Raw genomic sequence first — 72089 nt, 5'->3', positions numbered from 1 at the left:
GGCCTCAAGAGAGCCAGACTTCTTAGCAGACAAGCAAAGTTAGCATTCTAGTAACAAGGCAGAAGCAATATGACTTTGTGTCATTTTGCCTCAGAAATCAGGCAGCTTTGTTGCTCTGTCCTACTGATCAAAGTTGCTATGTGAAAAGCAAGAGATAAATCTCTCCTTCTGATGGAAGGAGTGTCAAACAGGCTGCTATACTGTCTTTAAACTGCCACACCAACTCTCAGGTAAAGGAGCAGTGTCCCAGTCAAGGAGATGCTAACACAATTGCTGTGGTCTAGATAAAATTTGGGTGTGTTTCTCAAAGCTTCATGGATCCAATTTATGTTTGAATATATCACCCTTTGGTAGGATTTCTATTGCTGTGAAGAGACATCATGACCACAGCAATACTTATAAAGGAAAAGCATTTAATTCAGGTGGATTACATTTTCAGAAGTTTACTCATTATCGTCATGATGTGACATGGTAGTAGTGTATAGCAAACGTGGTGCTGGAGCTGAGAGTCCTACATTTTGATATGCAGGCAGGAGAAAGTGATCTGTCTCAATGGGCATGGCTTGAGCATGTATGAGACCTCAAAGCCCACCTCCACAGTGGCACATTTTCTCCAACAAGACCATACCTACTTCAACAAGGACACACCTCCCAAAAATGTTGCTCCCTTTGGGAGCCATTTTCTTCCAAACTACCACATTCTACTCCCTGGACTCCAAAGGCTTGAAGTCGTATCGTCATTCAAAAATGCCTTCAGTCCAATTTCAAAGTCCTCATAGTCTATCACAGCCCCAAACTTATTTAAAAGTCTAAAGTTCCAAGTGTCTTCTGAGATTCATGCAATCTCTTAACTGCAATCCCCTATAAAATCTAAATAAAAAAACAGATTCCATACTTCCAACATATAATGGCACAAGATATACATCACCATTTCAAAACATAGAGAAGGAAACATAGTAAACCAATAGGGCAAACTCCAAAATCTGCATCTCCATGTCTGATGTCAAAGCACTCTTCAGATCTCTAACTCCTTTCAGCTTTGTTGACTGCAACACAGTTCTCTCTCTTGGGCTGGTTCCACTCCCTGTTAGCAGCTTTCCTCAGCAGAGATCCTATGGTTCTGGCCAATGCCAATGTCTTAGAAGCTATCCAGACTTCACCTTTGTGTGAAAAAAAAATGGCCTCTCTAAATCTCCATTCAGGGACAGCCCTGACACATGCCTGTCCTCGGAAGCTTTCCTTAATTGTGGAGGTAAATGCTATACCTGAGGCTTCTATCCTTAACTCCAGAATCACATGGCTGAAGAGGTCAAGTTCTGCTGCTTACTGGGGCTGGGACATGGCCCCCTAGTTCAGTTACATCTCCACCAGCCTTCTGTTTCCAGTGGCTTCCTTCAATGCCTGAGCTTGGCTGCTTTGGAACTGGCTCTGTAGAACAGGCTGGCCTCAAACTCAGAGATCTGCCAGCTTCTGATCCTGAGTGCTGGGATAAAAGGCATGCCCCACCACACCCAGCTCTAAGATTTTCTTTAATTCCTTTTCACAAGTTGAAAACTTAACTGGATGGTATCTTGCCCTGAGTTCACTACTCCCTTTATTCCATTTCTTAATCTGTTTATCACCTTGAGCACAGGATTTAGCTCCATTCCACTTTTTGGTACTCTTTTTCTCCTCAAATATTTTTCCTGCTCATCTTGCTCCTTTTCTTTATAGATCTTCATTAGAGTTAACATAACAACCCACAAGACAGAGTCTATACCAGGCTGTTTTGAGATTTCCTCTGCCAATGGAATTAATCCTAAACTTTTTTGCCTCAGGCAAACTTTTTGGACAAGGGCAAAAAGCAGCTTTACTCTTCATCACATCATCACAAGAATGATTTCTAGGCAACACACTAAAATTTTTCTCCTCTGAAACCTCTTGAGCTAGCCCCCCACAGTTCAAATCACTCTCGGCTCCACTCTCTTCCATGTTCCTACTAGTATGCCCCATGAAGCAACACATCTTAGTTAGGGTTTCTATTGCTGTCAAGAGACATCATGACCACAGCAACTCTTATAAATGGAAAACAATTAACTGGGGTGGCTTACATTTTCAGAGGTTAAGTCTGTTATCAACATAGTGTGACATGGTGTTGTGCAAGCAGAAGTGTGCTGGAGCTGAGAGTCTTCTATCTTGATACGCAGAAACAGAAAGTGATATGTTTTACTGGGCATAGCTTGAGCATATATGAGACTTCAAAGCCCACCTCCACAGTGACATACTTCCTCCAACAAGGCCACACTTCCTAATAGTGCCACTCTCTTTAGGGGCCATTTTCTTCCAAACCACACATACACTCAGCTAGAATTTCACTTAAAAGTTATATTTTAGGAAAAATATAATAAGCATTCCTAGTATTTTCCTAGAAATCATTCAGGAATTGTTTAACTATAAACAACAAAAACCCTCTCAGATTGGATGAAGCTAAAAGTCCTTGAAATTAGGAAGTCCAAGAACACAAAACAATTTGGAGAAGAGCTGGATCCAGTTGCACAAAATAAATCACCAGAAACAACTCTTCCATTTCTCAGCTCTCCCTTTCTCTAGGCTGCCTCATTCCAAGACTCTGTCCCCATGACAACTAAAGACTTTCCAACAACATTCTACCAGTCAAATGCTGCAATGGAAAGAGATTGTCTCATTTTACTTAAAACCAGCAAAAATCACAGGCCCAACCTTACTCACTTCGACATGTTACAAAATCTGGGTTATGTGCACACTCTTTTTTAAGTACAGGTGGGAGCAATGCTGGATATTTGGCCTTCCTGAGCCTTCTGGGAGGAGAGCTGGTCTGCATCATTGTTCTTGAGGTAATACTAGAAGAAAGCATCTGGGTATGAATACTAGACATTCACTGTGCAAGCTTCTAACTTTATCATTCTGACCACTGTGTTAACTGCATTCAACCGTCTCTACCCAAGCACCTTCTAGAGTACACTCTACAGCAGTGATGTTGTGGTATGGATGTTTATTATGAGGAGAAAGAGTTTCATAGTCACATGTTTGGAACATTAGGTTAAAGATACTTTGCTCCTTTAAAAAATTTTCATTATAAAATATAAAAAAACACTGCGATGATAATACAAAAGAACACCCACATATTCACCACTGAACTTCAACAGTTGTTCGCATTTGCTGTTTGCTTTTGTGTGCATGTCGGTGGCAGGGATAAACTGAAGAGCGCTTGCAAGCATCGTGATCTCATCTCATTACGCTTTGCCTCTGCTTCTGAGCACACAGCTGCTAATACAATCTTACATAACTCCAGAAGCATGATCTCCTTAAGGAAATTAGCAAGAATTGTTCCTGATAACTTTTATACTCAGTCCACAGCCAAATTTTCTCTGTTGCTCTCAGTATAACTGGAAGATAGTTTTTCCCTTTGAACTCAAATTTAATTACAATTCATACACTTTGTCTTATTGTTTTGTTCAAAAACAATCTTTTCACCTCTTAAAAAGGATAATCTTTCTCTCCTTTATTGAGGGAGGTGTGTGTGTGTGTGTGTGTGTGTGTGTGTGTGTGTGTGTGTGTGTGTGTGTAGGTACTTACACAGTATGCCATGAGTCATCTGTGGAAGACAGAAGACAACTGTCAGGATTTGGCTCTCTCCTTTCACCATGTCAGTTGTAGGTGCAGAATTCAGTTCACCAGGCTTGGCAATGAACACTTTACCCACTATGCCATCTTACTAAGCCATCTGCACACTCACATGTTGGTGTAACACTGGCTTTCACCTTGGTGTGGGCATACAGGACAAGTGCTTTGAGTAAATAGTAGAAGCATTCTTGAAATCTATAAACCATACAAATATATCCTACTAAGAACTACATTTATTTCAAATTCAACTGCCCCTATGTACCAAAATGAATGGCAAAAGGAAAAGAGGCGATGAATCTGATCTCTTGAAATTAAATTATTACTTTCACACGTTTTATAAAAATATTCTACTACTATTATGTAGTTGGAATTTTCTTTGGGCCACCAGCTCCCAAATAAGAACATGGAGACATTAATAATGAATGCCCAGCCTTAGCTTAGGTTTATCGCACTAGCTCTTTTAACTTGATTTAACCTGTTTCTGTTCATCTACATTTTGTCTCAGGGCTTTTTACCTTTCATTCTGTATGCCATACTTTCCTGCTTTCTCCATGTCTGTCTGGCAGGGCCCTGGCATCTCCCTGGCATTTCCTTTTCTTTCTTCCTGAGGCCTAAATTCTTCCTCCTACTTACTCTCCCTGCCTGGAAGCACTGCCTAAACCTCCTCCCTTGCTATTGGCCATTCAGCTTTTTATTAGACTAATCAGGTGCTTTAGGCAGTATTTAAGAGGCAGAGAGGCACACAGATCAGTTCTTATCTCAAAAAGATGAGGTGAGGGAGAAAAAGTCATCCAAATTATAAATGTCAGGAAAATACTGAGGAATTTGTGTGGCTGGGAAATCAGCGTTCCCTTTCTGGGTTTCTAGTAAAATAGCAACACATCTTTACATAGTTATTCAAATGCAACATATCTTTGCATAGCTAAATATTCTGCAACATAAACAAATGCAACACATCTTTGCATTAAAATATTCCACAACACTATTGCTTTCTTTCTCTCTTTTTACTTCTTAAACAATTCAGTTCTAAAACCAGAAGATGAGAAAAGGCTGGATAGACACTATCCTAACTGGGGAGCCTGGGGAGGAGAACCGCAGTGGCTCCCAACAGACATAGTAGCCTGGTAGGATAGACAACAATATCATGTGGCAGAACCCTAATGAGGTGAAAGAGAATACTGCATCACTACACAGTGCTCAAAGCTCATCACTGTTTTTGCTAGCCAACCGGGAGGAAACATCAGACAAACTGAAATTGGGCGACATTAAAAATGCCAATATTGCTGAGAATGGTAGCTCACACCTTTAATCTCAGTACTTAGAGGCAGAGGCACACAGGTCAGTCCTTATCTCAAAAAGAAGAGGAGGAGGCAGAAAAAGTTATCTGAGTCATAAATGTCATGAAAATGCTGAGGAATTTGTATTGCAGGGAAATCAGGATTCCCTTTCTGGGTTTCTAGTTTTATTAATAAAATAATTTTTAAATGGACCCAAAAGGAAGCTCAAGGGCCATTTTATTGGGGTTTGGGAGAAAAATCAACAGGGCAGACAAATTCTAAATCTTAGCAGCTGGTAGACAATCATGCCCTTTTGCGTTAAGAGTTCAAGAAAGTCAACATGTTCAGCAAGGAAGGTCAGAAATACATGGCAGAAGCAAGAAAGAGATTCAGACAAAGAATAAGAAAGCCTGGAGTGCCAGGAAAGCTTGCTTTGGCTTCTGGCCAGGATCTGAAAAGAGATGGCAAGAAGAAAAAGAAAAAGCTACTGCTTTTTGAGTTAGAACTCAGAAAGGGGCAAGATAACAGTGCTGTATGGCAGAAGCTATCTGATCAGGTTTGTGGGGGAGGGACTTTGGGCAAGTGAAAGTAAATTTTCTTATTAAGTACATTAACTACTCCTTCCACTGCCTTGGCATGTCCTCAGGTGAATCAGATTTGCTGTAGGGCAGTCTTCTGGGCAGGTAATGGACAGGCAGTCCCAGCTGGATTCACTCTCAAGTCTTCTAAGCAGATCAGATCAGAGCAGATCAGAATGTAATGCCTAATCCCATGGCTGGAGGCAGAACACAGAATCCATCCTTCTGACCAGGAGGAAATAGCTTTCCCTTGATGGGCCTCAGCGAAGTCCTAATGTCTCCCTCTTTTCATATGGTACCTTAAATGTGTGGGGGAAGCAGTTGTTACCAGGGAAATGGAACAGTGTCTAAAGCTGCCCATGAGAGAGGGGGTTCATCTTCAGTGGCCTCCAAGAGTGTTAATCCCTGTCATGTCCTCACCTCAAGAGTTGAGACTGAAATTACTTAGGTGATGGGTTGAAATTGAGGTTTAGCTGGTTTTAGGGTTGATGGGATGCCTTGGAGAGAGACCATGGGAACTTAGTGGGATTTAGATTGCAGAAGGATCATCTGAATATGGATTGACAGTGAACAAAAGGAGATAAAATTAAGATGGTTGGGTGCATGGGGTCCGAAAACTATTAGCATTATTAAGAGTCTAACAGCTGCAATCTTTCCCAAGATGAAGATCCAGAGATCCTGCAAGGCTGTTCACCAGGAAGGCATCTGGACTGGAGTTTTGGTTACCCTAACATTCAGCTTCTGGGGCACTATGTGAACACAGAAAAAAAGATCAAAACAAAACAAAACAAAAACCAGACTAGGAACTAGAGCCCCCCAAACACTTCTGGCATTTCTGGCCTCCAGCCAAGACAAAATAAAGGACAAATCCAGCTTCTGACTAAGAAGAAGAGAACAGCTTGTACTCAAGGTCCCTGCCCTAACCTGACCCTGCCTGATTGGTTCATTGGTTTAGATTAAGGAAGATAAGGAAACATGGCAACTAAATATAATCTTAGTTCTGAGCTGGGTTTCAGGATTAGATGATAGGAAGAAATCCTTGCTAACTTGCTGACTTTATGATTATAGAAAATATCCTTGTTTTTAAGGAATGCACACTAAACCTGGCAACATACCCTGGAAAGTGCCCAGGCATGGAGGGAACGGAAGTTTGAGTTATATTAATATAACCACTTCTAATAGCAGGGTGTGTTACTCTATCCAATGCTGTCTAAAAGTCCAGCTTACCAAAAGACAGTCTTCCTATAAATTGAGTCTCATCTCAGCTTCCTGGTCTCTAAGTAGACTCTAGATGGCAGGCACTTTGGGTGCTGGTTAAGGTCAAGAAGCAACAGCCTATATATCTAAGGCCCTTTACTCGACCACTTAGTTCTGTGTGCGTTTGCTAAGCCAGGCTTGGTATAGAACCCCTGCTGAACCCCATCTTTCTCCACCTCCTATTAGGAGTTGTGTATTAATTGCTGAATGTTAGGTCATAAATTTTACCTGAAAGAAAAATCAGGAAAAAAATTAGAAATGTTTCACCTCCTAAAACCTGTAAGTGTTGCTCACTTCTGATGTATGTGGCTGAGTGACTGCTCCCTCTCTTGAAGGTCCTGTGCCTCAAAAAGGGTACAGTGGAACTTGTCCTTTCAAAAGGACTGAAGTAAGGAAGGTGTCTATTTGTATATGTAAATTTAGTTCCAGAGGCTGTTTTCAAGGCTTGTTGTTACACATTTAACCCATCCTAATTGGAATGTGTATCATTAAATAAAGCTTACATTGTTCTTTTTCCTTCTATTCCCAGCTGGTTATTGAGGTAGGAAAGAAAGTTGTTATGGTCTTAAAGCACAACACAAAAGACAATAATATCTACAGGGCACTCTCGGTAGCTAAAAGATCAAGTAAAGTTAACCTGAAGTATATTCTCAAAAGTAGAATTGAACAGGCCTGGTACTGGCATAGCTGTGATGATGATGTCAGGGACCAAAGGAGCCCTCTCTTGAGTGGTCAGAGAGTGTACTCTTCTTCCAGCAATGAAAGTGATAAAGGAAGCCTGTTACAGACTTGGGATTTGGCATCTTTATTGAAATCCATAAATTTGTACTTCTAAATTTTGACCTTCCCTGGTCTTATAGTAGAGACCTAGGTGTTCTTAGCATATCCCTTCTTCACGTAGATGACTGGAAGTGGCTTTCCCTAAAAAGCTCAGCTTGCTAGCTTGACCCTTGACTGATGTTTTGGAAGTGTGCTAACAACCTTTGCCAATGCTGAAAATTAATATTTTAATTTTGAACATAATGGAGTTGGATATAATTATGTTATACCAACTTGGACTATGTCAACTTACAATGAAAAACAATTCCAAATTTTCAGTGCCTGTGGTGGTTACTCCTTTGTCAACATGATTAGATTAAGAAATGCCTACAAAATAGTAAAGTGGACCTACAGAAATGTATCTGATAGTCGGTCCAGAAATCATGGAATCTTGACGGCTATGACTATAAGAATGGATGAACCCCTTGTGATTCCATAATAAGATGACACTGTTGGGAAATGGTTGAAGGCTGTATGTCAGTAGGGATGTGTACTATATCATTATTCCTCTCTGATTCCCATCTGCCAAACAGCAAGGAACAACCTCTGTCACATAGGCTTATTGTCCACATCCCTGGCAACCAAATAAACCTTCACCAAACCTTCTGAAATCAGGGCTAAAAGAGATCCCTCATTTTTCCCTCACATTGTTCTGTCAGGTATTTTATCACAACAGAGATAAAAACTAATTGCCTTGGTACCTCAGTATAACAAAAGTTCATTTTTCACCCTAAGTTGCATGGGATGGAAATGGAGAAGAATACAATCTCTGTTATCCATCATTACTTGGAAACCCAGGTTGGTGGGGCTCCTCCATCTGTAGTCATTCTTATCATTCTTGTGACAAGTGAAGGGGTAAATGCCAAGGTCTCCTAATCAACTCTTCTCTTTTAGTCTAGGGGAGCACACTGCAATTTCACCCACAACCTCATGATCAGCTTGTAAATAAAGCTGTGAATTTATGAGATTCTTGGCAAACACCACTGTTTCTGTCATGGTATCTGGGGAAAATATGAAGTGGGATGAACAGATAGTGGTCTGGGAATCATAGTAGATAAGACGCATTGAAAGAGACTGTGCGAGCCGGTACCTGCCAGCTGGACCAATACCACCCACTACATTCTGCTCCACCAAGACCAATTCTATCTCTCAACCCCACGTACCTCATCACCCTCCCCATGGCCAGCCCTCCAACTCTAGCAGACTCCATGGGCATATATAAAGGTATATATAAATATAGATATATATTCCAGTCTAAAGAACAGATAAGTGACTAGCCTCCCAGCTGAGCTGCCCCAATCTCCAGACCCTAAGTCATAGGGCACATCTCCTTTCTATCTCAGCACCAAGAGTGGTGCTGGGCCTTGCCCTCAATTGTGGTAGAACTCTACTGCTGTGGTGCAGTCCCACCCAACCCTTCCCTGGAATTCCAGTAGACTACATGAACCCGGTACAGTGCAATGAATCAGAAGAACAGCACCCCCCTCCACTGGGCTCCATATTTTGGTCTACAATTTTGGAAGAAGACTTAGGCTTCATAGGATGCCAGGCTGGATCTAGGTACCCAAAGCCCCACAAACATCAGTAGAGACACCCTACTGGACCTGAAGACTTGCCAGTCGTGATAACCACTTACCACATAGGCCAGAAGACAAGAGAGGAAACAGAAAACAAAGGAACAAAATACCCACCCAACAAATACAAGAATCAACACCTAGACCTATATAATCATACCAAATCCAGAGGCCCAAAAACAAGTGTAAGAACACATTCAATAACAGAAAGGGCAATATGAAACCACCACAAGCCAGAGATCCTACAACAATAAGACATGAACATTCAAACACAGCTGAAGCACAAGAAAACAACCTTAAATATAACATTATGAAGATAATAGAGGTCCTTAAAGAGGAAATGAAAAACTCCTCTAGAGAAATCAAGGAATGAGTCAGACAGTGGTGGTGCACGCCTTTAATCCCAGCACTCAGGAGGCAAGGGCATGTGGATCTCTGTGAGTTCAAGGCCAGTCTGGTCTACAAAGATACACAGAGAAACCCTGTCTTGGAAAAATAAATAAATAAAGGAAAAGACAAACAAAAATTTGGAAGAAATCAACAAATCCCTTAAAGAATGCCAAGAAAGGCAAGAAAAAAAACAAACAAAAACAAAACAGTCAAACAGGTAAAGGAAATGATTCAAGACTTGAACATTGAAATAGAAGCAATAAAGAAAACACAAACTGAGAGAATTCTAGAAACAGAAAATCCGGGTAAGCAAATAGGAACTTACAGATGCAAGCATCACCAACAGAATACAAGAGTTGGAAGACAGAATCTCAGGCATTGAAGATACTGTAGAGAAATAGATTCATCAGTCAAAGAAAATGTTAAATATAAACAAATAAAACATAATCAAATAATCAAATAATAAAAACAAAAAGAACAATACAAAGAATCAATGAAATGAAGAGTTGGTTCTTTGAGAAAATCAACAAGGTAGACAAATGTTTATCCAGACTAACTGAAAGATAGAGTGATTATCCAAATTAATAAAATCAGGAAGGAAAAGGTGAACATAACAAAAGACACTGAGGGAATCCAGAGCATCATTATGTCATACTTCAAACAACTGTACTTCACAAAATTGGAAAATCTAAAATAAATGAACAGATGTATTGATAGGTACCACATAGAAAAATTAAATCAAGACCAAATAAACAATTTAAACAGACCTATAACCAACCTCCAAGGAAATAGAACTAGTCATTACAAGTCTCCCAACCAAAAAAAAGCCCAGGGCTAGATGGTTTCAGCACAGAATTCTACCAGACTTTCAATGAAGAGCTAATACCAATACTCCTCAATTTACTCCACACAATAGAAACAGAAGGAACACTGTCAAATTCTTTTTATGAAGCCACAGTTACCCTGATACCCAAAGCATCTAAAGGTACAACAAGGAAAGAGAATTACAGACAAATTTCCCTCATGAACATGGATTCAAAAACACTCTATAAAATACTGGCAAACTGAATCCAAGAACTCATCCCAGAGATTCAAGGATGGCTCACCATATGGAAATCTATCAATATAACCCATCATATAAACAAACTGAAAGAAAAAACACATGATCATTTCATTGAATTCTGAAAAATCCTCTGACAAAATTCAACAGTCCTTCATAGTAAAAGAGTTAGAGAGAGCAGAAAAAACGGAGGACATCCCTAAACATAATAAAAGCTATATACAACAAGTCGACAGACAACATCAAATTAAATGGAGAGAAACTCAAAGAAATTCCACTAAGATCAGGAGAAAGACAAGGCTGTCTATTCTCTACATATTTCTTCAACATTGTAGTCAAAGGTCTAGCTAGAGCAATAAGACAACAAAAAAAGATCAAGGAGGTACAAATTGGAAAGCAAGAAGTCAAAGTATCATTATTCATAGATGATATAGTAGTATATATAATCAACCCCAAAAACTCTACCAGGGAACTCCTACAGCTGATAAACACCTTCAATGAAGTGGCTGCAAACAAGATTAACTCAGAAAAAAAAAAGAGTAGCCCCCTTATACAAATGATAAATGGGCTGAGAAAGAAATCAGGGTAACAACACCCTTCACAATAGCCACAAATAATATAAAATACCTTGGGGTAACTCTAACCAAACAAGTGAAAGAACTGTATGACAAGAACTTCAAGTCTTTGAGGAAAGAAATTGGTGAAGATGGAAAGATCTCCCATGCTCATGAATCTGTGGGATTAGCATAGTAAAAAATGACAATCTTACCAAAAGCAATCTACAGATTCAATGCAATCCCCATCAAAATTCTAACACAATTCTTTACAGATCTTAAAAGAACAATACGCAACTTCATATGGAAAAACAAACAAACAAAAACCCAGGATAGCTTAAGAAAGAACAATACTCACCTTCATATGGAAAAATGAACAAACAAAAAAAAAACCATGATAACTTAAATAATCCTGTACAAAAAAGACACTTCTGGGAGAATCACCATCCCTAATGTCAAGCTCTGCTAGAGAGAGAGAGATAGTAATATAAACCACATGGTACTGGCATAAAAACAGACTGGTAGATCAATGGAATTGAATCAAACACCCTGACATAAATCCACACTCCTATGGACACCTGATTTTTTAAAAAGAAGCCAAAATTATACAATGGAAAAAGAAGAAAGCATCTCCAACAAATGATGCTGGCATAACTTGGTGTTAGCATGTAGAAGAATGAAAATAGATGCATATCTATCACCCTACACAAAACTCAAGTCCAAATGGGTCAAAGACCTCAACATAAAACGAGATACACTGAACCTGATAGAAGACAGGTGGGGAATAGCCTTGAAGGCATTGACACAGGAGACAGCTTCCTGAATAGAACACCAATAGTGCAGACACCAAGATAACAATTAATAAATGGGACTTCATAAAACTGAAAAGCTTCTGTTATTCAAAGCACACTGTCAACAAGTCAACACAGCAGCTTACAGAATGGAAAAAAGATCTTCACCAACCCTACATCTGACAGAGGGCTGATCTCCAAAATATATAAAGAACTCAAGAAACTAGACACCAAAAAACAAATAATCCAATTAAAAATGGGGTACAGATCTAAACAGAGAATTCTCAGCAGAAAACTCTCAAATGGCTGAGATACACCTAATGAAATATCCAACATCCTTAGCTACCAGGGAAATGCAAACAAAAATGACTTTGAGAGTCCATCTTACACCTGTCAGAATGGCTAAGATTAAAAACACAAGTGACAGCTCATGCTGGTAAGGATGTGGAGCAATGGGAACACTACTCCATTGTTGGTGGGAGTGCAGACTTGTATAGCCACTTTGAAAATCAATATGGAAGTTTCTCAGAAAATTGGGAATCCATCTCCCTCAAGACCCAGCAATACCACTCTTGGGCATATACCCAAAGGATGTCCAATCACACCACAAGGACACTTGCTCAATTATGTTCATAGCAGTGCTAGTCATAATAGCAGAACCTAGAAACAATCTAGATGCTCCTCAACTGAAGAATGGATAAAGAAAAATGTGGTACATTTACATAATGCTGCTTTTTACTCCTCCTTTAGAAACAATGATATCAGGAATTTGATTGCAAAGTTATGGAACCTGAAAAAAAATTCATCCTGAGCTGAGTGAGGTAACCCAGACCCAGAAAGACAAACATAGTATGTACTCATTTACAAGTGGATATTAGCTGCTAAGTAAAGGATAACCATGCTACAGACTATAGCCCCTGAGAAGTTAAGTAACAAAGACTGCCCAAAGTGGGATGGGGATGCATGGATTTTTCTTGGAAGGGGAAATAGAAGAGATCTCCTGGGTAGATTGGGGGCCAGCAGGGACGGTAACATGAGAGATTGGGTTGAGGGTAAGCAGGGAGAGGGTAATGAAAGAGATATTTGATGGTGGAATTTTGGGGTCAAGTAGAAACCTGGTGCAAGGGAAACTCCCACAAATCTATAAGGATGACCCCAGCTAAAACTCTTAGTAATAGTGGAGAGGGTGAGTGATCTGGCTATCTCCTGTATTGATAACGACACCAATTGTCATCAGGGAGTCTTCATTCAATGACTGATTGAAAGAAATGCGGAGATCCACAGACAAGCACTGGGCTGAGCTCAGGGAATCCTGTTGAAGAGAGGTAGGGCCCACTCTTAAGAAAGCTATGTGAATGGGCTAAAATCAGCTTAAAAGCAGTGCAGTTAGTTACCTAGTATATGTGAAGCCCTGGGTTTGAGCCCTAGTAACATATAGATAAAATCAAAAGACAGAAAGAGAAAGAGAGAAAGAAAGATACTGTGATGATTTGAAAGGAGAATGGCCCCCATAGACTCATATATTTGAATACTTGATTCCCAGTTGTTGGAACTACTTGTGAAGGTTTGGAAGGTATGGCCTTGTTGAAGATGTGTCACGTGTCACGGGGGTGGGGGTAGGGGGCTGTGCTTTAAGGTTTCAAAAACCTTGTGAGATTCTCAATGTTCTCTCTCTCTCTCTCTCTCTCTCTCTCTCTCTCTCTCTCTCTCTCTCTCTCCTTGCCACCACCACATCTTTGCTCTGCTATCATGGACCCTAACCCTCCTCAACTGTAAGCGAAATTAAATGCTTTCCTTTAGAATGTGCCTTGGCCATCTTGTTTTTCACGGAATAGAAAACTAAGACAGATACCCTCTTTGGTTTTGTAGTTTACATCACAGTGGCCTAATAAGAGCACTAGTACCAATATTTTCTGTTTTGAGAATGCAGGAAATTCCGGCTGGTGAATATTCTTCAAACCTCCCTGTAGTGAAAACTAGTAGCACTTAGCCTCTACTAGCACATATACCAATGTGCTAATTTTAAATTCTCTAAGGGGAAGACTATGGTACTTGGAAAACATGCTTAAAAGCACCTGCTACTCAGTACGGAGGCCTTGAACTCCGAAAAGGTCAGGGGACCTTTGAAATGTTCCCTGAGAGCCAACAATACAGAGGAAACGCTAGTGTGTTCTGATTTCATAAGTGCCACTGGGTGTCACTAGTAGACTGAAGCTAGAAACACTGAAGGAGAGCAACAACAAAACCTGGAGATGGGGAAAAATAAATCATTTCCAAGAAGAAAAGTAGAAAGTACCCCAAGATGGTCACAGGTAGCATTTAGAAAGAGCAGTTGGCGTCGATTCAACTTAGCTGTATAGACTTTTACATAGATGTAAGGTCTCTTTGACTTAATGGACATGATGATGCATACAGGATTTTGTGTGTTCATGTGTGTGCACCTGGGAAGTAGAGAGAGGTGATTTATTCACTAGACATTACAGCTTTCCAAGCATTTAATAGTATCAAATGACATTATTACTTAATAAACTTAATAAACAACATTATTACTTTGAGAAAGACAAAAAATTCTCTTTCATTCTGTGTATGTGTTTACTGGAGTATTGAGTTGGATCAGATTGAAGGCCAATGGATCTAATATTTGATTCCTTTAAAAAGTGTCAGATTATAGGATGAAGCAATGGCTCAATGGTTAAGAGCACCCACTGCTCTTCTAGAGGACCTGGGTTCAATTCCCATCACCCACATGGCAGCTCACAACTGTCTAACTACAGTCCCCATGATTAAATGTCCTCCTCTGGCCTCCTCAGGTAGTGGACACATTTGTGGTACACAGACATACATGTAAGCACAATACTGATACACATAAAGTAAACCAAAATATTTAAATGTCAGATTATGCTAAGCAAAAGGAAATTTCATTTCTAATTGAAACCCCTATTTAATCATTTGGTGACAGAAGCTGGACACTGTTTATGTGCTCCATGTGCCAAAAACATAATTTGGGGCATGGGCTGGAGAGATAGTGTACCCATCAGGAGCACCTACTACTCTTGCAGAAGACTCAAGTTCAGTTCCAAGCACACACGTGCTGGCTTACAACCACTTGAAATAACAGTTTCAAGGGCTCTAATGCCTGCTTCCGGCCTCTGAGGGCTCCTATATGCATGTGGTGCACACACACACACACACACACACACACACACACACACACACACACACAATAAATATTTAAAAATCAAGACATCCAATAGATAATGCAAATATTAATTCTTTTTTATTATGACTTTATAATTGATCTATCGAAACTAGATAATTACCCTGTGTTTGGTCAGTGAACCAAATGATCAGAAAGAACATTGTTCTGTAAAATATTACTAGTCATCCTAAAACTATAGAGTGAACATAAGAATATCAGGGAAAGTAACACTGAGCTATTCTCCTGGGATTCTCTGTGTTTCACTTGCTTATAAATAAGACATTTATAAGCAAAACATGGTGGTATACCTGTAGGTGATGTGATTTGAGAGACTTCAGAGGGTGATTTGAGAGAATCACTTGAGCTCACAAATTTGAGACCAACCAGGACAACATAGCAAAACTTTGTCTTAAAAGGAAAAAAAAATGTATGTAATACACTGGGATAAATGAACAAGACTCCCAAGTGTCTGGTTCCCCAGTGAGACACTGAAGGTCTGGAACCATTATGTTAGTATATGTTAAGTACAGGTTGTAATGTTTAACCTTAGGTTTTTTACAGAATCATTTTGGAAGTGAAAGTATGTTAAATACCTTCTCTTAAGATTTTACTTTATTGATCTGGAGAGCAGACTGGGAACAAGATTTTTTTTTTTTAATTCCCAGCCAAATCTAAAACCTAGCCAAGATTTTGGGCTATTCATCAAAGAATCATTGGTTTTTAAAAGTCTTTATTATTCTGGGGGAGTGGGCACATGCATGCCTGTGTGGAGGTCAGAGTAAAACTCTGTGAACTCAGTTCTTTGATCGTTACGTGGGTTCTGGTGTAGAACTCTGGTTGACAGCCTTGCAGGTGCCTTTACTTCATGAACTCTCTAGCTGGCTTTTTTGTTTTTTAAAAGCAGGTTGTGTGTTGCCCAACACTTGAGCTCAAGTGATCCACCTCAGCCCCACAGTAGCAGCCTCTTCAAGTACTTGCCATGGGACACTTTACAAAGAACTTTTGAAAACATGTCACTGATTTAGCTTCTGCCTCTGAACATAAATATGAGGAATTCTTCTTCTCCCGCCCCCCAAGACAGGGTTTCTTTGTGTAACAGCCCTAGCTGTCCTGGAACTCGTTCTGTAGACCAGGCTGGCCTCGAACTCAGAGATCCACCTGCCTCTGCCTCCTGAATGCTGGGATTACAGGCATGAGCCACCACTGTCCGACTAGGAATTCTTAATGTGTTGTTTTAATATAAGTAAATGCAAAAGGGGTAATAGTTTGAAATTGAAAGTAAAAACACACTGTCTCTCCTTAAAACCACTAATTTTAAAAACTTATTTTAATAAAGTATATATGCATACCCGCTGTAAGCATTATAACCCATCCGATGGACAGGGATTCTGGCACTCAGGAGCCACAGAATACTGAGTGTTACAGCTCAGATGGAAATGTATTCTGCTACTGGGGAGCCAAAGAACACCACAGGTCACAGTAATAGTAGCAGCTTACAGCCCTGCTCCAGGGAAGGCTTCCCGAGTGTCACAGCTCTGCTCCCGCTGGGGAGAGCTTCTGTGCAAAATTGTTACATTTCTGCTGTGGTCCCCCTGAGTGTAACAACTCTGCTTTGCTATGGGAAGGTTTCCCTGGTGCAAGTATTACAGCCATGCTCAGCTGACTCTGCTCAGCTCCTTGGGCTTGCCTCTGCTCGGCTTGTTACTTCTCTCCCCTACTCCATTCTGGTGAAGGAAGGTCTTCACCTAAACCTCATTCAAGAGATTTATTGGGAAAGAAGGATCCAGGAGAGTGGCTGCATCTACTAGGGTGGAAGGACAGCCACAAGCTGAGCAGACATGGGATTTATATAGGGTTTCTCAGAGGTGGGGTTTTTCCAGGGAGATTTCCAGGGTGGGAATTGGTCAGATTTCAATCCCTGAGCTCAGACAGGCTAGATCTCCTGCTCAGGGATTGGTTAGTTTTCTGCACAGGTTTAGAGTCAGATTTAGCTCTGGTTCCAAGGCCAAAGTGTGTTTCTTTCACTGGTCCTCTTTAGCCTTTTGACTCTAATTTTAGGGCCAGGGTGTATTTCTTCACTGGCTCTGATTCCAGGGACAAAGTGTGTTTCTTTGGCACTGGTTTCAGGGTCAGGGTGAATTTCTTTGTTTCTGGTTGCAGGGCCAAAGTGTGCTTCTTTGGTTCTGCTCGGGGTGTTTCTTTGGCTGGCCCTTTTCCCCTACCCCTGCCTATCTGTATCTCAAGCAATAACTTACTTGTACTAAAGAGTGCATATTATGCATGGGAACCTACATGCTGTGTCTTTCAATGTTCAGTACAGCATGCAATTGGACCTTTGGGCGTGCAGTATATGGCTGTAAGGTTTTCATATGATTGTATTGTATTTCATCCAACCATGCCTGTGCTGAGATTGATATAGGAATTATTTCGTTGTTATAAACAATCCTATACACATGCGCTTCTGCCAATATTTACATTCTTAGGCATAAGATTGCTGAGCACATTTAAATTTTCGATATATTTTAAAAGACCAATAATTGTCTTTTTTAAAAAAAATGATGTCACTCTGTGGGAAGAGCAGGGTAGGCAGGCTGTCGCCTCCTAACCCACTCATAACCGGCCAGGGCTAGGGAAGTAACCCCAGAGGCTCGGCGGGAAGCCCTGGGAACCAGGACTTCCGAGCACGTGACTCCAGCCCCGCCCACTCGGAGTGAGGCCTGGCCGCGGGGCTGGGTGGGGGCGGGGCCAGGACACAGCATTGTAAGTTGGGTTCTCGCGGTGCGGGGATGGGAGCGGGGCGGGGCTTTCCCGGGCAGTGCTTCCGGTCTGACGGAGGGCCAGGCCTGAACTTCCTGAGACGGCAGGCGTGGTTCCGTAGTGACTCTCCCTCCGGATTGCTCGGCGTGCCGCCGTCAACCCTGGCAGCTGAGGCTGACGTTGCACGCTCGGCCCGGGCGCCTCCGAGTCCGGCTGCTGCGGAGCCCGCAGCGTGGCAGCCGGCTGTAAATGCGGACGACCTCTTAGATGCACCACAGCCCACACCAAGTGTGAATAATCCCAGACCCGGGCTAGAAAGCAGGCAAGGGCTCCCCTCTCACTCAGGGTTTGTGGACACAGGCTTGTGCATTAGCATCCCTAGATGCGCCTTCGGAACCATCTTTCCTGACACGTGGGTGTGCCGCCAATAAAAAGATCTCTGTACGTTTTTGCGGAACGGCTTTTGTGGCTTTCAAGATGACTTTCTTTCAGGCCACGTGTTTTTATAAATCGCTGGTTGCTGATGACACGAAAGGAACACCAAGCAACATACTAGTTCACGAATCCTCAATTTTGTGAGGAGCAATGAACCTTTACAAGCAAAGTGTCCAAGCAAGTAGCCACTACAAAATGTAGAGACTGGTCCCGTGTATTTATCATCATCCAAACTGATATAAAAGTGAGTAGAACATTTCCCCTCCCTGAGCCCTGAAGCAAGTGTGTCACCTGGAGATAAGCATTGGGATAGTGTACAGGCCAAGTCCCCACTCTGAGAAAGAGGCCTTAGTCATTGCTCAAGAGGAGTGACACGTGAGTACCTTTGCTTTCATGTCTTGTGTCCGGTGAATGTATACTTGAATGAATTGTCTACGTTAGAAAGGTATCTAAAACTGACGAGGACATCCACTTAATGTGTAATTTTATTTTCAGAAGTCTCGAGTTTAGACACCCAATACATTTAGACACCTAATTTTAGGGATCAACAAAATAACAACAAAACCCCACCGTTTTTCAAAAATTGAGGAACAGAAGAACTAAATTTTCTAAAGGAGGAAATCATGCACTGCTTAAATTAGGTAGTTGTCTAACTTCCCACTTTCTTTTATTTAGGTAAAGGATCTGTTACCTCTATTGTACACATGGTGACTGGTTAACAATATATTGTATTCTTGAAAAAGCTAAGTTCATGGAAAATGTTCTCATCATAACGTTTTATTATGTATGGTAAATCATTTATTAATTAGCTAGATGTAGTCATTCCACATGTATGTGTACTTCAGAACATCATGTAAACTATAAATATATACAGTTTTATCTGTCAGTGTAGAAAAGCTACACTTAAAAAAAGATTTTACGTTTTTTAAATAGAAGAAGTATGTAGGCACATGTAGGCGTGGATGAATAGTTTATCAGAGTAACAAGATTAAATTCTTAAAGGTGAACACATGGACTCGTCTAAATGGACTGTGATATTCACAGTATTTAATTAAGAACAATATGGGTGTTAATTTTAAATAATTATCACATATAATAGTAGCATGTATGATGCATAAAGAAAACTTATTTGAAAGTATATGCAAGGCTATAATCCTAATTCTCTGAAACTGTTATCATGTAGACAGAACCCTCTCAGTTCCTTATCAGCCCCTTCAAAGTGCACTCCAGTTTTTCTTGGTTGGTTGCAAACCTTGTAAATGTTCCATATTCAAACACTGAAATTGAGGGAGGCTGTTTCTGGTTTTATTTGGTTGTCAGGGGAGGTGAACTTTTGGAGTTAGTCCATATCTATTGCATTTTGCTATTTATTTTTGTAGGGGTAACTTCTTATCTGGTGCTAGGTTTTGACATAAGATGTACAAGATTCTCAAGTAGCTCATTCTTGATCTGTGTGCAGACAAATGCTCTAAGGATACAACAAAGACAAAGTAGTATTCAACTTAAATACTAGAAAGAATAGCTTTATAAGAACTAACAACATTTTTGAGGCTTTTAAGAATATTTTATCCTCTTGCTTTTTTTTTCTGTAATGGGTCTGGAGAGATGGCTAAGCAGTTAAGAACACTTGCTGCTCTTCCAGAGGACCTAGAATTGATTCCCAGTAGCTACATGTTGACTTAAAACTGTCCATAACTCCAGTTCTAGGGATTCTAATGCCATTTCCCAGCCTCCTAGAGCACCTGATATCACACGACTTGAAGACATTCATGCAGGCAAAATACTAAGACATAAAATAATAATGAAAATACTTAAAAAGCGTATGTTCATGAATAACATGTTATTTGGTTTTATGTGCTTTTTGCACATGATAAAAAAATGAAAGCTTACTTTCCATGTTTTAAAAATGATCCAGTTTCTACTGCTATGCAGCATTTCATTGAATGAGTATACAAATTATCCATCTTGCTACTAATGGGCAATGTTTTTCTTGTCCTTTGCTGGTGTGGTCAGCATGCCTCAAGTGGGAAAGTGGGATATTGGGTCATGACTGTTCAGCTTTAGTGATAAAGCTGCACTGGGCATTAGCGTATGTCATCACTAATAATTATGTCATATTCTTGCCAACCTTCTATAACTTTTTGCTAGTCTGCTGGATAGAAATATTCCAGCTTGGACTTTGTATTGCATTTTCTTTTATTTTCCTGATGAGGTTAAGCATCTTCACATGTGACTACTGGCCACTTGGAATTCCTCATCTGTGAACTGTTTGGTCATGTCTTCTGTTCATTTTTCTTTGCTTATTTGACATTTACTTAGTGTTCGTAGGTATTTTCATATATTCTGCACCTTACTTTAAAGGGTATGTGTGCTGCAAATTTAGTATTTCTTTTCTTTTGCTTCAGCCTATTTCCCTCTTCTCTACTTGTTTGTTTCTTGTTTTCTTAGGATTTGGTTCCTTTGTGTTCTTTCCTTTGTGAAATCTGATACGGTTGCTGGTTAAGCTCTGAAAGTAAATTTTCCCACTAGAAATTTGTATATTTGACCAAATCAAGCAAAACCAGGTGAACAGAAAGACATATTGTTCCAACTTCCTGTCATCCACAGATAACCCAGAAAAAAATATGGTGATGGTCCCCTTTGCCTTTTTATTTCCTCTAAGACAGGGTCTCACTTTATAGCCCTATAGTCCGGAACTCACTATGTAGACCAGGCTGACCTTGAATTCACAGAAAACCACCTGCCTTTGCCTCCTGGGTGAGTGTTGGGATTAAAGATGTGTGCTATCACAGCTGGCCCCTTGCTTTTTCTTAAAATTATTTTTGCTATTCTATTGTAGGCTATTTTTTTTTAAAAAAGCATATATCCTAGTTTTTCAAATAACAGTTAAATGCCATTAAGCCCCACCCTGACCCTCACCTCCACCCCCACCCCCACTAGGGCTAGAACTCGTGGCATGGGATAGTAAGCAAGTGCTTTATCACTGAGCTGCATTACAGCCCAATTAGGTTATTTGGAGCATAGGTTGACTACAGACTGTGGAGTAGCTTCCTAAACTTAATCTGTGTCACTTTTATCATTGAGTGAAAGCTCTCGCCCCTGTCATCAGTGCACACACTTTTCCCTCCGTGCATGTAGGTTTTGTTGTTCTTTGCTGCAGCTACAGGCAATGAAACCAAACTCAGCAAACCCACATGGAGTTTATTGTGAAAGGGAGGGAAGGGAGAGGTAGGTGTTAACTGATCGGGAGCAGAAATTGAAAAATAGAGAACAGTCAGAAGGCGATTGCTTATAGAGCAAACAGGAGGGTTTAGAACAAGGGTCAGCAGTTAGAGCCATTGAAACTGGAGTCATGGAGCTACCGTTGGCCCAGCTCCACACAGCCCCAGTTCCACATGGTTTCTGCATGCAGAGTCCTTATGCAGCTACCTAATGCATGCACTATGCAGCCATGCAACCTCTGAGCTGTCAAAGAAGGTCGCCCAGAAAAGAGTGGTCTGGGCTAGAAGAGAGCCCAAGATTTAGAGAGGCCAGCAACCAGGAGAAGTCGAGGCACAGGCCCAGAGATAGCTGGCAGAGTGACAGGTAGGTGCTGAGGAGAAACCATGGGCCAGGGGAAGGAGTCAGGAGCAGGAATAGGGTCAGGTTGCCCCAGGCCCCAGGGAAAGGGAGAAGCCAGGATCTCAGCAGGTTGTATAGCAGCAGGCTGTGATGCCATCACATGTCCTCCCTAACCTTTGTTACTGCAGCTGGTAAACCTCCTCTTCTAAAGCTCACTTCTAATAAACTAGGTGGAGATTTTATTCCCAAGTTTTCTGTTTTTATAAACTTGCTTTAAAAAGAGTCATGAAGTTTATGGGTTGGCAGTCATTGAATCTAGTCCAAGCTCTGTTTTTTTTTTTTTTTTTTTTTTTTTTTTTTTTTTTTTTTGGTTTTTCGAGACAGGGTTTCTCTGTGGCTTTGGAGGCTGTCCTGGAACTAGCTCTTGTAGACCAGGCTGGTCTCGAACTCACAGAGATCCACCTGCCTCTGCCTCCCGAGTGCTGGGATTAAAGGCATGCTCCACCAACGCCCGGCATCCAAGCTCTGTTTTAAACAAGTTGCTTATGTGGGTACATATATATAAAACATTAACCTCAGGCTGAAATGGATCCCATATGGTAGCTTCCTCTTTGGGCAAGTAAAGATATAGTAACTCCTTATGAATGTGGCAGTATAAGTGTAGTTTATAAGGTAGACTGTAAGGGTCATCTTCCTACAGTTGGGGTATTTGAAAGTGATATGTGATTCATAATATTTTCAATTGTAGGCAACTGTATGTTTTTAATACAAGAGTATTTTACAGTACACTAGTGTTTTTAAGGGCAGTTTCTACTGATAACGTGGGACATCATTTTGATTCACTTCATTTCCCTTTTCATATATATTTCTTTGTCGAGACCGCCTTGACCAGCAAGGAAGACGAAACGCTGAGACTCTTCCTTAAGCAGTTTACTCAGGAAACTTAAACAATCTTCTGACCCCAGGGAAAGCCAGCCCACAGCTTAAAAGCACTCTTGCCAGCCAACCCCAGAATGCCACGTGGCTAAGGCGGATAGGCTCGCATTTGCTGATGCAAGTTTGAATCTTAGACCAAGCCAAATAAGGAGTTGTTTATTCCAGAGAGCGCTCACCCTCGGGATGGTGGAAGGTGGAAACCGGCGCCATCTTTAAGGCGCGGCACATTGCAGCTCTCCACATTTCTTTTTCTAGCATAAGGCAGAGTTGTAAATCTCACACTCTGATAACAAGTTCATAACAAATCTTTAAGATGGAATTGAAAGTGGCTAAAGCAGTGGCTTAGAGGTTTAAGAGCAGTGGCTGCTCTTCTAGAGGACCCAAGTTGATTTTCAGCACCCATGCAATCCTTGTAACTCTGGTTTCTGGGGGAATCTGATGATGTCTTCTGGTCTCAGGCACCAACCAAGCATGGATATGTGGTGCACAGACACACGTGCAGGCAAAATATCCATACACATAAAATTATTTTTTTAAAAGAGGGAACCAAAGGGGAGAGGGTGTCTTATGTAAAACCTAGGATTGCTACAAACCTTTAGAATTAGTTCATTTTGATTTGGAAGGCTATGTCTGACGTAAACACCCATTGAGGTCTCTTAGGATGACCAAATAATTGTTTGGGTATTGAAAACACATGCACACACACACACAGAGCATCTGGCTGCTAAGAGACGCAGCTTAGTTGGTAGAGTGCTTACAGGCATGCACAAAGCCCTGGATTTGATCCCCAGCACTGCATAGACCTGTTGTGGTCACTAAGACTGTAATATTAGCATTAGAGAGATGGAGGCAGGAAGATTGGAAGTGCAGGGCCAGCATGAGAGATACATGAGATCTGTCTCAAAAACAAGCATGTCCTGTAAACATCTGGTTGTGTGACTTCACATTTGTAAGAACGTCTGCTGAGTGTTACACAGTGTTATGGAGTGAGTAGTCTTAAGGCTGATCAGACATGAGTATTTTTTCAGTCCTGATTTCTTTTTGAAATCCTTTTAACCTCTACATTTGGCCCAATGAGTGAATACAAGACAAAATTTTGAAATATAGGCAAAAGAAGGTTGTAATAATTATATTATAGCCATAAGCTTTTACTTAGTTATTAACCAATATTGTTTTTTTAAAGAGTTGGGGTGTAAAAAGTAAGTTGGTTTACACAGGGAGCAGGATAGTTTGCGTTTTTTTTTCTAACAACCAGTTTTAGAACAGAAGTTTCCTGGGAAGCCCCCAGTGTTTTCATGCATCATTTAGTGATTTTTTTTTTACCTCATTGACTGTCTTTATTTTTCTCTGATTATTACTTACCTGCAATTTGAGGCAGATGATAGAGTAGAGGAGAATGAGTAACTTTGTTTGATTGGCAGTCACTAGGTGCTGTGCTTGTTTTGCCTCTCTTTGTGTCTTCCACTTGTCCTCAGAATGGGACATGCTTTAGGGATGGGCTTAGACAATGTTACTTCTCTCCCACTTCAGAAGCACTCTGGCCAAGTCACCCTGGCTCTGGTGCTTCTCAGTGGCAGCTTTCTGTCCTGTGTTTACATACCTGTCCTCTTACCATCTGTTTTCCAGCAAGCCTGAAGTGCTGTTTTTAAAGGAGACATGTAAAACATCCTTGCTTATAGCGTTAGTGGCTCCCATTGTCACCCTCTCCCCCTCCCCCCAGTGCTGTACAACTAACTTTACCTCTTGCCACAGGTTAGCCAATCTTGCTTATTATTTTCCAGGGTTGTTTGTTTGTTCCTCAAATTAGCTAAGCCTTTTCTTTCCCTCAGGCTTGTCTTCTTTCTTCAGTATGGAATTCTGACACATATTATTGGAGGGGTTTTAATTTGATTGTTTCAGTTACTCTACAGTCTGTTCTTTGCAACATTTCCTCACCCTATCACTGTCACGTCATCCTGGGTAATTTCATAATGTATCATTATTTATATATTTGTTTGATACCAAGTTTGCCACGTGGAACACAATCCTTGAGAGAGCAGAAAGCTTCCATGTCCTAAGTGCTGAAGTGCCAATCACATAGTCATTGATCAGAAAATATTTGTAAAATGATCTTCTCTTATGAGGAGAAAACTCCGAAGGAGAATCTGAAGATAACCTCATTTGTAACTCTGGTTGCGTTTAAAGATGACCATCAAAATCGTTCCTTAAGAAGCTTCTCTGTCAGTGCTGTCAAGGGTTGTGATTATATATTACCATGGCACTTTAGCCTCTGTCATCAGTCACAAGCCTTTAATTTTATCACACAAGAAAGGAATTGAAGTAGCTCTGCTCCAAAAAACAGTCCTGGTACCTTCTGAACCCCACCTTAACATCTGTTAGGGGTGAGCTTGTTTTGTGAGGCCACATAAGGCTCCTGAGGCGCCAACAGTGAGCCACTTCAGCCAGGCACCCAAGAGTCTAGGGACTCCTTTAACAGACAGAAACAGTGCAGAGAACAACTGGATGAAAGTGCAGTGGAGCTTTACGCTCTTTCCTCAGCTATAAAATTTCCACCATTGAAATTTTATGTATTGAAATTTCCAGTATTGAAAGTAACCCTGTCTTCCTCGGCAGTAGGGAGTTTTCCTTGGTTTGGCATTGTTGGGCCCCTAAATCAAAGTAAAGATGAATGATAATCTATCATTTACAAATGTCCGATTGTTTAGAATATTAGTTGGAAGATGTGTTACATTTGTTTGTTCTGTGGAACATTTGTTAAATGATGCAAAGATGTGTTGCATTCTTTTATGCTGCATTTGCTTAACTCTGAAGCTTTGTTACTTTGCCTGTCTAAAACACCTGATGGGTCTAATAAAGAGCTGAACAGCCAACAGCCAGGCAGGAGATGGGGGGGTGGCAGGCAGAGAGAATAAATAGAAAGAGAAATCTGGGAAGAGAAGATCAAGAGAAAGAGAAGGGAGGAGGACTCCAGGGGCCAGCCACCCAGCTACACAGCAAGCCATGGAGTAAGAAGTAGAAAAACTATTTAGAAAGGTAAAAGCCCAGAGGCAAAAAGTAGATGGGATCATTTAAATTATGAAAAACTTGCTAGAAATAAGCCAAGCTAAAGCCAGGCATTTGTAAGTAATAAGACTCCATGTGATTATTTGGGAGCTGGGTGGGAGGCTCCCCAAAGACCAAAAGAGTACAAAGAGCAAGTAATAACAATAATAAATAACAACAGCATTCTATCAAGCTATAGAAAAATGCATTCATTAGTTTCAAAAAGTCTAAATGACTCAATATTATCTCTAGGTTGTGTCCAAACTTGAGAAGAACACATCCAGTGTTTTCCTTCTTCTTCCCTTCCCTCTCCTCTTCTCACACTCCTTCTCTCCTCACTAAAGAGCATGGACCCTGGAATCTCTGAACAAGATGATGAGAAGAAGAAGCACACTTCTGTCTGTGTTGGCAGAGAGGATGACATCAGAAAGTTAGAAAGAATGACTGCTGTTGTCCATGACAGAGAAGTGGTCATTTTCTACCACAAAGGGGAGTATCATGCTATGGACATTCGCTGCTACCGTAAGATTTCTTTTCTAGAATTTGTCCTTGTTCATCACAAAACTATTAAAATTCAGTTTAGTGATTAGATATGATATCAATTCCTTTTCAGATGCTGGAGGACCCTTACACTTGGGAGAAATTGAGGTATGCAAAAATTAAATTTAATCTGAGCAAATTCAGATGTTTCCTATATCATTACTCAAAGATTAATAATTTTCATTTAATTCCACTTTAGTGCTTTGAAGACATAACCTATAATATAAAGAAAACCATTTTCCTGATGAATAATAAATATGAATGTCTTTTGACCTAACAAATACATTGGGATGTCTACCCTGTGGATATAGTTGCACAGGAAAATTTAAGACTACCTCATTAAATACATCATAACATAGCCATTCTGTGGAACATTATGTACCTATTAAATTACTGAAGCAGGCCTATCTGTGCTGGTTTGGAGGGATGTTAACAATGTGCTTTTGAGTATTAAGAGCAAATAGAATAGTTGCAGCGAGATCAATTTTCCAACAGATTCACTTTTTGTTGCTATATTGTATGCTTTGAATTTTATGAGTATATATTTTCAATATAATAAACGGGTTTCTAAATGTTTGAGAGAAAACATTTAAAATCTTACCTGAAGAATTTGGGGGAATTGCCTTTGTTTTCTTGTACTCCAAAACTAGTTATCTAATTTCTGCCTTCTGTTTGTTTTGGGTTGTTTTGTTTTCTCTACCTATTGCGAAGTACAAGCCTGAGTTTCACTCTCTGTACACTTATTTGATGCTAACCATGTCTGTTCCTGTTCCTTACGTTAAAAGACATGTGTTTAAGTTAGGAAAATATGATTATTTGCTGATACCTCTATGGGAACCCAAATTAGCATTTCTGATTCTGGTGTACAGGGTTGAAAGCGCATGTCTCTAGTGTTTTAGCCTGTAAGGAACTTGCTACTCAGCGTGTAAGCCAGAGCCCAGCACTCGTGTCATATTGGAGTCTCTTAGACATGTAGAGCCCCACTCCCCAAGTGCTTGCTGAATTTAAGCAGACAGTATGTTTAAAGCAGACCCAGGTGATGCACATGCTCCGTGAGGCCTGGCAAACGTTCATTTAGAGGATTTAAAAGTTGGGATTCCAGTTTCCACTAGCATTTGCACTTATGCCTTTAGTAGCTCCCAGCCTTACAGTTCCTCTAGAAGCTAGTGAAAATCCCTGGGGAAGCACTGGGAGCCCTGTCCCTTTGCTGTCAAGGAAGTGACATTAATGTAGACAACCTCTACACTGCTATGAGGCAGTGTGGTCTTGTGCCAGCTGGTCCTCTTCTGCTAGTGTTCCCGCTCACTGAGCTCTAGCCACCTACAGAAACAACTTGAGTGTCCTCACTTTGCTTGTGCTGAATAACTTGTAAATAGGAGGGGGACCACTGCCTTCTTTGTTCATTTGTGTGTTTATTTACTGATTTGAGTGTGGGGACAATCTGTGAACAAAGAGTAACTATGTGGAGGTCGTTCTCCTCTTTCATCATGTGGTTTCCCAGGATTGAACTCACATCATCAGGCTTAGTGGAAGGCACCTTCACCAGCAGAGCTCTGTCACTGGCAGGCTCCTCTTTGTTTGTGAGACAGAGTCTCATTGTGTGTCCAGGCTGGCATGAATCTCCCGAGTGCATGTGGCTCCAACTGGTGCGGTTCTCTAACCGGGTTCTCCTGCATGATATTCTTAACTAAATCTGAGATCTGTCATAAACACTTGAAGTGTCAAGATTATTAAACCTGTTGTTTTTCCCTTCCAGGATTTCAATGGACAGTCATGTATAGTTTGCCCCTGGCATAAATACAAAATCACTTTGGCAACAGGAGAAGGATTATACCAGTCTATAAACCCCAAAGACCCATCAGCAAGACCCCAGTGGTGCTCCAAAGGAGTAAAGCAAAGGATTCACACTGTGACGGTGGATAATGGCAATATTTATGTGACACTTTCTGAGGAACCTTTTAAATGTGACTCTGATTTTTATGCCACTGGAGAATTCAAAGTAATTCAGAGTTCTTCCTGATAAAAATATATGGCAGCAAAAAAATGTGTGTATGTTTGAAAATATTTTATAATAATTTTGTTTCAATACCAAAGATGAATTTTTTCTATCATAGACACAAATAACTTTAAAAGTCACAGGTTTTGTCACGGGTTCAGAGCTCTTACTATTCTTCCAGAGGACCTGAGTTTGGTTCCACATACTCACACCAAGTAGCTCACACTCACCCATGACTCCTGCTCCAGGGAATCTGATGCCCTCTTCTGGCCTCTGTGGGTACCTGCACACACATGTCATATACACATAGACAAAATAAAAGCAAACATATTTTAAAGTCTTAGATTTGGGAGGTTTAAAAACACATTTACTTTAGTGTGATTTCAGGGCCACCAACAAGGTAGACAGATACTGATTGGAATCTGTACATTAGACTTTCAAGATGGTCAGTTTAAGAAGGATGTGCATAATCCATACCAGATGAAACAAATGTAACAGGAGAAATTTAAGAGGGAAAAGATCCCTTTTAAAATGCAGCAATTTTCATTTGGGAAAGTTTTCATACATTCAAAGCTAACAGTTAACAGAAAGCCCCTCCATCACTCCAACAGTTCCCAGCATTCTTTTGTTGTTCTTACATCACTCTGTCCATAGATGACCTACCTCCTGTGTTTAATTATGGTGTTTACAGTTTTAAAGGTAAAATTTAAATACACTGAGATCCTCAAATTTTAGTTATATACTTTTGCTTACAAATATGTAGCAGATGTTTATATGTTAAAATTGCCTCCAATGACTGGGCATTGGGGTGCATGCCTTTAATCCCAGCACTCGGGAGGTAGAGGCAGACAGATCTCTGTGAGTTCGAGGCCAGCCTGGTCTCCAGAGCGAGTGCCAGGATAGGCTCCAAAGCTACACAGAGAAACCTGTCTCGAAAAACAAAACAAAACAAAATTGCCTCCAATGAGGCCAATGTATATATTGAACTTAAAAATGAGAAACTTAAAGCTAGGTGCACACCTCTAATCCCAGCATTGGAGGCAGAGGCAGGCAGATCTCTGTGAGTTTGAGGCCAGCCTGGTCTACACAGTGAGCTCCAGGCAGCCAATGCTACACAGTGAGACCCTACCAAGAGAGGAAGGGTGCTAGATGTGGAAACCAAATTAAAACCTGGTTTGACTTGTCTCTTATCTGGGTTAGTTCCCAAAGTTAAAAAAAAGCCACACACAGTGACGCCCTAGCCAAGACAGAAGCAAAGTCTTCTATTTAATGAACTAAAGTATTTTGTCTACATGCAACTTGCAAATAAAAGAATTTTAGAGAACATTGTATATGTGCAGTTTCCCATAAATGTGTAATGTTTTGTTCCTCAGTGTTTACAAGCAGGTTGATGGTCACTTGGTTTACCCTGGTTTTACTATGTCAGTAATTTGTGGCCATTGCTGTTCTGACTTCCTGGGACCCATATCATACTTGTTATTCAGGATTTAGAGAAACACTCTGGGTATCTGTTATGCAAAACTTAGTGCTCAGTAAAATGTAGGTGTAAATGGAGCCAGAAAAGATGTGTAGGTTATGAATTTATGGTGAAGACTGTTACAAATAAAGCTAAGTCTCAAAGCATAGTAATTTTCATGATGTGGGGTGAATTAAATGTCTAAACCTAGTACTTAACATTCAACTTTACCTGGGCTCTTTTACTTGGTTGTTGTAAAAATGAGTGAGGAGCTGGAGAGATGGCTCAGTGGTTAACAGCACATGCTGCTCTTACAGAGGGGACTGAAGTTCAATTCCCAGCACCCACAGTAGTGACTCACAAGTGCTTGGAATTGCTGTATGTTAGTATATTTCCTTTTCTTTGGGGATGTAGGTTACATGACAGAAAAGATTCTTATTCATTTGGGTTGAACTTTCTTAACAATGTTACTTACTGGGTTCAGAAAATGTGCTATCTCTGAGGGGAGTTCATACCATCCTATTATTTCTTGAATGGCGGGCAACAAAATCTTATGTGTTAAAATATAAAGTGCTTGAAAGAAACTAAAGTTATTCCTTTAGGCAAAAACTAGGACTTTGGTTTCTTGCGCCAAGTATAGCAGCATTTCTATCAGGAACCAATAGCAGTAATGAGTAATATGGATTCTTGTTCTAAATTTGTGTCTTTAAATTTGTAAATAAATGTGATCACTTTGTCAGGTTCAGTGGTGTGAGCATATAGTCCTTGCATCTCAGGTATTCAGAGCTAGAATAGGGATATGGCCAAACTCCATTATTAAATAACAACCTCACCTTACCACATCCTGTTTCATCAGATTTGCAACTAGCATTTTGTTATATAAATTTAACTGAATTTCAAGTCCTTCATAACTTCACAAGTGAGTTATAAAATCATTATGTAGACTTGGCTTACTACCTGCAAGTAGAAAGATACATACTTTTCACTACCTCTGAACGTGTAGCATTTTTTAAGTTTTTGTCTGCCTGTATGTATGTGCACCACACTTCCTCTGGGGCCTGAAGAAACCAGAAGAGGACATTAGTTCCCCATGGACTTCATTTACAAACAGTTGTGAGTTGCCATGTGGGTGCTAAGAACCAAATCTGGGCTCTCCGTGAGAGCAGCAAGTGCTCTTAACTGCCAAGCCATCTTTCCAGCCTCAAAATGTGTAGCCTTTAGTTATAAATGCATAGCCTTTAGTTATAAATGCATAGCCTTTGGTTATAAATGCATAGCCTTTAGTTATAAATGTATAGCCTCTAGTTATGAATGTTTAGCCTTTAGTTATGAAATTTTCCTTTCCAGATAAGCATTCACAACTATTCTTAATTAAAAATACAAATGAATTATTATTAATAATTCATCACATCAATATTATAAATAGTGTAAACTCTAACAACAAAATATGAGTTCTCTTATTCACTAAAAATATTGCATAGTAAGGGCAGGGAAGATGGCTCAGTGGTTAAGAGTATGTTGTGTTCTTCCAGAGGACCTCTGTTTGTTTCCCAGCATCCATCTCAGGTGGCTACTGGGGTTTGATACTTTCTTCTGGCCTATGTAGGTAGGCACCAGCACACACACATATGAAAAACAAATATACTGGGTCATCATATATATATTGTACATCAAGATTCGTTTTATTCTCTATGCCATATAAGTACAAGAGAATGATGTCATAGTTTTCCCTGTTCTACCTGCTTTTAAAAGAGCATTTAGCATATGTAAACTGGTCTTCTGGTTTTGTCTGATGAAATGTACCTATGGCTGGATGACTACTGAGCTCTCTAAAGTGGTCTTTTGTGTCTGAATTTCTCATTGATTCACTTCAGCTGACTGGTCAAACACAGAGTGTAAAACTTGGATCTTGTTGCTCTGCTTATTGGCAGGAGGCTTGGGGTGTTCTGAAAGGTTGTCTGGCTTCTCTGGCAATGACCTGTAAGGTTTTGCTTTGATTTCACCTTCAGAAAACATGGGCTCTGGAAGCACAGGTTCAGAAAAGGCTTTCCTAAAATTCTCACTCTCTCTGTTTTGCCTTATGGATTCTTCTTCTTGAAAAATGTTCTTTATCTTCGCCAGCACAGCATTAACACAGACTGCCTGTATCAATTAAAAAAAAATGTTAAAAAGTAATGTTTCTTTTTAAGGTACTAATAACCACAGACAAAAAGTCAGTAATGTGTTGCCCTTCTATTGAGGAAACCCTGACACATGACAAGCGATAGATTGTTTCCTTATCCTAAATATGGAAAAGTTTTTAAACAAAACACACATGGAAATAACCTCAGCAGTGAGAAATAAACACGTTTGTTCATTCAGCTTATTCTGCATTACTAATGAGCCAAGTAGCGAAGGACAGCAGCATATTCCACTAAGCTAAAGGGAAGTAGTTTATCTTAGAAGAACTGCCTGAAGATGAGGTGATGGACAGCAAATACTCTGTTTTCTTTCTCTCCTTTGGATTTCAAAGCACTTTGAATTTCTAATAGAATATTTCTTACAATAGCATGTTAATTTATTTCATTGTGCTATTTCCACTTATGTATATATTGCATCTTAATCTTATCCCCCCTTCCTTCACCCTCGCACTCGGGCCTCACCCTTCTCTTTAGATCTTTTCAAAAATCATTCTAGTTCCACACAATGAGACAAAACATGCTATACTTTTCTTTCTGTGTCTTTTGTATTTTGCTTAACAGGATAACCTCAAGTTCCATTCTTTTAACTTTCTCCAAATGATATAATTTCATCTCAAAGGTTTCTTCTCCACTGAAACAGATGATCATGCAGTTTTTGTCTTCTGTTTATATATTGTACTAAATGTATTGGTTTACAAATACAGAACCATCCTAGCATCCCCAAAATGAAACTAACTTAATCACGTTGGATGATGTTTTTAATATATATTTCTGAGTGCAGTTTGCAAGTATCATATTAAGGATTTTTGCATCTAATTAACTTCAGAGATAATCAAGGGTTATCAAAGATTATATTGGCCTATAGTCTTCTGTTCCCTTCATTTTCTTCCTTTCTCATTTTTTATTTGTAAAGCTTGCATTAACAGATCAAATATGTGTCAATTAAAAGTATGTGTATTTTGCTACTGTTGTATGTACTGTTGTATAGATATTTGTTAAATCCACTGATCTCTAGGGTATTTAACTCTAAGGTTTCTTTGTTGATATTTGCTGATAATAATTTTTCATATGACATCATTCTCTTGTACTTATATGGCATAATATTGATGAGAGTAGGGATTCTGAAGCCACCCACTATTGTATTGTAGTCTTATCTCTTCTTGTATATTGTGTAGTATTTGTTTAATAAGATTGAATGATCCAATTTTCAATGCATACATATCATTATGTCTCCACAGTGGATTGTTTCAGTTATAGCTCAGTTGTGAAAGGTTCCTCACAGGCTTGGAACCCAGGTGATGGACCTATTTTGGGGTGTGCTGTTAATGTTAGTTCGTGTGCACTACCTATGGTAAATATTTCATTGGAGGTATATTCTAGGGGCTTTATTTTTCCCTGTGCCCATCTCCTCCCCCAGCTTCTATGTCATTAAGTGATTTTGTTTTGAAAATATATTCCAGAATATTCTTGTTTGATTTCATATACGCAAATTTCATTCATTGCTCTGACTTGTCTTTTCATGTTGATAAAGTACAATTTCTTAATTCTCATATAGTTCAACTTATTAATGCTTTCCTTTATATTATATGAGCTTTTTTTCTGTTCAAAGAAATCATGACCTATACCCAAGGTCATGAGAACATTCTCATCTATTATATCCTAGAAGCAATTATTTTGCCTTTCAGTTATAGATTTATAATCTATGTGGAATTGGTATGAGGTAAGAGAGAAATAGTTACCTCAGTGATACCCAGTTGATTTACCCTTACTTATTAGTAAAATCCTTTTTGTATTGTCTTTTATTGTTTTTATTGTTATAATGTTCATAAGTTACGTTGTGTGTAGGTCTATTTGTAACTCTGTGTGTCCAGCTGTTTTGCCTATTCTTAGGCCAGTTTTTGCTCTGTGAATCACAGCAGCTTCATAAAAAGTCTTTATAACTGGCAGAGTAAGTTCTGCTAGGCTATGAACATGGCATATCCTCTGTTTATTTTGGCATTCTTAAAGTTCTCTTAGTTTTTATGATTTTATCATAGTTCTTATATCTTTATTACCTTTTATCATATTGCAACATACAGTAGTATTAAACTATTCCCACAGTCTGTAGGTTTAATGCAGTCCAAATTAAAATCCAAATGTGTGTATGCATAAATAAAGACAACTGATTCTAGGTTGAACAGGAAGATCTGGGAATATAATTCAGCTCAGTTAGTAGGATTCTTGCATAATGTGCATGGAGGCCTTAGGTTTGGTTTTGAGCAATGTATAAACCAGGCATGGTTGTGATAGCTATAATCCCAGCAAGCATGGTGAAGGAGGTAGTGTCAGAGTTCAAGAGTATAAGGGAAGCATGTGTGTTGCTGTGTTTTACAGTGAAGAACATACTAGACAGGAGACAGGAGAGCAGGCTGAGGCCTCAACCCTTTCAAGAAAACCAGAACTGGAACTACTCTGACAAGGACAGCTCTGATGCCTTCTGTAGCAAGATGGTGGAATAGAAGTGTCCTTTGCATGGCTCTGCAAGTGAGTAGAGACAGTACAGTGACGGAGAAAATGCTATAGGGCAGCAGTGAAGGGAGAACTGAAAGAGAACAGCAAGGCAACTCAGGGAAAAGTACAAAACACTCTGAAACTCCAACCTTGGCCCTCAGTGTGGCTGAGGGGCTGTTGAGTGCAGACAGTCCCGGTGTTTCATCAGACTGTCTTAACAGTGGGAGAAACCCACAGTTCATTGCCGGCCTTACATGTCCAGTGCTGTGATTTGTTCTGAAGGTGACTTGGGGCCCACTCTGTTTCAGAGTTTCTAATCAGGTTCCACTATGAGAAGGACACACTGTTAAGGACTAAGCTACCCTGGATCTCAGATTCCAGGGAGGTCAAAAATCAGAGGCCCCAAGGATTCCATAGCAGTGACAAGGTGCAGCAGTCAAGGGGAAGGGTAGTTCTTCCTGCCATTGAGAAGTTTAAGCAGTGGGAAGTGCAAGCTCTGGGGGCACAGTGGTCAGTGGAAAGGTCAGTAGATAGTTCACTTCCCACAGGGTTCCCCTCCTGTCCTATTACAGCCTGAGGTCAGTAGTCTGTTTGCTGCACATACTCTACAGATATACTTTAATTTGGACATTTGCCTGGGCATCTGGGGTAAGAAGCACTCAACCACCCAAGATTGCTGGTGTACATGTGGAATCAAACTTTTTAAGAGAGGTGTGCCCACTCAGTCCTATTACCACTGCTGGGGCCATCATGGCTCCTTGACATGCATACAGAAAGCCTATGAGGCGAATACTGCTATGTCACAGACATATCATTGACCAAGCAAAGTAGAAAATGTAGGGCAGGACAGGGCAGAGCAGAAATCAGCCTGTATACAGCATTAGTCTGTTTGCTGGTAATTTATTAACCACAGGCCTCATCTTTGTCCCACTATCCCCACTTCCCCACCAATCACATTTGGCAGAACAGTATTAGAGGATGACAGAAATTTACTCAATCCATGGATCTCGGCTAAGAGGAAACTTGTAGTATTTTCTTCCTCTCTTTACATCATTTTTTTTTATTTCTTGTGTCTAATTTTATTTTAATTTTAATTGAAATATAAGATTTCTGTCTTACAGTTTTTAGCTCTTTAATCTATATTTCTGTCTCTTTCCTATTGTTCTTGGTGGTGGCATTGCTGTTTGTTTGTTTGTTTTCTGTGTCCAGAAGGTTTGTTTTCCTGTTGTGACTGTGATTATTTTTATCCCTTTGAGTGATACTTCATTCATAACTCTCAAGAAAAGGCTTCTAGCCTGGCATTGGTAGTTCACTCCTTTAATCCCAGTACTTGGGAGGCAGAGGCAGAAGGATCTCTGTGAGTTCCAGGCCAGCCTCTATAAAGTGAGTTCTAGGACCGTCAGGTCTACACAGAGAAACCTTGCCTCAAGAAACCAAAGGAAAAAAGAGGAAGGGGCTTCTTAATAAGACCTCATATGGCATTAGAATATATATCTGGTCTGTGAGATGTACACATCTGGATGTAGAAACACAAGAACTATGACTAAAACAAGGCAACATGACTCCTAAAAGTTTATACGTAAATCCAAAGATACTGAGGCATATTATGCCAAAGAATTCAAAAGACTTTTTCAAAATGATGACTGAGTTTGAATACAATACAAATGAACAGCTGAATGAAATAAGGAAACCAATATAGGCAATAAGATGAAACCCAGAAAAGGAACCAAACTCAAGTCTCAACAATAAACAAAGTCAACTGGAAGGTGTAATATCAGAAACTGAAGACAGAGTGAACAAATTAGTGCATTCAGGTAGTAGTGAATCAGAAAGAATAAGCTATGGAGAGTATAAATAGTAATTGGGGACATTATTAGAAGGCTAAGTTTATGAATAACCAGTATTGATGAAAGGGCCAAGTCATGAAAGAGATGGAGTGACTTATTTGGTGAAATTATAGCAGAAAACTTCCCATATGTTCCCAGTGCAAGAAGAGTTTAGAATCAAGTAGAAATGAAAAGTTTGCATGCCTTATATATACATAGAAGCATATGCCTCATGTACACACAGAAGTAAACATGCCAGTATAGAGGTAGAACATGAGCATTGGTTGGTAGGGATTGAGGAGGCCAAGAGAATCCCTGGAATTTTTTGCAAGTCAGGCTACCTGGACTGATGAGTCTAAATTTGGTGAGCTACTCTGTTGCTAGATTTTCTTTCCCACCAGGTCCAGCCTATCTTCAGCCCCAAATAAGCACACAGAGACATATATTAATGGCCAATGGCTAAGACTTCTTATTGGCTAGCTCTCTCTTAATTATTAAACCATTTCTATTAATCTGTGTATTTCCACATGGTCTTATCTTACTGGAGAAGGGTCTGGACTTGCTACTCCTTCCTCTGCTACATGGCATCCTTTGTGGTCCCTTTTTGCCTACCTCTCCCAGAGTTCTCCTTGTCTCCTAGTACCGCCTATCTTCCTGCCTCTATTGGCCAAAAAGTGTTTTATTCATTAACCAGTAAGAGAAACAGGTACACAGAAGGACATCCCCCATCACTACCCTGTTTCAAAAGACAGGGTGAGTAGTGATCAAGGAAGATACCCAATATATTCTGGCCTTTATGCATATATGCATGTGTCTATACATACACATATGACACATACATATAGCCCACATATATGCACATAAATTTCCAAACTGGCTGATTAGATTACAAACAGAGCTAAACAGACCACGACCTTTTTTGTCTCTGTTAACCATTTAGGCATAATGTATGTTTGATGTGAATATACATTCTCCTGCTTGGTTTCACACTTAATTTTTTTAGTTTTTCTGGTTTTTCACTTTAAGTCTGTGTATGACTTTGTTAGTGATGTGAGTTTCTTGCAGGCAGAATTTCTTGGGTCTTGTTTGTAATCCAATCAGCCAGTTTGGAAATTTATGTGCATATATATGAGCTGAGCTAAAGCAGCTTTCCTTCCCTGACACAAGTAACTGAAAGAACCCTTTTTAAAGAAGGAAAGGTTGATTTTGGCTCAAGGTTTCAGAATTTTCAGCTAAGGCTAACTGATGCCATTGCTTTGGCATTGGAGATTTTATCAGAAATTCACAAATGGGATATTTAATTAATTTGGGCAATGGTGATCAATCTCATCAATAATCAAGAACATGTAAATTAAAATCAGTGCTGCAACACACACTTTCAAAAATGGCTAAAATAGAAAATATTGACAGTAGCAAGCACCACTGGTGACATATAGGACTGTTATCATCTTCTAGGATGGGTTTTAACTGTTAAAAACAATTTTAGGAGCTTTTTTGCAACATCTATCAGTGATAAATGCTTGCATATCCTGTAACCTAGCAATTTCAACAAAGGGCATGTACAAAGATATGTATGGCAACATAAAAGTTCAAACTAGAACAATCTAAAATGCCCATTAGTGATTGAGTAAGAAAAGGAACGTCAGTTACTGAAACACTATATATAGAGCAACAGACAGGAATAGACTCAGTGATAAGAAGTACTGAATCTCATAGTGACAAAGCTAAGCAGCCGCAGAAGTCATGCAGAAAGTGTAGGCTATGATTCAGTCTACATTCAATCTAAAAATGTGAATCACGCCTGGCGTTGGTGGTGCACGCCTTTAATCCCAGCACTCGGGAGGCAAAGGCAGACGGAACTCTGTGAATTTGAGGCCAGGCTGGTCTCCAGAGCAAGTGCCAGGATAGGCTCCAAAGCTACACAGAGAAACCCTGTCTCGAAAAGCAAAACAAAACAAAACAAAACACCCTGAATCACCCACAAGTCAAAATGTCAGTCACTTATATGGAAGAGAGGCAGGAATGATGTTGCTGTAGTTGTAGCTAATAATGTTTTACCTCATGGCACATTGAAATAGACCAATATTTTTTGTGATAATTCATCAAGATAGAACCTTTCTTGTATTATGTTTTTCATAAAGCATATATGGATACTTTTTAATGGATAGAAACTCATATAATTGATATAACCTTTTAGATTTTTGTGGATCACAGCACTTATAATCAAAATATAGTAACCGAGTTCTTCAAAGTCATAGACCCCAAAATAATGGAATACTGAACTAAAGCCATCATGAGACAATGGCTATAACTGGACAACAAGATATCTCAAGGCAAAAGTTAATCTGTTTTGACTAAATTTTATCAGATTTACTAAATTTGACTTTATTTAAATAGTAATTAACTTTAGGAAAGTAAAATCATTTTATTTATATAAGCAAATTGGGCCTTGGGGTTAATTTGGCTTGTCAGAGAAGCAAACAGCTAATATGAAATCATTTTGCATAGCCAGTGGTGTGCCTTAACTGGTAACATTAAAGCTAATACTAGATGGCATAGTATACATAGTGCTGTTTTCAACAATGAATGAAATACATTTGTTTCTAGAATCTAGCAGTTAACTTACCAAATAAATTAGTGCTGCATAGGAAGCATATATTATGCTAGTTAAAGCAGTTTTTGCTGGAAAAGAAATGATGTCAAGCAAAGAACCCTTTCTGACCTGCAAAAACAACAAAAAGATTTGTTAAAATGAAAAATTTTCAAGGTTTCAATGTTATTGTGAGAATTTAAAATTTTATCTAAAGAAAGCTGTTCTGTGTTAACTATTTGGGCTTCTCGCCCTATGAAAATGTATTATTTCTTGCTTCTCCCTTTAGCAAGAAAACACATCCTTTTACTAATAAAAACCAGCAGCAGATCCCACAAATCTGAAATTTCCATTTCTGAAACCTGAAATGTTTCAGTGCTTACAGCTGTGAAATGTGCTGGCTAGGAGGTGCTCCCCCGAGTATTAGAAAAAGGCTTTCCTTTGTCCAAATTCGAGTAATCATTCTTAACTAAATTATTCACAACCTCAATTAAGCAAACAGCAATCAACATGCTAAGCATTTCCTGGAGATTAATGACCCATTTGCAATGTTAATCATGGGACTGCTGCAGCCAGCCTTGACCTTAGATGATCATTAAGCTCCATGCAAGGTTTCCGGCTCATACCCAGCCTGCTGCTCTGAAGGCTTTATGCTCATAATGAATTTGCCTCTCACATGTTTTTAGTTTCTAGTAATAGGTGTTGTTGCCTTAAACATCAGTGTAACATTTCAGTTTAAGGGGATTATTCCTACAGGCATTTCCTTCCCTCCCCCAGTGAAGTGGCAGCTAGCCATGCTCCTGTGAGGTAACACCCACGCCACGCAGCAGCTTCAGTGACTGTCCACATGATAGGCTATTAAAGTCATAGGAATACACAGTATAGAGTGCATGCATGCTAGAAAGAACAGTGTGTGCATGGCCCTTAAAAATAATGCCGAGGCTGGAGCTTCAGTGTGAGCATGCTTGCCTGACATGCACGAGTTTTGAGTTATTCCCAAGCATCACGATAAACCAAAACAATAGAAAATTTGCCCACACATAGGAGTGTGTGCTCCAGCTTTTGGGGGTAGGGGCTAAGGCAGGAGGATGCCTTTAGCACAGCACTTTGAGGTCAGCCTGGGCAGCATAAGAAGATCTCATTTTGCAAACGTTATTTACACTAGCAAAAAAAAAAAAAAAAAAAAAAAAAAAAAAAAAAAAAAAGCCAAAAATAATCAATGATAGCAGAAGGTTAGGAAAATGAAATTTAACCAATAATATATTCTGTAGTCTTTAAGAGTGTGCTTCTGAAGTGTATTTTAATAAATACTTCATTGTGTTCCGGGTGTTGTGCTGCTCCCTTTGTAACCTGACAGGATAGCACAGGCTATTGTCATAGCTACTTCAGACCAGTCTGTAAGACACAGAATGACCCTAGCTTAAATAAGACAGCAGTAATACCAAATATGTACTTTTTTAAACCCTCAACTTGACTTTATCCTTAAAACCACCCCATGAAGGTGGCATTTTTATTGTTACTATTCCACAAAGAGCTGATAAAAAGGGGGGGGGGACAGAATGCCCTTCTTGGGACGACATAGCTGCAATAGTAAAGGTGGACTTGAATGAGGAGCACACCCCTAGTCCCAGCCATCTGTGCTGCTGCTGAGAATGCCCTGCCCTGAGTGGAGCTAGATCAGGTTCCTGTCAAGTTCTTGTTAGGAAGACAAGAAAATTCTTACAGTACTTAGTGGAATGCCTTACACAGGTAGCACTACATGACATGATAGGCATTAATATCTCATAGCACATAAGAAAGAGTGAGGTTAAAACTGTATGCCTAGCAAATGACTAAACTCCACATGAAAGTGAACCAAACTAATTTCTAACGATAGAAGTCAAGAAAATGGACGCCTTCCTCACAGAGTTGAGATCAGCACTGAAGAATCGATGAGATTTTCATGATATGGCTACTCTAAAGAGTGCTCAGTTTATGAAAATTCATTTAGTTACACTTTAAGTGATTTGCACACTTGTCTGTATATTTTGACTTAAAATTTAAGACTTCTATCCATCTTCCATATATAAAAAATACAACTAGCTTTTTATAGGAAAAATGGACAGAAATGTACCAAAATTGAAATAACTTTTGTTTGAATAATACAACTGTGTATCATTAACATTTACAGAACACTCTTTATATGCCAGGTCTCTCCTAATAGCATTATTTTAATCTCTAAGAAATCTATGAAATAGGATCACAGGTTCAGAGAGATTAGACTCTTTGGTATTGTCCAAGTTAAGTTGAAAAAGCACAGGGTATTGTGTTAGGGAAATGTCTAAGCTGTATCTATGCTCAGTACCCTGCATGCTTCGTTGTGGCTGACTGCTTGCCACATCCACATGACAGAAAAAACTGGCCCTGGCTCTCTGTAAGGGATTTATGGAATGCAGAAACAGGAGGCCAAGAAGGCCTCGTAGCTAGGAGTGACGGAGTGTAATGTGAACTGTCTGGTTTTTTCTTTCTTCAGGCCTCACCAACTCCCATATATGGGAAGAGACACTACTTTCTTACTGCTTTCTATTTCTTTAATAAATCATACCCACAGGAAATAGATGTCCTTTGATTTGGACTACTGTCTACGTAAGTCAACTTGGAAAATGTCTGAGTTCCTGGCTTCCTGAAAGAGTTGCATTTTCTTTCTTCCTGGAAGCATAGGAATGACAGCATGCCTTTGGATCTGGCTTACAGCTACAGAGGACAAGCAACAGGAAAAGAGCAAGAGAAAGCAAAGCAGATATACTCCAACAGAGCTCTTTGCAGAGGAAAAAGACTCCTGTGTGCACAAGAAGGTCTGTGTGAGATGAGCAGGAAGTCACACATAACAAAATAAAATTGGTTCTGCAGAAGAGATCATACTTTGCCTCACTACACATTTCCCTGGATTTAAAATTAATTATGTGGATGATGCCTGTTACACTTATGAGTAATTAATTTTGTATATTGCCTAAGGATTGCTGTTTTCAATATCTTACTGGCTTTAGCTCCTGTAACAAGTCATCTCCATAGGAAATATGTTTCCTCCAAAATTTAAGTAGCTTCTAGAAAGTAGCTTTTTTTGTTGTTGTTTTTTGATTTTTTGTTTTTTGTTTTTTGGTTTTTGGTTTTGTGGCTCACATGCTGTGGTGGTTTGAACAAGAATGGCCCTTTGAGGTTTCAAAAGTCCCTGCAGATAAGGATCTCAGCTGCTTCCCCAGCACCAGGCCTGCCTTTCACCATACTCACTGCCATGATGATAACAGACTAAGCCCCTGAAACTGACAGCAAGCCCCAGTGAAATGCTTTCCTTTATAAGAGTTGCCTTGGTCATGGTGTCTCTTCCCAGAATAGAACAGTGACCAAGGCACAAGCACTACCTGCCTTGTACATTAGAAACCATCTTGCTTCGTTTCTGCCTTTTATCATGAGTAGCATATAGCAAAACTAAAATAAAAGTGGGAGAGTTTGGAAAAGTCTTTATTTACATTTTCTTGGTCTATTTGAAATATTTTATCTTAAAGTTGTTTTATTAATTTCATTTGTTTACATATTTGAATTAAAGTACAGTTTCAATGCTGTGTCATTATTTTAGTTTGTTTACATTAATATGGCACAATATAGAGAGTTTGAGACATGAAAAATTTCAACCATTCAACTCCTTTCACATAATTGACTGACTGTTCTCATAGAGAAGCACCTGTTTGTTTTCTTTTCACTAATAACTACACAAATCACAAGAAAACATGTTCCAGCAGCTGAGATCCAAATAAATATAACCGCAGGATGGAGAGTTACCTGCATTGACTTCATGTTGCTCAGCGTCACCTTGCTGAGAACAGAAGAGTCAGGGACAAAGCTCTCCCTCTGTGACCAAATGGAAGACGTGCTGGCCACTGTTGAGGCTCAGGAAGAAAGGGTTTCCTTTGCACAGTAACTCAACACACTTATAAGGACTGCTAGCACTCCACAGTACAGAAAGAGTTGGTCGGCATCTTGTGGAACATTGTTCCTGAGAAAGCTTTTATTCAGATGGTCCGGTAGGGGTCAGATGCTCTCACCCTTTGGCCAGCTTGAAGCAGTATGTCTTTGAGAAGTTCTTTTTGGGAAAAGTCCTCTTTTCCAGGTCCGAATCACACCTGCTGGCTAGTCTTGCGGCAGGCCCATCACCCACAGAGCTCCTGGTCTTTGTAAATGTGCATTTTAAATTCTTAACTGGACTACAACCCGGAGGGTGCAGGGCAGGAGTGGGGAGGGGTGTTTTGGGGAAACTTCTCACTTCAGCCTGAAAAGGGCATGAGTACAGTGGGCTTGAATGAAACATCCAGGCAGCACAGGGGCTGAAGCTCACTCGGGTTTTGCCCACATCTTGCTCTGTGTCTCCTGCATGATGCCTGCACACAATAGAAACAGTCATCTCATCTCAACCCAGGAAGATCTTTCAGTTCTGTGGCCCCACACTGACTGGCCTTCCAGAATCAACAGCTCTGTGGAGCTCATGTGCCTTGGCTGAAGTCAGCATCTAAGCTGACTAGGTCACTGCAGCAAGAGCAGCTGTAGGCTTGCTCAGTCAGGCAGCTCCCAGGCTGAGCAGATGCACCACTCTGAAGTGCTGGTGTTGGGGATGTCGGAAAGCTCCTGGGAATTCTCCACTGAGGGCTTTCCATTCCCGAGGCTTAACATCATTAGCTACTCTCCTAGCACTGCAGTCTCAGCTCTGCAGAACCTGGAAGAGTTTGGGCAGTAACATGACTCAGTCCATATGTACTATCAGGTGCAAAAAGAATTTTCTAACAGGAAAGCCAACAGAGAGGATAAATCCCAACCTCTGTGCCCATCTCAGACTGCCCACTGGAAGTTCTTCAAGTCTGGATTGGGTCTTTAGGCAGCTCACGTTTTGTACATATTTTAAAGGGTTCAGATCTGAGCATCCATTCAAAAGACCCAGGAGTAGACATTTTAGAGGCTCTGGACCAGCATCCCTTCTCTACTCATCTTAAGGAAACCATTAATGTAGATTTCATCTTAGACTTCCCTGTACCAAAGGGCTCAAACTTTAGTCTAGTTATATCATCTATGTCCTCGTGAAAATGCTCCTCTATGTCCATGTTTTACAGGGAAGCAATCTGCTTCACTGGTATTCCATGTTAATGTTACCTTAGGTAGAACCAATTAAATTGTTCAAGATACAAAACAATTTGTCTTTCTATCATTCATTCTTAGATCAGAGACCCAACAGGTCACTGTAAAAGTTCTTTGGACCATGAAACATAACTTCAGATTGGTTACTAGGTCACTTTCCCACAGCCGTGTTTATATAGAGCGATACCCTACAGGCGTTCGTTCACACAGCCTATTCCTCTGAACATTAATTCAAACTGTCACCCCCTTGAAATTCTCTGCCACAAAGCTTCACCTGGAAGCAACTGGGAAATTTTATTGTGGGTTATAAAGAATGAACGTATCTTCTTTATGCTGACTCTTACCTCTCAACATACTCCAACACCATAGATACACTCCATCCTACACTTCATACCTCATGAGAGGAGCCCTAGCCTTCCCACACTTCACACCTCATTACAGCACCCCCCTTCCTACACTTTATACCTCATCAGAGCAATCCCTGCCTTCCCATGCTTCACACCTCACCAGAGCAACCCTGGTCCTCCCTCACGCTTCACACTTCATGCATCCCCTTTTGTTCCTTGGCTACCTGGACTGGTATGTTCACATTCATACTTCTATCTATGCCCTCACTGAGCCTTCAGATTTGGCCTGTTGTTTCCTTCCTCACTACATAGTTACCTCTTGGAGACAATCTTTATCTCCACTAATCATTATATGTCACTAAAGTGTTTTCCTCACCTCTGACACTCACATACCCTGAAACCTCTGACCCCAGGATGCTCTTCTATCTGCTCAGTATGTATCACAACAACATACTGTTTATGTTTCCCCAAAGCCCATGCTCTCTCTTACATAGGTACCTCCACTATTGATTCCATTTCCTCTAATGATTTTTCTGCCACCTCATCTGGTTCATTTTTCTGCCTTCCAGTCTCACTTAGAATACTGAATTTTCTAGACAGTTGACAGTGGCCACTCTGAAAGTGCATGCCTCTTCTTGATGTTTCTACAGTCTACTTTGCATCCTTTGGTCATGCACTCACTGTACTTGACTGACAGTGTCTGCATATTTACCTACTAGCTCCATAGTCCACAGAGTAAGGATAAAATACACCTGGTATCTAAACTAGTGATCTTAAATATCATGTTTCAATAAATATTTGTTGAGTTAATTAAGAGGTTAAGTTATACTTCACTTACTTGCCAAAAGAAATTTAGACATCTTATATTAAATTATAAAAGAAGATGGTAAGTAGAGCAAAAGGAAAGCTGGCTCCAGTAACATGTCAGGCTGAGCTAATGTGTAAACATTTACCCAAAGCCACTGAGGATTCCATTTAGAATCAAATGCCCAAAACTTCACGCAAGACTAAGTCTACAAAAAAAGAAAGATAAATCCCTGTGCCAAGAACAAAGAGAGAACCAACAGAGAAGCAAGTATGTGAACTTATATCTCAGGCTGCCTGGGCTCTTACTGGATCATCAGGTGACTTTCAATCCATGACTACATGTGAGGCTTGGATGGACATAAGGTGGAGAATAGGATTTGCAGCTGCAGTTTCTGAAAGTGAGACTCAAACAACTGCAACCACTACCACAGGAAGGGAGGAAGCTGCTCTCCACCTGGCATTTGAATTTTCTCTTTGGGATCATGCCTTAGAACGGAATGGTATCTGAAATTCTCAGGGTGATGCAGAAAAGCCTGAGCTGAGAAAGCTCACATGCACACAAATGATTAAGTTTAAGATAATATTAAATAGGTAGAAGAACATTTTGGACATAGTCAAAATGTGTAAAAAAAAAAAAGGGGGGGGGGACGGGGAGGGGAGATAAAGAGCCAGGCATGGTGGTGCATACCTTTAATCCCAGATCTTGGGAGTCTGAGGCAGGTGGATCTCTGTGAGCTTGAGGTCAGCCCAATCTACATAGAAAGTCCCAGGCCAGCCAAACATGCATAACAAGACCCTGTGTAGAAAGAAGCAGGGTAGAGGTACATGAGGAAGATAGACACACTAAGAGAATAAAATGAGAAGGCAGGGATGCAACTCGGTGGCAGGGTGCTTACTGACATGCATGAGGTCCTAGTATCCATTCTAACACTATTTATTATAAAAGAAAACACATACATACATACATACATACATACATACATACATACACACACACACACACACACACACACACACACACACTAAAATTAAATTATATTTAAGAGGCATGTCAGAAAAGCTTTATAGAAACTGACAAAGATAGAATATTTGAAGAAATGTTAGTTAAGAATTTCCAAGAATTGAATTAGTTATTGTCAGGTTCAGGACTCAGAATTTTCTCAAGAAAGCTTCCTGAGGTACAATTTGAGTTAGTAAGAGTTGAAGAAAGAAATCCCATGGAGATATACCCAGACAGTCTCATGCATGTGGACAGGGAGATGGTATAAGTGTGTTAACCAAACCACTGTTTGTAAAAGAAAAGAATTGGAAATGAATTATTCATTCTCCCAGCAGCAAACTCTAGAGTGTCTTCTTCCTGGAATACCAGAGAGAAGCTAAAATGACTCTAGCTACATTTATCAATAATGGTAGCTAAAACCAGGAATTTTCAAAGGACAAGTGAATGTTAAACATACATAATAAAACTACACAAGTATATATATGCAAATATAATAAAATATAAAAGTATATGTAGAGATGTCCACTTCAGCTTCACAGTGGTCACCTCTTCGAGAAAATGGAGAAGGGGCTATGTTGTGTTTCTTTTATGAAGGGCATTTTGAAGGTAATCTGAAACTCATTAGGTCTTATGGTCATATGGGAATAATGTTAAATTACTTCTGTGTTTTGAACTATTTCACTGGTAAAATGATTTAAAGCTACATCATTAGACAGCCCCCCCAAAAGAAAAATCTTTCAAGTGTGCTGACTGTAAATCAGTGTCAAAGAAGACAATGACAGCAGATCAGCCTTGGACCAGCCACTCTGCCTCAAAACATGTTTCTAGAGTAAGTTGGTGCAGATGAGCTAGATACGTATCTCAGAATCTCATTGGCAGTCAAGGCAAAAGGCAAACACATTGTGAGGTTTTACAGGGGTTGTTTTGTTTTGTTTTAGTTGTTTTCATTAGTGGACATGTGTGCACTCATTAGCTGGAATGCAAAGACCGAATTTTTCTGCCACTAAATTTTTATGAGTACAGAGATACTACTTTCCATGGATTTCTCATACTCCTGCACAGACTGTTTCTTTTGAACAAGGGACATGTTTGGATATCGGGTAGCTTTAGGAGAGACAGCAAGTGCATTTCTGTAGAGACAGCTGGAGATGAATCCCCGAGATATGTCAGAGGACACCCAAAATAATGCCCTCTCATTTTTCTTCTGCAGACACATTCCAGGGTAATAGATACCCCACCCCCTCAGAAGAGAAGCCAGGCAGGTGTTTCATTGTCCCTGAAAAGGCTCTGTTTCTTCATTTCAAAGGCTCTGTTTCTCTCCTGATACAACATTAAACATGTGCAATTAACAAAGAGCCCTCAGTGGGAACCAACAGGACCTTGCTCTGTCTGATACTTTTACTGTGAATGACAATCTATGTCCCTGACATGAGCACTCCTTCTCTCCTCTCCTCTCCTCCAGCCCCTCGCCGTGTGTGTGTGTGTGTGTGTGTGTGTGTGTGTGTGTGTGTGTGTGTGTGTGTGTGTGCCTGTGGATCAACAGCAGGAAAATCTGTTGGCTTAAAAGCAATGTAAATTCTCAGCTTCTTGGATTTAGTAGAAAATAAACACACATACACACACACACACACACACACACACACACACACACACACACACAGAGAGAGAGAGAGAGAGAGCAAACATGGTAAGATGATTGGCAGGAAATACTTCAGAAATATTCTTCAGAAGATGTTTCACAACAAAGAAACTATGGTTTGGACACTAGAGCAGAAGCTCAGCTGTTGAGTGCATTTACTGGTCTTCAAAGGACCTAGGTTCTGTCCCCAGCACCCACGTGGCCCTGCAATTGTCATTGTGGTGTTGTAACTATCATTTGTGGGGCCCCATCCCCAGGACCCACATGGCAGTTGTAACTGTCATTGTGGTGTCTCAGCACAACTGTCTGTAACTCCAGTTCCAGAGCGTCTGATGTCCTCTTCTGGCCTTCATGGACACTGAGAACACACATGAGACACAGGCATACATGCAGGCAAAACATTCATAGATAAAATAAAAATAATTCTTAAGCCTATGGTTTCAATAAAATTCAGAGAAGGAAGGGTAAGGCAAAACATTATCTTTCAAAGGACATTTCAGAGGGAATTAATTAAGAATATTCAGCTTTTCTCCAATGTTAAAGATAAGAAACAAGGCTTCAAATACGTCGGAATCCATTGGTTAGCAAACGAAGAACATTTTTTATATTCTTAGATATTAACTATCACAAGGAAACCTTTTATAAATTCTGTTCCCAGGTGATGATTATTTTAAAAATACAAAAGCTTTGAATTAATGATAGACTTCTCCATAATGGGATGTTGGTTGATTCTGGTCATTCAGCATCCATCCTACTTGAGGATCTGCTCTTTCCACTCTACTTTCAGGCCATGTGGTATGGATAGGGCCCCAACCGCAGCTCTGGAGATGAAGCAGGGAACCTGTCTCAGGCCAACTGATACAGCCTCTTTCCCTGATTTAAAGGCAAGCACTTAAATGTACACCATTCTCCACCAGTGAACCCAAGAAACAGTGATTCAGGGACTTGATTTTCTGTTGTAATTACTTGCACTTGGAAGGATGGAGATCCCTAAACAGTTAAAAGTCATGCTAGATAGTCTATGAGTAGAATTAATGTAGAAAAAAAATGAAGACTTGCAAAGAAAAAGGGGTAGGCCATTGCTTCATTATCTATGCACGTCTGGAATCGTTACTCTGGGCTGCTTGTACAAACTAGCACTCTCTTCTCTTTTGCTTTAAACCCATTTGAGCATGGTTTCTTTTTCCTTTAGGCCAAAGTGTTCAAGCCAGTGCTCCTGGGATTGAGATGCTGGTGGTGAAAGACTCCTACAGAACAAGTTCAGATGTTTGAATAGCATCCAGATGGAAGGACCTAGAACTCTGTATCATAAAGTTAAAAAAAAAATGTCAGGCCTGAAACATTTCAACAGTTGCTCCCCTTAACAAAAATAACAGAGGCTCCATGAGGCCATGCAGAAAACATAACTAGAAATAAATATTAGTGAGTATACCTGAGTGGTTTAACAGCTGAATATGCCCAACTAGCACACCAAGGGTTGTTTGGAAACAACAGTGTTCCGGGAGGGAGGAGCAAAACACAACCACTTTGAAAAATCATTATAGAATTCCCTTTAGGCTTGACACAAATAGTCAATTTGCATGCTTATTTTCTTTGAACTATTTGAAATGAAAGTTTATAAAGATCAATTAAATAATAAGGTAGGAAAAGTCCACATTACCTCCCCCAGATTTAAACTAACAACGGTACTATATTCATTTCTCTTATCCAACTTCATCTGTTTCACATGAAGGATCCCAAATTCACTATAGTTTTATTTTTAAATTAAAAAGTTTTAATGTGTTATTTATTCTTTCACAATTCCATGTAATATAATGGACTTTGATCATAATCCCCATTTTTCTCTCATACACGCCCCCAGCACCCCACACCTTCTTTTCCCCAAACAATCCCCTCCACTTTCATGGCTTTTGGGGGAAAGGGTGATCCACTACCTTAACTGCGTGCTTGTATGAGCATAGGTTTGGGGCAATTTACCTGTGCCTGTATCACTCAAAAATGGCTCACCCTCCTGTAGAAGCCATTAACTGCCTATATCCTTATGAGGCCTTTCCAGTTGGTGAAGGGGTGTCAATGGGTTCAGCCTTATGTGGGTAGCCACTGTTGCTGTGAGCTCACAGGTGAGCAGGCATGTCATGTCCAGAAGATGGAGTTTCACAGCATTTCTTCCGATGGTCTGTCCCTCAGACCACCCGCCCCCTTCTATGAGTTCCCTGAGCCTTAAAATGGTGATGTAGATGTCCCATTTAGGACTGAGCCCTCAACAGTCATTTATTGTCAACACTCTGGTCAGTTAGGAATCTTCAGAAAGGCTTTACAGCTCATGGAAATGCAACATCCACTTGCCTGCATGCTGTACAGGGGTTGACTCGGTGCATTCACCTCCCTCAGCAGCCGGTGAGATATGTGCCTCAGCTCTAAGAGTCTACATGCCAGCTGTGGCTGCAGAAGCTTGGCCACTGATTTGGAAGAGCTGGATATGCTGTTTAATCCTTGAATTAACGTTCCCCGGTTGATCTGGGCTACAGCTAGAGCCATTCTGATCTTGGATGTTTTCTTCACTGGATCTTTTTTCTGAAAAAATAAGCTTTGAATAGAATCTGATATATGATTCTCTGATACATTATTAGCATCTACTTGTAGCAGAAACGGAGTATACAACTATGCTGTACATGATGTTGTAAATGCACTAAGCCCAATAAACACATCCTGTACAATTCACTGACACCCCTCATTAAGGCTTTTATATGAACACCTTAATTTTCCTTAGGATAAATATTGAGAATTGAATTAAACAAAAGATAGAATTGTTTCATTTATTTCTGGGTATATGGGATTTTTGTTTGTTTTTTGAAACAAGGTCTTACATGTCCTCCTATGTTACTCTGGTTGGCTTTGAATTTTCTATGTAGACCAGGTTAGCTTTGAACTCATAGAGATCTACCTATCACCACCTGCCTTGAGAGCTGGGATTGGAGGCATGTGCTGTTATGCATGGTGGTCTATGGTACTTTTACATTGATTTTATAGGCTGCTTTAAGAAATAGACAAGATTCTTTTCTTTGCTTTCTTCTTTCCTTTCTTCCTTTTCTCCTTTTTTCTTTCCTTTTCCCCACAATACTTGGGATTTAACCCAGGATCTTGTACATGTTAGGCAAGTGCTTTACCACTTTTTATTCTTAGACAAGCTCTCACTAAGTTGTGCAGACTGGGTGTGAAGTCATTGTGTAACCCAGTCATGCTGCCTCATCCTCCTGCATAGCTGTACCACAGTCCTGTACTTCTAGGCTTCACTCTAAACAATAATTCTTATCCAAGCATTACTCAATATATGAAATATTCAAGCAATAGTACTTATTTAAACCATTATAAATATTTTTAGAAGTTTACTTTAAGGGTTTTATTCATGAGCTAGAATATGTACAAAGGAAACTAAACCAAACATCCTATACGCCAGTAAGTAAGTTAATAAAAAAACACTATCTCAAAACTTCAGAAATTCTAGTAATTTCTAACACAATTGTGGCATTATCAAAACATTTAACATGTGGTTTCTTCTCAGTAGTTTACCATAGAGAAACTGCATAGAGTGTGGTTAAACTGTATTACAGTCACAGACAGGCACAGTTAGTATCATCATTAACAAACAATTTGGGGTTCATCTGGCCATCTTTAGGAAAAAATATTAGTTAGGCATTGTCTACAGATAAGCAACATTTGACTATGTAATATTTGTTAAACCTAAATATATTAATGCAAAACATCTGTTAAAATTTTGTCTGCAGTGAACATCATGTGTTCCCCTAAAAGCTAACATTTTGTATATTTACTTTAGAAATAAATGTACATCACCAGATTTTAGTGTTTTTCTTGCTGCTTAGCATTTTTCATTGAAGACAAACAGAAGCTGTTCTATCCCACTGTCGAGGATACATTTTTTTGCCCTGTTTAGTGTTCTGGTGTGGTTTATTCTGTTAACTTTTCTGTAAGTCCAATAGCCCAAGGGAGGTCTCAGTCTCCCAGGCAGCAGCAACCGTAGATAGTGCCATCTAGACTGCTAAATGGATACCCTAAACTGCAATCTAAAAACAAAGTAATCAAACCAGCTCAAAGCTATAATCACTTAATGTCATTTTCTTCCCTGGTTGTGGTTGAAGGATAGCCAGAAGTCATGCTGCCTCTAGTAGCTACATTTCTCTTGTTTTCTTGTGACTATGCTATGCTGACCCTGCCACGCTCTTCTTCCAGGTGGAACTGGCTCTGGTTTGTTTTCACTTGTGATCGAAATTTATCTACGCTCTCCCTCACTGAAATTATGATTAAGAGTAGTCAGTCATGTTGCCAGGGCAAACAGGCATGGGACATGTGGAGTTTCACCTTGAAAAGTTTAGCTCCTTGTTCCAGTCTTCAGTGTTTGGGGAATCTACCATGTTGGCAGTTGTGAAATGTTAAACTTCTGCAGATTTCTTATTTTCTAAATGAATCTACAGGATCTTTTATTTTCTTCTGATTGTTCTAAGCCACAGTCTTGCTGTCTAAGTAAAACTGGCCGCAAAACTCCAACTGGGCTCAAAGTCCAGACTCTCCTTCCTTCCTCTGCCTCCTGAGTGCTAGCATTATGGGCCTTCCTTCCTCTGCCTCCCGAGTGTTAGGATTATGGGCACATACTATCAGGCCTCAAGTTCTTCACTAGGCCATGGCTTGCAGTCACTGGTTATCTCTATCTGCTTCTGTTTATTCCACCAGACAAATCAACCTGTCCAACTCCCCTTCTACATTTTCTTTCTTGCTTTTTTGTCTTTATATAAAAATATGGTTAATTATCATTAATAATTTAGTCATCTCAAGTCTCATGTAGGGCTCAAATAATTTAGGTTGAGCAAAACTTGAACATTTTTGAAAACAATATTATTTCATGTAAGCCTGTATTGCAACACGAGCATATTTAACTGGCATCATGAAATCTTGGCTGTCTCTCTGTCTTCACCTGTGTCTCATAACTATGGTCTTTGTTTCCCTCTAATGTTTAGTTGTTATAATTTGATCATGAGAGTCCCTGCATGTTTTTTAAAATGGTTTCTTTAAAATAAACAAAGCATAAACAAACAAAAACTTCCACATAAAATCTTCAAGGACTTGTTACTTCCAATCATGCAATGCTCTTGACCCATTTTTAATCTGCCCTCCCGAAAACCATGGAACTGGCTCTTTCCCAAGAAGGCATGCTTTCTGCCTGTCAGGAACTGATGGAAGAAGGCAAACCAAGGTGTCTATGTAGGGGTGTACAGGGGTGCACAGGCGTGTTGTGAGGTGTGTGCAGGAGAGAGAGAGAGAGAGAGAGAGAGAGAGAGAGAGAGAGAGAGAGAGAGAGAGAGCCCTCACGGACAGGTCTGGTTCTCTCCTGCACTCTGAAAAAGCTGATGCCAGGAGGAGCCTACATTCCTCAGGTGGACTGAGATGTTTGTGGTGATTTCAAATCACTATTACTTTCAGCAAGTTTCTTAACTATTCTAATAGGAAAACAATCGAAAGGTTTTTCATTCTTGGCTGCCAGGGTTTTTTTCTCCTATTTTCTACTGCCTGCATTACATGTCTGCTTTTTTAATCAAATCGTGTGTGTCGGGGGGTTCAATGGCGAGCCCAAATGAAGTGCTCTTCATGCTTTCCCTTTGGTTTGCTCTTTGACTCTTAGCCCAAACATCTGGTTGCCATGGGAACGTGGGTGCACTGCTCATCATCTGCGCAGTTCACAGAGGCCAGGAAATAAACGCCCCACCCAAGCACCCAGAGGTGCAAAGGTCGATTACCAAAGGAAACTTTGCTTTGGTCAGTAAAATGGGTTCTGGAATCCTGCTCCAGATTTCCCGTTTGAACACATTCTTCCCTCCCCACTCGAGTCCTTCCCATTTCTGTTGTCAACAGTTTTAATGATGAACTTTCAATTCTATTACCACAGCACTTGCTATCCTCCACCTATAAACCAGCCTGTCAGTAAAGTTATTCAATTCTTTCTTTGAATAAGTCCAGAATTAGGCCCCCCCTCTCCCCCCTCCCCCACACCTAGTCATCTCTTCTTTAGGTTAGTGGATTAGCCACCTAAACCGTTCCTTTCTCCCAACTTTTCTTATTTTCACTATTTCAACAGCAAATAAAATAGAGGTATCCAATTGAAACCTGTCAGGTCACATCTTATATTGGCTCAGTTGATGCTGAACTCTGGAAGTAAAGCCCATACAAACCCTCTGGATACTGTGGCTCTACCTCCCTGACCTCACCATCTTCTCCCTGTTTTTTTTTTTTTTTTCAATATTTATGGAACCTAATCAAGAATGGTTTCTGAAAGGTGAAATCTTTCTGTCAAATCCAGACAAAACCAGAGCTAGGAGGTTGTGGGGGGTGGATAAATACTGAGGTATTGGGTATGTGTGTGGGGGATAGTACTTTCTTATGGGGTTTCTTCTCATTCTATACACATGCTTTGCTTTGTACATCTCACAAATGACAGGTTTGTGTCACTAAGTTAGCCATGGGAATGGTGAAAAAACAGCAATGGATTTCAAAATGGGCAAAAGCGTAACGCTCTTCCCTAAGTGGCCCAAGACTCTCAAAAGTAAATAAATTCAAGATGTTGGGAACAGGATAGAGCTCTCTTTAGGGAGAAGGCAGCCATCTATCTGAATGTAAATCATGGTTTTAGATCCGGTGACCAGGGATCTAAATGATGCCACTAGAAGACAAAGCAAGGTGGAAGGAGTATTTAAAAAATTGGGTTTTTTTGTTTGTTTGTTGGAAAAAAATTCCATTGTCTTATTTTTTGGCAATGGAGGAAGCCCATTTTGGAAAATATTTCTAGCATGTCTCTTGCCTCTAGGACTCCTGTTGAGGTTTTCTCAATAATTATTGCACTACCACCCACTTTAAGCTCTCAGATGCTAGGTTCACTGGACAGTGTCCATCTCTCCTCTTAGAACTCCAGAGTGTGGCCAAGAAAAGTTCCCAGCATTTCAAAATACTTTATACAAAATCCAGGGTAATGCAAAGAGGTGAGGAATCTAGACTCTAAATGGAAGGTCTGGAATTCCAGAATTTGGCCTTCCTTCCGGAGTTTTTAAGGCTTAGTCTGTCCTGCTCAGCTGAACAAACTGTATTGCCCAACAACTGCTCATCTGGGACCCCACTTTCATATCACCCTCCTTCCATGTCTAGACCCTAAACAGAGAGGGCTTATTTTCTTTTTAGTCTACAGCCAGAATACGAAGCTAAGTAGCTTCAATTTACTGCTCAACTACATGGATTGAACACAATGTGTTACATTCTTTGAATCAAGACTACTGAAATAATTTTATTATATCCCATCTCTCTTCTTCATGTTGTCCACATGGTCCCCTATTCTACTTACTAGGCATTATTCTTCTAGCCATTCAAGAAATGCAGACTCTTATTTAACTCCTGCATAGCCTTGTCATCCCACATTATCAGTTGTATGATTCACTGAATACTACACCCATCCTTTATATTCTCAATGTTCCTGGTGACCATTTGTAACAGAATCTTACTAGAAACTCTGCCTGCATTAAACAAACATCTCTAAATACGGTTTTTTCTCGTGTGTGTGTGTGTGTGTGTGTGTGTGTGTGTGTGTGTGTGTGTGTTATGCACATACCTGTGTTCATCTGCATGTGCCCATGAAAGGCCAGAAGATGGCTTCCTGTACCCTCTTCTATCACTCTCTACATTATATTTGAGACAGGTCTTTGACTGAACCTCATCATTTCAGGTAGGCTGACTAGCCAGTGAGATTCCAGGATCCGTCTGTCTCCACCCCACAATGCAATGTGCACGTGCAGACATGCCTGGTTTTTATGTGAATGCTGGGGATGCAAACTCTTGCTTGCACAGCAAGCAACCTTATCTACTGAACTATCTCCCTAGCCCTAAGAACTATTTTCATAGTAAAAACTGGATGTTATTTCCATCCTCAAAATCTTCTCTGCCATATGTTTGTGTTGCCATAAAGACAAAGATCAGCCTCTTTTGTAGCATGACATCCAAAGATCTTCTTATTCTATTAACTTTACCATTACAACCCATCTTCATTAGATTAAACCCACTGACAGGGATCATGTCCTGTTTACTGTTACCACATACCTTTCTCCCCAATTACAAGAAATAGAGAGTTAATAGTGTTTGACAGCCCCAACACCTTTCCCAATGAAACATGTAAACTTTTTGATTGCCATGTTGCTCAGAGTGCATTTGTGTTTAGTTTCTTGTTTCCACTGAAAACTTGATATGTGACATTGCCACAAGTCTGGCTTTAGGGTGTCATGCAACATTAAACTCTGTTGTACTTCAAAGTCAATACAGGGAGAGGGGTAAATAGGTTAAATGAGATCGTGCTTTTCTTTACCATAAATATCTTCAGAATTCCCTCTATCCCTCTGCCTCCAAGTCTAATACTTTATCTCCTTCAAATCTTTTATGAAGCAGAGACTTTAGAAACACAGTGCATGTATACTTTAAGTGGTAGACATCAGTAGTTTCCACAATATCACACATGTTCACACTGTCTTTTCAGAATTAGTTTATCTCAGTTAAGTGTTTGTAATCCCTTAATTGCCTTAGGTTTCACCTAAGCATTTCTAGTGACTTTTCCAATTTTACATTAAGCAAATCTTAAGGAAACTACATTGTCAGTTTCTGCTATGAAAGACTTTCAGATTTTTAATCTAATCCTAATTGATTTATTTCAGTCACTTCATCTATCTTTCTGCTACCTAAGGACTTCCCCCAGTAAATAAAATTGGAAATTGGTTTTTCTGAGGAAAAAATGTATTTTCTTAAGCTTCACTTACTGATCTCAGCCTTAATGATTTGTATGATACAAAAAGAATCACATATTTTGTCTTCCTATTGAAGCTTATGAATCTCATTACCTGTTTAGACTTTGATAATCTTAGGATGCCAGGGAGTTCATCTTTAAACTCATCTAGAAGGTCCATCATTGCCTTCTGGATCCCCTCAACTGAGAAAAGGAGATGTTAGGAAAAGTAGCCTGTGCCATTCACAGAAGTGTAGAACACTGGCCCACCACCTGGGTAACTGGGAATATAGGGAAACCGGTGCCACCCTCTAGCCCTGTTGTTCCCATGCCCATATCCCACATTACAGTAAGATTAGTCATACGTCTTCCAGAGAAGTTCTTCAGCACCTGCCCACATATCCAGCCGATAGGCCTGACTGCCATGGCTCCCAAGTGTTTAATAAGTCACAGGCCTAGATAAGGATCCTTCCACTCAGGACTGCAGGCAAGGACAGAACCTGACCCTCACTGCTAGAGTTCTTTGTTACTACACAATGGGGCCTTTGAGAACTTGTTACAGAACCTTCCAAAATAACTGTGGAGATGGGAGGAAGAAGAATGTGTTTGGAGGCAAGAGGGGAGGAGGCAGAAGCTTGAAAATTGAATCACACCAGGAACTTCCATATACAAAATGAGTTTGTCCTAAATTCTATAATGAGACTTGAATTCATGCATCACCAAAGAATGAAAACAAAGCTCTCTTTGAAGGCAGTTGGAATGTGATTTAAAAGAAATAATTCAGATAGTGTTAAATACACACACACACACACACACACACACACACACACACACACGAACGCACACATGTACACACATGCATGCGTGCACACAGGCACATACATGCATTCACACATGCACAAACTCACCTTTGCACACATGCACACACAAACACACGTCAATACACTCACACACAGTCATTAATTTGGAAAGGCTTCTGAATAGATTGAGCTTTGTCCAAATGGAGATCAATAGGTCACATCAGTCAAAACTGTAAAGTTTTTCATTTGTTTTCATTTCTTTAGTTTTTTCACACCTAGGGAAATCATTGCCCCTCACTCACCATTTGATTGTTAGCACAAATGAGTTAAAAATTGGTGGATCGAAGTCTTGTTTTACACTTACTAGTATCTTGGTAGTTGTCTTCGAAGAGCTTGAGGCTGTGGCCAATGGAAGTTTGTTCATAGAAACTGTGGAAGAAAGATCATTGGCAGATTCCTGCTATCACACTTTTCTCAGCCCTTAACCCACTACACATGCCCACATGCCCACTTGTAGCCAAACGGCATCATCTTTCCTCCTTCATGGCCTTCTTAAGTATGTGTTAACATTTGAAAAGTGCAATGCATTACCAGAAAGAAAACCTTACTCACTGATGACCAACAGTGTAATCCAGGAGTCAGAGTGAGATGCTTTCTGTGCTCTATCCAAACACTTGGCTGCCAGGGTCTACCTCAGAGGAGTACCCAGCAGCCCATCTTGTCCCTGATATCCCTAGTGCTCTGCTTCCAGCAGCTGCCTTCACTTGCATTTCCTAAAATCACAGTTGGTTTTATGGAAGCTTCTTATCAGAACACTTCCCCAGGCATCCTAGAGAATTAACCCACCAAAAGCAAAAACATTCCTCATGCATTTTTCACACTTAATCAAGGACAAATGGCAACTTAAATGATCTCCTATGTTTCCTTCTATGACCCTCCAGGGCTTGTTGTTGTTTTGTTGCTGTTGTTTTTCTTGGAAATCAATGTTGAGCTTTGTTCAGCTTTCTCTGCTTTCATTCATCATCAATGCATGTGATCACTTTCTGTCTCAACTTACTAGCCTTAAAAGAGAAAATGTCCTAGCCTACATAATACCAACACTCTTTTCATTCATGGTCCTTTGACACCCTGCTCCACTTTATTGGGCAAGGTTTGGCTTAAACATTTCACAAATGACTTATGTTGGTCCACAGCTGTTCTATTATTTAACAGAAGAGTGCCACATTTTTGTTTTGTTTTTTGTTGTTGTTGTTGTTGTTGTTTGTTTGTTTTTCGAGACAGGGTTTCTCTGTGTAGCTTTGGAGCCTATCATGGCACTCGCTCTGGAGACCAGGCTGGACTCTAACCACAGAGATCTGCCTGCCTCTGCCTGCCGAGTGCTGGGATTAAAGGCATGCACCACCGATGCCCAGAAGAAGAAGAACACAACTTGGGTCATTTTGGTAGAAGCGAATGCTATCGGTTTATTGCAGCCACATTTCTATGAATACAAATTTTGATGTCTTGTATTTTGCAGTAGTCTCTGGAACAATAACACTGTACTATTTAGAATTGCTTTGACTTCTTTGTTCTCTTTATATTTCCATTAAGATTCAGTTTCCAGGTTTTGCATTCACACATGGCAATATGCGTTTACATTTTCTTGAGTAGTTTTGCTAACTTTTATTTCTCTAGGAACTCCTATACTGCAAGGATTTTAAGTATGTTGCCATGGGGCTCCATGCAACTGTATCAGGCTTTTCTCTTATTTTTATCTTGAATATTTGTCTTTCTCTTTTTTCTTAAATAAAGTCAACTTACTCCTATTTTTTTTTTCTTCAACAAGGAGAGCCCTGTGGATTTTTGAAAGAAGAGTTCCCTTCAAGGGTTCTTCTGATTGTGTTTGCCTCAAGGGTTATTGTAACTATTTCATGATTTCCAAGTAGTTACATTTGAGATCTTTTTTTTTATTGGAATTTAGATCAGAGAAATATGGTCTATAAAATCTCTACTTCCCAGACTTTAAGGTTTCTTTATGAAAAGCTGCATGATCATTTTTTCATGAATATCTGAGTTATACAGAGGGATGTGTAATCTCTAATCAAAGAACAAAATGAATAATAACAAACTGATTGCTTAATTATTATATTATAAATATATAAATATTATAAAATATATAAGTATATATTTTATAAAAATAAAAAATATATAAATATTATAAAAATTATTGATTTTGTCCACTAGATCTATAACTACTGAATAAAAAATGTTAAGAAAATCCACAAATTTTATTTTTATAAGCTTTCCTTAACTTTCCCCTTGCTTTTTTCTGATTTTAAGTTAACAAAGGTGTGAATCTTAGAGGTTCTCTTGTACTCAGAGTGAGGACAAAGAAGGCAGTGTCATTAAAGCAGACGAAAACATGCAGGTGTGAGCACCAGTTTTCATGTCGATATCTGACTCATGTCTATCACTAGAATTCTGACTAAAACCTGCCTTCCTGTGCTTCAGCAAGTATCAGTGCAAATACCAGAAGGGCTTCACTCAAATCATTTGGCTTATACTGAACGTCTGTCATCTAATGTCACTGTTCTCAGAACTGGGGTAGAGGAGTTGAAAGAGAGAAATCCTTGTACCAAGGGAACTGGAACTCAGTTAGAAATAGAAACAAGGCATTTCTGTTTCCTAAGAACCTAGAAAAATGATTCCTTTCATTAATGGCTTGCTCATATTTTGAGATGAATGTTTCATTTCTTACTTCCCAAGAGCTGGAGAGATGAACTACATATGATATAAAATGTTTCTCTGATTTAAAACAAGAGTCATGGGCTGTAATTAGAGTTTACCAGTTAGGAGCACTAGTTGCTTTCCAAGGGGTATGGATTTGAATCCTAGCACTCATGTGATGGGTCAGAGTCTTTCAGAATTCCAATTCCAGGAGATCCAAAACCCTCATTTGGACTCCGAGGGCACCAGGACACAGGACACATTTAAATATATGCAACCAAAACATCCCACACCTAATTTTTTTTTTTTTTTTTTTGGTTTATTGAGACAGGGTTTCTCTGTGTAGCTTTGGAGCCTATCCTAGCACTCCCTCTGGAGACCAGACTGGCCTCGAACTCACAGAGATCCTCCTGCCTCTGCCTCTGGAGTGCTGGGATTAAAGGCGTGCTCCACCAACTCCCGGCCACCTAAATTTTTTAAATTGTTCCGATTGCTATCAATTTTTCAACAATTTAACACTGAACAATTTCTTTGTTTTGTTTTAGAATATGATACAGTTACAATATTTCTTCCTCACCCTTCCTGCCTCCTAACTATTCCACATACCCTGTCCCACTCTCCTTCAAATTCATGACCTCTTTTTCCACTAATTGTTATTACATGCATATGTATACACACACACACACACACACACACACACACACACACACACACACACACACACATATGTAATACATTCCTAAATATAACTTACTCAGTCTGTGTAATGTTTGTTGTATGTATATTTTCAGGACTGACCATTTGGCTCTGGACAACTAGTTGATATGCACTTCCCTAGAGAAAACATGTCACCAGTGCCAGCATCGGCACCAAAGAACCAGACCAGGTGAGAGTCTGCGGATTAAGAAGAACACAACTTGGGTCATTTCGGTAGAAGCGAATGCTATCGGTTTATTGCAGCCAGCAGTTTATATACAAGAGGAGATGGAAAAACACCACCTCCAAGCAGAATGCATTCCCACACCCTATCATATACAAGGATATGGGTCCTAACAAAGACAGGCTCTCCCACTCTCAGCATTCCTCCGTCAACCACAGCTCTTTGTGTAGTTTGAGGCCTTGTGAGCTTTTCCATACCCACACTGTCATGTCCATTGGTGTCATCCTTGTTCAGCTCAAGTTGAGCAATCATGTTGATAAGACTTTATCAGTGGAGCTTCTGACAGTCATAGGAGACACAAACTTTACTAAATTCCTGGATCCTCTCATTCTTACGATCTTTCTGTCCACTCTTCCACAATGTTCCCTGGGCCATGGTTGTGGAAAGTTTTTGTACATGTATCCCCTGGGACAAAGCTCCATAACTCTGCATTTTGACTGGTTGTGGTTTTCTGTAGTGGTCTCCTCTGCTGGAGAAGTTTCCCCAATGAGGGGTGAAGACTACACTTATCTGTGGGTATAGTGACAGATGTTTATAGATTGTTAGGAATTGAGCTGGTTTAGTCAAGTAGTGGTTGTAGATCCTCCTCCAATAATGACTTCACTATTCCTGAGTAGCTGGCCAGGTTTCCAGTATCGGGCATGGCTCTCTCTTGCTGATAAGGCCTTCAGTCCTATTACAGACCTGTTGGTTATCCCTAAGGTCTGTGTGCCACTGTTATTGTGCCATGCTGGTCATTGATGTAGGTCACAGGTGTCAGAGCTGTGTGAGGCTGTTGGATGCTTCCCTCCCCTGGAAGCTTTCATGGTACCTTTTGGCACCATGAAAGCTAGTCCTCAAAAAGGAAGGCATTCCAGCCAGTTGAACAATTTCTTTAAAAAGAAAAGTAGATTCATATTGGCTTAGAAAACTTGATGCTGTCAGGTGGTGGTGGTGCACACCTTTAATCTCAGCACTTGAGAGGCCGAGGCTTGTGGATCTCTGTGAGTTTGAGGCTAGGCTGGTCTACAGAGTGAGTTCCAAGACAGATAGGGCTGTTACACAGAGAAATCCTGTCTCAAAAAACCATAAATAAATATATAGAAAACTTGATGCTAAAACTCTTCTTTACATTTAAATCTTTTTAAAAAATAAATTTATCAGGAAAACAAAAGAACCAGGATAGCCAAAACAACCCTGTACAATAAAGGAACTTCTGGAGGCATCACCATCCCTAACTTAAAGCTCTATTATAGAGCTATAGTCCTGAAAACAGCTTGGTATTGGCACAAAAACAGACAGATAGGAATTGTCTGTTTTTTCAATGGAATTGAATTGAAAACCCTGATACTAACCCACACACCTATGAACACCTGATTTTTGTCAAAGAAGCTAAATCTATACAATGGAAAAAAGAAAGCATCTTCAACAAATGGTGCTGGCACAACTGGATTCAGACATGCAGATGATTGCAGATAGAGCCATATCTATCACCATGCACAAAATGTAAGTCCAAATGGATCAAAGATCTCAACATAAATCCAACCACACTGAACCTTCTAGAAGAGAAAGTGGGAGATACTCTTGAGCGAATTGATACAGGAGACTACTTCCTGAACATAACACCAGTAGCACAGACATTGAGATCTACAATTAATAAATGAGGTCTCCTGAAACTGAGTAGCTTCTGTAAGGCAAAGGACACAGCAAGACAAAATGGCAGCTCAGAGACTGGGAAAAGATATTCACCAACCCCACATCTGACAGAAGGCTGATTTCCAAAATATACAATGAACTCAAGAAGCTAGCCACCAAAACACGAATATATGAAATTAAAAAGTGGGGCACAGAACTAAATAGAGAATTCTCAACAGAGGAATATAAAACAGCTGAAAGACACTTAAGAAAGTGCTCAAAATCCTTAGCCATCAGAGAAATGCAACTCAAAACAACTCTGAGATACCATCTTACACCAGCCAGAATGGCTAAAATCAAAAACACCAATGACAGTCCATGCTGGAGAGAATGTGGAGAAAAAGGAACACTCCTCCATTGCTGGTGGGAGTGCAAACTTGTAAGACCACTTTGGAAGTCACTATTGCTCAGGAAAATGGGAAACCTCAAGATCCAGCAATTCCTCTCTTGGGAATATACCCAAATAATAGCACATTCACACAACAAGGACATATGTTCAACCATGTTCATAGCAGGAATGTTTGTCATAGCCAGAACCTGGAAGCAACCTAGATGTCCCTCAACTGAAGAATGGATAGAGAAAATGTGATACATTTCCACAATGGAGTACTACTCAGCAGGAAAACAAAAACAAAACAAATAAACAAACAAAAAAAAAAAACAATGGAATCTTGAAATTCCCAGGCAAATGGAAGGAACTAGAAAAAAACCATCCTGAGTGAGGTAACCCAGTCACAAAAAGACAAACATGGTATGTATTCACTCATATATGAGTTTTAGGCATAGAGCAAAGGATTACCAGCCTATAATCCTCATCACCAAAGGAACTAGGAAACAAAAAGGACTCTAAGAGAAAAATGCATGGACCCGGAGAAGGGGCATGGATCTCCTGAGCTAATTGGGAGCATGAGGAGCCCTCATCCAGTGGCTGATGGAAACAAAGGCAGACACCCACAGCTATACACTAAATTGAACTCTGGAACCCAGTTGCAGAGAGGGAGGAATGAAGATCAAAGGGGTCAGTACCAGGCTGGTGAAACACACAGAAACAGCTAACCTGAACAAGGCGGGGGCACATGGACCCCAGATTGCTATCTGAGAGGCCAGCACAGGAATGATCCAGACCCCTGAACGTGGATGTCATTGAGGAGGCCTCTGCACTCTAGGGGGCCCCTGCTAGTGGATCAGTGTTTTTCCCTGGTGTAAGAAGGGACTTTGAGAGCCCATCCCACATGAAGGGACGCTCTCTCTTGGCCTGGACACATGTGAGAGGGCCCAGGCCCAGCCCAGGATGATATGGTGGACTTTGGGGAGCCCCCATGGGGGCCCCTAGCCTCCCTGGGGAGCGGAGGGGGAATGGTGTGAGGGATTGGAGGATTGGGGGAGGGGAGGGAGAACAAAAAGGGATTGAAATGTGAAGCAAGCTTGTTCCTAATTTGAACTACTAAAAAATAAATAAAAATGAAAATTGTACCAAAAAGTAAGAATTTTCTTTAGATGATAAGACATGGAAGTACCCAAGCGGGTTTTTAAAAAAACAGAAAAACTGCAAACTACATACATAAAATAAATAAATAAATTTATCTTCAAGTATCTGTCTTCCCTGGCCACTAAGGTTTTTTTTTTTTTTTTAGATGTCTATTTTTATTTTATGTGATCATTTGACTGTGTTTATACCAGTGTATCCCATGTGTTTCTGATGCAGAAGAGGGGATTGAATTTCCTGGAGCTAGAGTTACTAATGGCTGTGAGCTGCCATGTGGATGTTGGGAACTGAACCCAGGTTCTTCAAGAGCAGCAAGTGTTCTTAACTTCTGAGCCATCTCTCTAGCCCTTCAATAAGGGTTTTGAGGAGCTAAATATCTCCTGAAAGAATCAGACACGTTGAAACAGGTAATCAATAATATTTCATGAACAGTAAATAAATGCAAATTAAGTACATTTTGTTTTTTTTTTTTTTTTTTTTTTTTTTTAGATTTCATTTTTTTCCATTTTGGTTTCTTAGCTCAGTGACCTTCAGCTAGAAAATTTACATTTATTACTTATGTGCTCTAATCTCTGCTTACAGATGAATTACACAACTGTTTTCCCCTGAGGTCACCATGTCTTTTGTTACGTAGAAGTGCTTTATATATTTTACACTTAATTCCATGGAATATTGAAATCATGTGTAATCAAGGGTTAATATTTAAGTATAAATTCAAGCTTCTGAAGTACACTCTGGGCAAGTGTTACAGACTTTTGATTTCTTGGGATACCAAACTGGGAAAATCTCTGCAGGAAGCAGTAAAATAAGAATTGCTTCATGGAGAATGTGTGCAGTCTGGGAGTTGCATTCAGAGTGCAGTATAGAGCAAAGATGAGGGAAGAAAATAATAGAACTCGTGGACCAGATTTAAGTGATTTGTTATGCTCAAGAATGAAGAGAAAGAAAGCTGAATATGGAGCAAGCTCACAGGTGTGCTGTAAATGTCTGTTACAAGGAGCAACCTGAGACACAACCCAGATACCAGGTTATGGGGCAGCTGGGAGTGTCTGCCAGAAGACTGTCATCTGGTCAGACATGCAGGGGGGCATTCTCAGAGTGGGGTCCTGAGGCCAGAGTCAGGCTTGCCCCTGAGGACACCAATACTGGTCAGAAGCAAATGCTAGGTGAGAGCTTCTCCTATTCAACTATAATGCTTAAATGAGCAATGAAGAGGAAACTGAGAAAGGAACCAATATGCCTTCTCTACTGTGGACTTCCAGGCCTGGAGGAAACTCAGTAGAGAAAAAGAAGATACTTTAACTGGAGTAAGATTTGAGCTTGGAGTCTTACACTAAACTGGACTCAAATTACTAAGCCTAATCCCATTCATATATAACCCAAGAAAAGCCACAAAACTATGAAATTTACCCCAGATTTCAAGAAAGTGGGATTAGGTGCTGTGCAAGTTTGAAGGACGGAGGTAGAGGGTTATCTGCCTTCAGCAGTCTTCCTGCTCAGTTCAGTCCTTTGCTAGACGGCCTGTAGAAGCTACTAGTTATTGAGCACCTAGTTTTGCTGGGTGGAAATTCTTTTTTTCTTTTTTCTTTTTTTAGATTGTTTTATTTGAATTAGAAACAAGATTGTTTTACATGACAATCCCAGTTCCCTTCTCCCTCCCATCCTCCCCTACCATCCCCCCCAACTAAAACCCTATCACATATCTTTTCTGTTCCCCCTGGATGGTGAGGCCTTCCATAGGGTGTCATCAGAGTCTATCATAGCCTTTGGGATAGGGCCTAGGCCCAGCCCCGTGTGTCTTCGCTCAGGGAGTATTCCTCTATGTAGAATGGGCTCCCAAAGTCCCCACCTGTGCTAGGGATAACAAACTTTCTGCTCCCTCATGTCCTCTGCATCCTTCCTCTTCTTCCCTTCTCATTCTCCTAGCTCCCTCCCCCCTCTTCCCATGCTCAGGGGATCTTGACCCTTTCCCCTTCTCCAGGGGACCATGTATGTCTCTCTTAGGGTCCTCCTTGTTTAATAGCTTATTTGGCAGTGTGGATTGTAGGCTGGTAATCCTTTATGTCTAAAATCCACATATGAGTGAGTACATATGAGTACATATCATGTTTGTCTTTTTGTTATTGGGTTACCTCGCTAGTTCCATCCATTTTCCTGCAAATTTCAAGATTCCATTGATTTTTTTCTGCTGAGTAGTACTCCATTGTGCAAATGTACCACATTTTCTCTATCCATTCTTCAGTTGAGGGCATCTAGGCTGCTTCCAGTTTCTGGCTATTGCAAATAGTGCTGCTATGAACATCGTTGAACAGATGTCCTTGTTGTATGAATGTGCTTCTTTTGGGTATATGCCTAAAAGTGGAATTGCTGGATCTTGTAGTAGACTGATTCCCATTTTCTTGAGGAGTTGGCTGGGCAGAAATTCTGACAAGTGTGTGTCAGTGAATGTACATGACGTAGCTACATTTGGAAGAAAGATATTTCACAGTGATTGGGATCTGGCTAACTCAAGTTCGTTTCCTGGCTTTGCTACTTTAAAAAATGTGATATACTGTTGTTCTCTTGAATTCTGGTTCTTCATCTATAAGATTGTGATTAATGTTGGTTGCTTCTTAGTCTTATTGTAGACTGGAATGTACATGTCAATAGTACCAGGCATACAGTTTGTACTCAATAAATGATAGCAATGATCACAACCATTGTGATCTTAGTGTGGTGAACTGAAAGATACAATATTTTTTAAAATGTTTCCCAGAAATTAGTATGTGAAACAGGAGCTGAATCAAGAAACACTGAGTAACAAAATGAAAATAAAATGGTAGTTGTAACAATGAATTAAAAGGGACAGATATAAGGGACATTTGAGAAGAAAATGAACAATAGTGATAAAAGTGTGTGTGTGTGTGTGTGTGTGTGTGTGTGTGTGTGTGTGTGTGTGTGCAGCAAAGAAAAGAAATAATCAAAAGCAGTGGGAGAATGGCAGAAACGGAGACAGAGTGATGGGGAAGGGTTAGCAGTTTGGAGAGATAATTTGGTTTGTTTTACTGTGTTTTGAATTGACCTAACTAGAGGACATACCACGGAAAAGCCCCTTAGATATTTGGAAGCTCATCGTTCATTTATTTTTTACTTTCAAGAGTGTCCTGGAGGTCAGATATCATGCAGGGTTCTAGAGAAAATAATCTAATGAAGAACTGAAGTCTGAACAAAGCATCAGAGATGGATGGGAAGATCTGGGTTTTCAGCATAGAACTGGCCCCTGATACCATGTGCTTTTATCAGTTTTCTGTGGAGAATATCCAGAAGAAAAAAATTTATGGATTTCCAAGACTTAATAAAAGGGATGAGAATCAGGGGCATATTTATATTTAATTCTAAATATCTATAGCTTGCAATTATTTAATTAGGACAATTAGTAGCTCCATCGAAGCTATTCATATTTCCAGGCTTTATCTTAATTACAGGCTCATGGGAAACTGCAAAAATAGACAGTATCTCAATTACCCTTGACCCAGTTTTGCACAATAATGACATCCTATAAACCATAGCACAACAGCAAAACCTGAAGCATGATGTTCGTATGACCACTAAATCCACTCAGATTCCAGCAGCTTTATGTGCATTCATTTGTGTGAATGTGTGTGTGCGTGATTCTAAAGCATGCTCTCACACAAATGATGTTATTTATCATCCTTACTCATTAAAATAGTTTTTTTCATTCTAGTTACTTATGTTTCATAAAGAAACCATACTATGGGGACTTAAATTAAGGCTTATTGAAAATATAAATAAAGTATTGCAATTCCTGGGAACTTAATTAATTAATATCTTAAATATTATTGTTTGCCATTTGCGTGTTTTAATTATAAATTGCTGTTACCATCACCACCACAACCTTGCAAAATGTTTCTCATCTTCTTTAGCATGTTGGTAACAGCTCAACTGATAGACATTGTCTTGTCTTTCAGAGAGCTAAAGTCTACTGACAAAATTATATTTCTTTTTAAATGGATTTTATGCATTTTGTTAATTTAGATGTTTTATTATACTAATCTTTAAAATTTAGTAAGCCGGGCTTTGGTGGCACATGCCTTTAATCCCAGCACTCGGGAGGCAGAGGCAGTCGGATCTCAATGAGTTCAAGGCCAGCCTGGTCTCCAGAGCCAATGCCAGCATAGGCTCCAAAGCTACACAGAGAAACCCTGTCTCGATAAACCAAAAATGTAATTTATTAAAATTTTTTTTTTGCTGATACTATTTCATATTACAAAAGTCAGTTGGAACAAAAGCCATGAAGAGTTGATTGAATGTATTGATCTAGATGTTTCTGAAAGCTTAGATGGGTTGTTGACTACTCCCAGTGTTATCAGCACAATGAGACCTGCAGCATTAAAGCTCCTTTTAGCCATGGTGATCGACAGTTCTAGAGCAATGATCTCCAGGCCACTCATCATCTTGACATGAAGCAGTAGCTTGTACAACTGCAGCACTCTTTTGAGTTTGGGTCATTCTCTTGCCTTAGAAGGCCAGTGACTGGGGAGGCGTGGGAAATCTGTATTACACTGTACAATGTAACATCCTGCACATTTGGAAGACTTAACATGTTACCACAAGTGGTTGCTTCCTCAGAGGGCTGCTTTCTGCAAACTTTAGGCTATGGGAGACTAAATCAATGATTAGTGGTGCTATCAAAAATAACTTTTGTGTTTTAATGGAAATGTTAGCCCATTATTTTTTAATAACTAAACAAAACATCACAAAGCCTCACTGTTTTGGCAGTATGCATCATTTAGTCATGAGCTTCATCCCACGTGAACTAAGTTAAAAGATGTGATGCTCTCTTGTGGGCCAGGCAAAGAAGCAGCTTATGTGTGGGGAGAAAATAATAGTGGGCCAGCTGCCAAGAAAAGTATTTATAGTCTAGACCCCCCTCCAAAATCTGTAATTAATTTTATAAAATAACAAGGGCTTTTTTTTTTTCTTGAGAATATGCTAGAAAATTCCTGTGAATCAGATCATTGTGAATAAACATTTTCAGGCTGAGAAAGTGTCACTTTGTGAAAGTTGCCCAAAATGTAGCCTTTGAACAACAGTAGCATTCACAGAGCAAGGACAGCTTACACATGCTGTACACCTCGAAGCAAACACAGAATCAGTGGGAAGCTGGAGCTAGATTTCTAGTTCCATACTGTTAAAAAATTAAAAAAGACCAAGAGTAGATTGAAGAACTTCATTGTATTGCTTTTTACAAAACAAACAAACAAACAAACAAAACATTGGGGATATATTTGCTTTTGAGAAAGGGTTTCTCTGTGTAACCCTGGCTGTTCTGGAACTCACTCTGTAGACCAGGCTACCTTGAACTCACAGATCCTCCTATCTCTACCTCTTGAGTGCTGGGATTAAAGAGGTGTGCTACCACTTCCCAGGTTTCCCTCTTTTTTTAAACAAAGAAATTTTAAACTACATTTATTTATCTACACGTGTGTGTGTGTGTGTGTGTGTGTGTGTGTGTGTGTGTGTGTGTGTGTGTGTGTGGTTTCATGTATGCTACAGTGAGTGTGTGTGGACTTCTTGGGAGAGAGAAGAACTCTGGGAAGAAGAGAGGTGAGAGATGCTATTGAGATACAGAGGGAGGCTGACATACATTATGCAGGAAAGATAACAAGCCACATGGCAGAACGTAGATTAATAGAAGCATGTTAATTTAAGTTGTGAGAGCTAGAAGGGAACAAGCTAAGCTAAAGGTCAAGTTTTCATAATAAATAATAAGCCTCCATGTCATTATTTGGGGGCTGGTGGGCCAAGAAAGTCTGACTACATTTGGCACTCCAATGCATTGCATGACCATACTGACAGAGATGTCATGCCAGCCAGCACTAGCACCACCAAAATTGCCACCTGGGTCTCTCTGCTGTTTTGGGGGATTCTGGAAAGCAGGCACTCCAACTTCCAGAGCTGGGATGGCTGAGAAGGATAAGTATGGCTGAAACCATTTTTGTGTGGTTTCCACCACTGTCTGTGGACCTGAAGGGGACAGAGCCAGCAGCCAGCTCCATGTGCTAAGCAGAGGCATGCCATTTAAGGTTTGGCTCATGCAATCAGAGAAGACTATACACACATACAGCCAGGTCCAGACTGAAAAAAAAACCTCTGAATAAGTACAATATGTTTGAAAATGTACTTATATGCTAAAAAAGAAAAAATGGGTATAGTCAAAAATAAAAGAATAGTTTAAACATAAAAGTCTTTTGAAAGAGTATTGTAATATAAAAATAATAAGCCACATAAGGATGGGAAATATACAGGGCATCTGGATCCTGCATGGTACTTTATTGACTTTGAATTTTTGAATGTGTATGAGTGAAGGGCAAACACTCCTGAGAGATATTGAATTGTAGAAAAGCACTTCTAAATTAAACCAGCCTATATATGTTAAGGATGTCATAACTTTAGAATGGAAGTCAGAAAATGTGTTGCATTGGGGCAGAGGCTCTGCCTCAGTTTACACAGGAAACAAAAAATTATGGAATCCTTCAAAATTAATGAAGATCAGATTTGATCAGGGGAAACTAGGCTATAGACATGAAGGGAAAAAAAAAAAACGAGAAACACTACGAAGACAAGTAACATATATGCTGATTACTTGACATGGGAACAGCTCTGAGACTGGATGAGGCATGATAAATGGTAAATCTTGTTGGCTACAGAATCCTCATGACTACTTATTACATGCCATCCTCTGTAATGGCATGGATGGAGATTTATATTACAGTTGGTTGTGCAGTCCAAACAGACTCATAAACTCAGCACATGCCTTTTTACCACTCAAACATAGAACATCTTCTGATTTGGTCACACCACACATTCCATACTATGTTAATGCTGCCTTTAAAAGTTTGTGTGTCATGGGGAAGGGACTAGGCCTGGCCCAGAATGATGTGGTAGACTTTGGGGAGCCCCTTTTGAGGGCCTTACCCTGCCTGGGGAGTGGAGGGGGGGATGGCTAGGGGCAGGTGGGATGTTGAGGGGAGGGGAGGGAGAGGGAGAAGGGATTGAGATGTGAAGCAAACTTGTTCCTAATTTGAACTAATAAAAGAATAAAATTAAAATAAATAAATAAATAAATAAAAGTTTGTGTGTTTTCACAAACTTTTGTGTTTGTATTCCAGTCTCTCAGAATGTCTCTGTTGTAATTTCCTCAAAAATCTACATCCAGAACAACTTCAAAGCTGCTGGCTGAGATGGTCCAGCTTCACAGACTACTGCAGCCAGGACTTCAGGTAAGCCCTGCACTTTCTCATCACACAGAGACTGCACAACAAATGATCCCATGGTCTGGGGCAGGCAATTGTTTTCATGTCATAAGGTAACATAAATAAACCCTTTTATATGTGCATATGTGTGTTTATGTATATGTATGTGTGTATATACGTGTGCATATGTATATATATACATGTGTGTGCATGTGTATATATATGTGTGTGTGTGTGTATTGTATATATGTGTATATGTGTTTGTGTTGTGTGTTTAGTAGTGAGTTTCCATATGAATTTTCAGAGCTTTTCAGTGTCATATCATCCCCCTCTTCTCTGACCTCCCACTTAACCCTTTCTATTCTATTATTTCCTCTTTTCTCTTCACACCAGCTGGATTCTATCCCTCTTTCCTTGAAATCGCCCTGGCCCCTAATTAGTTTCCTGTTTTCTATGAGTATTGCAATTCAAACACACATGTCTAAAGATTCAGAGCTAACATC

General features: G+C 39.9%; 2 protein-coding genes across 5 annotated transcripts; one reads left to right on the top strand and one right to left on the bottom strand.

The window, feature by feature from the left end:
- Window positions 1–17999: 17999 nt before the first annotated feature.
- Window positions 18000–33594, top strand: Rfesd (Rieske Fe-S domain containing). 4 transcript variants are annotated; one of them, XM_027401846.2, is made up of 4 exons: window positions 18000–18577; window positions 26125–26394; window positions 26486–26520; window positions 28169–33594. In XM_027401846.2, the coding sequence occupies exons 2-4, from the start codon at window positions 26220–26222 to the stop codon at window positions 28430–28432; spliced, it is 474 nt and encodes a 157-aa protein (XP_027257647.1). In that variant the 5' UTR covers window positions 18000–18577; window positions 26125–26219; the 3' UTR covers window positions 28433–33594. The 4 variants fall into 4 exon arrangements, with proteins under 4 accessions (XP_027257647.1, XP_027257648.1, XP_027257646.1 ...); XM_027401847.2 differs by having other exon boundaries at window positions 18001–18577; window positions 26217–26394; XM_027401845.2 differs by having other exon boundaries at window positions 18001–18708.
- On the bottom strand, window positions 31722–57150 carry Spata9 (spermatogenesis associated 9). Its single transcript, XM_027401843.2, has 5 exons — window positions 57090–57150; window positions 56840–56928; window positions 50250–50477; window positions 38987–39082; window positions 31722–32006 (listed from the first exon to the last, which is right to left on the bottom strand). Exons 1-5 carry the CDS (start codon window positions 57148–57150, stop codon window positions 31722–31724), a joined length of 759 nt encoding a protein of 252 aa, XP_027257644.1.
- Between the last annotated feature and the right edge of the window lie 14939 nt (window positions 57151–72089).

This window comes from Cricetulus griseus, chromosome 2, assembly GCF_003668045.3.
Source record: "Cricetulus griseus strain 17A/GY chromosome 2, alternate assembly CriGri-PICRH-1.0, whole genome shotgun sequence".
NCBI lineage: Eukaryota > Metazoa > Chordata > Mammalia > Rodentia > Cricetidae > Cricetulus > Cricetulus griseus.
This window is presented reverse-complemented; position numbering and strand designations above follow the sequence as displayed.

Coding starts and splice junctions, on each gene's coding strand:
- Rfesd (XM_027401846.2), top strand. CDS start 26,220: ATGGACCCTGGAATCTCTGAACAAGATGATGAGAAGAAGAAGCACACT. Junction 26,395..26,485: donor TATGGACATTCGCTGCTACC/GTAAGATTTCTT, acceptor ATTCCTTTTCAG/ATGCTGGAGGACCCTTACAC. Junction 26,521..28,168: donor TACACTTGGGAGAAATTGAG/GTATGCAAAAAT, acceptor TTTCCCTTCCAG/GATTTCAATGGACAGTCATG.
- Spata9 (XM_027401843.2), bottom strand. CDS start 57,150: ATGGCAGTCAGGCCTATCGGCTGGATATGTGGGCAGGTGCTGAAGAAC. Junction 39,083..50,249: donor AACCCCTGTACAGCATGCAG/GCAAGTGGATGT, acceptor TTGTTTTTGCAG/GTCAGAAAGGGTTCTTTGCT. Junction 32,007..38,986: donor ATGCAGCACTAATTTATTTG/GTAAGTTAACTG, acceptor TAATTGATACAG/GCAGTCTGTGTTAATGCTGT.